Raw genomic sequence first — 72,089 nt, forward strand, 5'->3', positions numbered from 1 at the left:
TGGCATTTAAGACTCCAATGCCCCCATTAAGAAGCCCCAAATTTAGTTGTGTTAACATGTGAGCCAGGGAAGGCAATGCTGTGAGCATGTAATTGTCTCCTTTTGGCTTTTGCTTTGAGTGATGCCTTCAAAGAAGCTTTCCAGATGTCATTGTTGGAGTGACAAGCACTAAGCCAGTTGGAAAACTGCCCTCCAGTAATATTGTTACAACTTAGAATTTGGGCAAATCCTTTAGCAAACACCTTTGCATATAAAGGCACGAATGAAGCTGAAGGATTCATTATTTGCTTCTCACAGTCAACAGGAGAAGAGCTCAGGTTGGCTTGGAAGCAGAAAGAGATTCCTTGTCCACCAGTCCGATCCAGGTTCCAAAATGTTCCAAGCTCTCTTGGTAACTATATGTTTAGCGGTTTTTCCATATCAAGGTAAGATGTTCTCTTTGGTTTCAGATTATTATTATTACTCAGATAATTATTCAGATTCTTACTGATAAAAGTCTATGGCACCCCCCCCCCCAAATTTCTATGGTTTTTCTTTTGATGCTTAACCAAAATTTCTTTCACTTCAGTTTCTACAGACTTGGCAAAAGAGTGCTTGCTCTCAAAGCTCACATTTGTTCTAAAGTTACATATATGGTTTTTTTGGTATTTGCTTAAATTTTGTCAAGCCTAAGAAAGAAAAGTCTTATTATCCCCAGAAGAAAAGCATTTTCATTTGGAGAAAAGGTTTTCCAATAATGTGAATAAAAGAAAGGATTAGAAGACTGAAGAGGACAGAGAGGCAGAGTTTGTGGCAAGAAAATTTCAGGAAGCAAAATGTTAAAGAAAAATAAAGAGCTTTCAGTTTTCATTTTCTTTCAATAGGTCAATTAGACATCCTGTAACTAAGCTAGGATAATATTCAGCCAAACAAAAGAAAATGCTATTGTTATTCCAAACAATCTTCCAACTGTATTCAAGGTAATATGATATTAACTTTTCTCAATGTTAGCTTTTAAATTATCTTAAATTATACCCCCCCCCTTTCCTTTTACTCTGCAGAAAACCAGGGAGGGTCCCTTCTGAAATGCTTCCCATGTTCTCATTCTTTCTGTGGGCTGAGATCCCTTTTACATGCCAGTTGACTGGTCTGTGGCTCTTCCTCCTGTCCCCCAAGTCATTCCCACATTTCATTACAAATCATGATACTCAATTGATTCAGATGGTTGCCCAAACACAAGTAAGGGTCAAAAGCTCACTGAGATAGCCTTGTGGGTTTTTTTTAAAGCAAGGAATGATGGGCATGTCCTTACCAGGAGAGCAGCTTTCAAAATTAGAATAATAATTTATGAAGAACAATATAATAAAGAAGAAAGGGAGATGGAAGGGAAATGGATGCTTTTTCTGTGCTCTGAGCAAGAGAGGAATAGTAACCTTGCTTGCTAGTAGGTGAAGTTGAACCCCTCCCATCTTTCTGGCACAGGTATAAATGGGTAGGTACATAGATGGGCATGAGGAAGATGTATTCTTCTACCTGTGGCTTCCTTTGGAAGATGCCCATCAATCTCAGAAGACACATTTCCAAGGCCAAATGCTAGTTATGCTTAGAATTCAGTCTTTCAGTATCAATTATGTAGGTGTTTGGCTAGCAGGTTTTCTCTCATGCCCTGTGGATATTGATATTTTAGTTTATTGTTTTGTTTCCAACTATAGTTTTGTTGCAACTATAAGCTTTATATACAACCTTACCCCCTCCCTTCCAATGGAATGGAATGGAATGGAATGGAATGGAATGGAATGGAATAGAATAGAATAGAATAGAATAGAATAGAATAGAATAGAATAGAATAGAATAGAATAGAATAGAATAAACTGGAAGGGACCTTGGAGGTCTTCTAGTCAAGCCCCCTGATCAAACAGGAGAACCTATACCTATAAGTGACTGTCTAGACTTTTCTTTAAAATATCCATATGATTTCTGGAACCAAGCTATTCCACAGGTTAATTGTCCTCACTGTTAGGAAGTTTCTCCTTAATTCCAAATTGCTTCTCTCCTTGATTAGCTTCCAACCATTGTTTCTTGTCCTGCCTTCTCTGTGCTTTGGAGAATAATTTAACCCTCTCTTCTTTGTGGCAGCCCCTCAAGTACTGAAATACTGCTATCATGTCACCCAAACCAGTGTCCAAAACTGGTTGCAGTATTCCAGGTGTGGTCTTCCTAGGGTTTTATAAAGTGGTACTAATACTTCACATGATCTTGATTCTATGCCTCTGTTTATATAACCCAGAATTGCATTAGCTTTTTTGACTGCAACTGCACGCTGCTGGCTCATTCTCAAGTGACCATCCACTAAAATTCCAAGGTCCCTCTCACAGTTACTGTTTTTGACCCAGATCTCACCTAATCTGTATTTATGCCTTTGATTTTTCCTGCCTAAATGTCAAACTTTGCTTTTTTTCCACATTGAAATTGATTTTGTTGGATAGGGCCCATTAATCTGTTAACAATTTTTGGTCTCAGTTGTGATCATACATCCTGGAGGACCTGTAGGTACAAAGCATGTTAAGAAACAAATAGCAGCTGACCATTGAATGTGCACATAGTAATCAACCCTAAATTCTTCCACTTTGGTCTAATTCTGAAATCATTCAATTTGATTATGTACATCAGAGGTGTCAAACTCAATTTCATTGAGGGCTGCATCAGGGCTGTTTTTGACTTCGGGGGGCCGAGTGGGCATGGCCAACTGGATGGGCATGGCCAGTTTGACGCAACTCCCCAAACTGCTGACATGTTTCCTGTTCACATTGTGTAGAAGAGGCCGATGCCACGCTGGCCTGATCTTTCCTCTTCGCCACTGGGTAGACCAGGCTGAAGCTATGCTGGCCTAATCTTTCTTTGCACTGGGTAGACCAGGACGGCCCTGCGGGCCAGATCTGACCACATCGCAGGCCGGATCGGGCCTGTGGGCCTTGAGTTTGACACCTCTGATGTACATGATAGGTCACCCAGTGATAACTATGATGCTATGGTCTATTTATGAATGTGAAAGAAAGGAAAGTCAACCAAAGCTTTAGGATGGCAGTGAAATAGCAGTTCAACTGAAAAGAATTCCTAATAAATTATATTTGCATAACAAGCTACGTTTACCCTAGCCTTTTGACTAATGGCTATACTAAACCATAATGTAGTATGGTTTACTGAATTGTGTGAATCAGACTATTGTGATTTACAGTTTCTCATGTTATCCTTATCACTCAGTACACAAACTTGCACATTCATTGAGATTTATTTATTTATTTATTATTTAGCAATGTCTCCAGTTAGTCTCCCATCTCTCAAGCATCATTCAGCAAATTGCATACCCAGAGAAAACCTGGATTTCTGTGCTGCGTTCCCCAGAAAAAGGTTCCATCCTTCATTGAGAACTGAATAACAAATTGAGTTGTGGATGTGAGAATGATAGAATAACACCCCGAAGTAAACCAAACCTTTCTTTTCTTTCTTTTTTTCCTTATGAAGGGAGCTCTATAATCCTGGAATCTGGGAATGTTAATGATTATGAAGTAGTGTATCCACAAAAAGTTCCTGCATTGCCCAAAGGAGTTCAGAATCCTGAGCAAGAGGTAAGAAAAAGACCTCTGTTTCATCAGCAAATTACTTCTTGTCAGCCAACAGAGCTTTTGGTATTCCTTTGCTTCCATCTAATGATTATCTGGATTTTTGCATTGCAATCTACATACCTCATTCATTCATTCATTCATTCATTCATTCATTCATTCATTCAACAAATTTATATGGATGACCAATTCACACAAAATTGAGGAGACTTCTGGCAACTTAGAACAGAATTTCCTAATATTAATAGGTTACTATAACTAATAAAGTGCTGGGAAACACCCAGCTGTATAGAGAAGAGGGAATTAGCCTTGACTCATTTCATAGCTGCAACAGATCCAGGACTGACATCCTCACCCACCCACCCACCCCCAGAAAGTTCCAATAGATTTTATCTATCTGTTCTGAAGAGAAGGGAAGCAGCCTAGGGAGATTCTGTATTATAGGCAGAATACAATAAAGTAGTTAGTTTAAACTTTACATGTGTGAATCTGGTTACTTCTGCCTAACATACATTTTCTATTACTAGGTGATTTTTTTTTCTTCCTTCCTTTTTATGTTCTTGGGTCACAACTGTAACGACTGTGAACCACGAGATATGAAATTATACATTCTAGCTTCCCAGAATGCATCATTTTGAAATATAAAAGTTGTGTTTCTAGTTGAAGATGGTATAGTGGTTACAGCCCAAGGTTAGGACTAAGAAGCAGATTCAAGTCCATCATTGGATGGCTAGTCAGTCTCTCTGTCTCTCTCCCAACTTCATTCACCAAGATGTTCAACTGGAGAATGAGATCTTGAACTGATGCAGGAAAGTTTAATTTAATTTAAGATTTTATAGTGCCCTTCAAGCACCAGATGGAATACTCTAAATCTAATAAGTAATTTGGCTGTAGCTCTCCATGTGACACAGGTGTAGCATTGTTAAGACAGTACACATTTTATTTGCCTATTTTTTAAATAAACCCTGAACTCTTTGCATTTCAGACCAAGTATGAAGACACAATGCAATATGAATTTCAAGTGAATGGAGAGCCAGTGGTCCTTCACCTAGAAAGAAATAAGTATGTTAACTCAGAAGTTCAGTTGGTGAACATGTTAATTGTGTTTACCCCTGAAGTGAGAATTTTTTATTTGTGCTTTCTATGGTACATTGCTGGACTATAACAATTTAGATAAAGTTGAACCATTCAAGGTTCATAACTGTCCATCACTTGAATTACCTTTCCTCCGTGCTTTGAAGACATTCCTATTCCAGCAGGCCGGCCTGGCCTAATTTTTTTCCCTTCTTTTAAATTTTTAAACTCAAATTTTAATTCGTTTTAAATTATTGGGAGTTTCTAATTGTCTCGGGCAAAAATTATTTAATTAGGTTTTAATCATGTTTTAACTTTCGTATTTATGTGTTTTATTTCGTGCCTGTTCACCGCCCTGAGTCCTTCGGGAGGAGAGCGGTATACAAATTTAATAAAATGAAATGAAAAAAATGAAACATCTTCTCCTGGTCAATCATACCACCTCTGAGCCTTGATGAAGAGAATTGCACAGCTTCCTTGGTGCAAATCTCTTTCCTTAGTATGCTCAGCACTCCTCTTAAATAGGCCTCCTCATGAGGTTGAAATACCTGCTCCTTTCCCTTGATACCAAAGAATACGCTAAAATAGAGTAGTTGTAGACTTATTATAACATTATCTCTGTCCTACTTAATTCCTGACATAGATATTCTCTTCTTTGCATTCTTTCCAGAGGACTTTTTTCAGAAGATTACAGTGAAACTCATTATTCCCCTGATGGCAGAGAAATCACAACAAGCCCTCCGGTTCAGGTAATATCCAGAGTGTCTTACTTTTAGGAAATAAATTGAGAGGAATATTTGAGCAGAATATTCCAAATATGTACGTACCAGACCAGCCTACTCAAACAAGAAAGACTGTATATGTATAAAGTATCTTATACCGAAATATTCATATAAGGATGTAAGGATTGTTAAACCCAGTTTGTTTTATTCATTGAATTAGTAGGGCAATGTTTCAATCAAATAGTTCTTTGCTATTGATTAAAAGCAAACATTTTGGGGAGTGAGTTTTACAAACAGATTTATTATGATAACATCAGGTTTATAAGATCTACCTTTTCGTTTTTAAACCAGATTACAGTGATAAATGCAAAATCATTTGTTCGTAATACTAAAAGTGAGAGAAATTCACTTTGCTCCTATACAGAAATTAATTTGATACCTCTCACATTAAAATGGCCCAGAACATGGCCCCACAGCACTAACATGCTTCATGAAGTCCTTGGCCCCTTCCCCCTAAATTGATCTAAAAGTACATCCTCTGTGTCCAAAAATTATCTACTTCTGGCTTAACATCTTCAAAGTTCATACAAATTGCTCCTACTTAGTGTGTGTAACAGAAATCTCCTGACTTTAATGTCTACATGGATTCTGCTTCCAGGTAATGCTAGGAATTATATCTCTGTGTATATTTCTGAAAGCTTTCATTGTGTGGGCTCAAGGAAATAACAAATAATTGGTATCATTAGTAACTGTGGAATTTTTCATACGGTATGGTAAGATGAATGTAGGACAATCATCAAGTCTGACAGTTCATTCAGCAAATCCAGTAGTTCATCACTAGAGTTGATCTCCAAGAAGACAAGGTTGGTGGAGAAAAAGGCTTGTAATTTCAACAGAACATTTTCTATTTGTGTGTTGGTTGTCTGCCCAAAAGTTCTTAGCATTTTACCATCAGGGGGCTCTCCCTGCAGTGTGACTTGTTTTTATGGATATTTGTGTTTATTCTATGTTCATTTTGGAACAATCAATACTAAGCAAATTTTCTGTCCTCCTGAATCAAAATGCCTTAATGTTTAATTGATGTGGTGGAATACATTGGAACTGCACTTCTGCTCATCAAATCACACTGTAAACAAGCTTTAACCAGTGTGGTCCTCTTGTCCCCGTACAGGATCACTGCTATTATCATGGTTACGTTCAGAATGATGCTGACTCAACTGCAGTCATCAGTGCATGTGACGGCTTGAAGTAAGATAGTCTCTTTTTTTTATTTATTTTATTAAGAATAAATAAAATGCTTTATTTGCTGCTTTCAAATGCTATTTGCTATTTTAAAATGCTTTAAAATAAAACATTTTAAATAAAATACTTTATTTGCTGCTCTTGGAGTTGTCATAACTCCAACTTAAAATGAAGGACATCAGTTTTTCATGCAAATTAGTTGGGTGTGACTTCTGCAGAATTTAGAAAGATTTTGGTTGAATACCAAGACGAGCTGCCGCCAGCCAGTAGAGACACTAGGGATCTAAATCAGGTCTGTCTAAAGGAGCTTCCAAACCCATGTCTCCTTTGTATCTAGCAGACTTTTCAATTCTACCCAGAAACAGTTTCTCGAGTCACTCTGCATACCTTCTCCAACCGGCTAGATATCCCAAAGATTCAGAAGGTCCTTATCATTAGTCAGATTCAACGTCCTCCCAACAGCTGCTATTAAAGAAGACACTAAAAGATCCCCTTTATACAGAGACTGTCTCCACGCAGTGGAGGAATAAATTAAATGATGGACATAACAGAATAACAACAGAATAATAAAGGAACAACAGAATGATAGAATAACAGAATTGGAAAGGACATTGGACATCTTCTAGTCCAACCTCCTGCTCAAGCACCTATATCATTCTGGAAAAAATGGCTGTCAATCTCTTGAAAGACAGAATCTTTCAAATAGTCTTGCATTTGAGTAGCTAGAAACTTTTCTTTTTAAAACCCTAGGAAATATACAGTATTGGATTCCATGCCAAACTATCTCCATACAAATACTGTACAGATATATTTCATGGTTGTATTGAGTATATGCAATCTCTTGCATTTTGATCATAGCTGTATCTTTGGGAAGCATGAGAAAGTGATATGGATTCTGTGGATAGAACACAGGGAATGTTGACTTGGATAGTTAAAAATGGCTCTCAGAACTTACTTGTTTCCTGGCAGACATTTCATTACCCAACTAGGTAACATCATCAGTGAACAATATTCTCTTCTATCAGTTATCCATCTCTGACCACCCTTTTCTACATTGTTTCACAGAGGACATTTCAAGCATCAAGGGGAGACATACCTTATTGAACCCTTGAAGCTTTCCGACAGTGAAGCCCATACAGTCTACAAAGCTGAAAATGTAGAAAAGGAGGATGAAATCCCCAAAACCTGTGGGGTAACCCAGTCAACTTGGGAATCGGATGAGCCCATCGAAAAGAGCTCTCAGTTAGTTGTTACTCCTGAAGTAAGTCTTATATTAAGGTTAGATATATTATGGTTAGAGAACAGGGATTCATTTACTTGTTTCTAAAATGTAAAGTAAAAGAGAAATTCTTTGGGGGGGTGATTGGATAGAATTCATAAGAGAGGAGATTCCATTTCTAAATTCTTTATCCTCAGCAAGTTGTGGTTATACATGTTATGTTTAATTGGTCCTTTATCTTCAATGTTCTAGTCTCATTATCTGGTCATGGTCACTTTATTCAAACTGGATCTTGTGCAGCAGAGTTAAGAAAGTATCTGTCAGAGAGAAAGTAGAGAAATTCTAGAATTGGCAATTTGGCTTTGTAGTTCCGTATGCTGAAAAAACATGAATACACTTTCCTAGGGAAAGAAGCAAGTAATACACCCTAACACATGCAGATCTTAATATAGGTGTACTTCCTGCCTAATCTGGGTATTCTAGTGGTGAAATCTAACAGTGGAAGGCAGGAGGGAAGGGCTCTTTCCCAGGGAAATAAGCGGCAGATCAGCAATGAATCATTTTAGGACTTCTCCCTAAAACTTTCACAGGATGTGTCCAATGGTTACACAGAGTATGCTTTAGTCTGGCAAGATTCCTGTCTATAGGAGAGCAGCAATAAAGAAACTACTCAGAGCAATTAACCATGTTGTTATTGTTGTTGTTCCTTGTGCCTGAGCAGTCTGAAACAATATTTCAGTAATCATTTTAAAATTACATTTTAAAAAAAGATATAAATCTTTGACCATTTCGAGTGAGTTCAGGGGGTCAAAATGTCTGATTGCCTCCCCTTACCTTGTCTTTGATGCATAGTGTGATATAATTGCAGGAAAGGTCTAGTTGGTTACACACAGGGGTGAAATGCATCTCTAAACAGCCTTTTGTTTATTGTTCTGTTTAGCAAAACGAATACTTGAAGGCCCCAAAATACATTGAGCTTTTGATAGTTGTGGACAATGTAATGGTAAGTATCCTGGATATCATTCCATTTTCTTTCTGCATTGAGTACAGCATTTTGTTTCTGCCTCTTTTAATATGGGTTTCTTTGAAACATTCCTGCACTATTTGTTTAGCCAAGTTGACAACACATGAAGAGTAAGATGTCTAGTGGAGAATGCTTATTTTACACTTCTCTAAACATGGTAATATGGCATCCAGTTTAGGAAAGCATCTCAGTAGGCTGACCAAAATTTTCTCCAACCAGGAGGAGAGCCCATGTATGCTGCTGAAAAGTTAATGATCTTAATATATGAATGGCACAAATGTAGATTAAAAGATCAGCACAAAAGAATTATTTGGACCGCTTGGATAAAAATATTTTTGTTTGAATCAGCAAATTTAACGATCTTTTCACAGATATGTTCTTTGTCTCTCTCCTTCACTCCCTTCTTCCTATAATTATGATTTCATCCTAACTTTTCTTTTCTTTTTTGTAGTACAGGAAATACACCGGCAATTTAACTGCTATAAGAACAAGAGTATATGAAATAGTCAACGATGTAAATGTGGTAAGAGGACATGGCAAAAATTATTTCACTTGTTGGATTTAAACTTCTCTCAGTCCCAACTCAGGTTTTCATTGTGTTCACACAACACATTTAACCAGGTAAAGAGAGGAGGAGGAGATGGACTTCTGTAACAATGCTAACTTTTGTGGCTTGGAGTGAGGCAAAACTAAGTCATTTGGCCAGCTAGTGATCCCACGTATAAGGTCATCCCAGAAAATGGGTTAGTTCAGTAACTAGGTTAATAAGCCTCTTATGTGAATACAACCACTGTGTTGGGAGGATGCAAATCCAAAAGTGTTGCAAGAATTCAATCAAAACTACACCTGTAGCTAGATTCTTTGAGGGCTGTGATTAATGGTTCTGAACTTGTACATTAGAAAGAGGTGGATAGAATTAGCCTACTCCAAGCTCAATTCTCCCTGAGAAGACACCTGGAGAGAGGAACTCAATTTGAGTTGGATTGTGATACCTAGGAGGAGATACACTCATATTCTAGTGTCCTATTAGCCTGGTTTACATTTTCACTGTTGATAATCAGTTAGAATCAGGGAGACAACAGGAAGATCCATGAGTCAAATCTCCCTTTAGTCCTCCTCCTCTTCTGTTCCTGATTACAGAGAATAATCACCTGGTTCTTTTTATCATTTTATTTATTTCTCCTGCTTAATATATTATTATTATTCCCCAATATATAGAGTCCTTGGTGCTATCTGAGCTTGGTGGTTTCCTTACAGACATTTCATTATCTGACTAAACAACTTATTTGAGTAAGCAAAGCAGCAAACTCAGAGAGCACTAAGGACTCCACAATTGAGTCCAGAGCTCCAGATATTTCTCTTCTATGGATGCCTAGACCTATTTTTTTACCTGCCCATAGAAGCCAATGTCAGTTGCTTTTTAATCTTCAAAAGTTTCTCAAGGTTTACCTGTACTTGAATTTCTGATTGTTGCCATGTCCCCCTGACAGATGTGCAGAGTTTTCAATATTCATGCAGCACTGACTCGCCTAGAAATTTGGTCCAACAAAGATAAGATTAAGGTGCAGTCAGCGCAGAATGTTACTTTGGATTTATTTGGAAGATGGAGAGAAACCGATTTACTCGCAAATCCAAACAGAAGAAATGATAATGCTCAGTTACTCACGTATGTCTCATTGTGGGGAAAGGGAGTGGGGGTGTCTGGGAGTGGAGGATTATGGGGAGGTTAGTGCTTGCACAGCTTCTACTCTATGCTATATACTTAAACCATATGTGAACTATTTTTCTTGGTCAAAGTCAACCACTTTTTTTTTTTTTTTTTGGTGGTGGTTGAGAGCTGGTTTCGAGAAGTCTTTGAATGATTGCAAGTCAAAAACTCAGCTTGATTTCCTTTCGCCTGGATTTAAAATTGAAACTCAAATGATTATCCTGCTATGCTTTGGCTGTACTTACACATGCATTTTTAATTCAATTAAGTAATGTTTTGGTTCCCAGTTTGCATCAATTAAATGAATGCTTTCATTACACAACAGATAAACGAAGAATAAAGTAAAATAATAAAATACCCAGATTATAAAATCTATTTATAGTGCTTAGCAATAGCATAGCTGAAGAGCCAACTTTGTCCAAAGATGCTTCCATAGTCATGTGGCTGGCATGATTAAATGCCAAAAGCACACGGAATGCTATTACTTTCCCACCAAAATGCTGCCTATCTATCTGCTTATGTTTGTCTGCTTTTGAATTGCTAGGTTGGCAGGAGCTGGAGCAACTAACGGGACCTCACTGTGTCAGGCAATATTTAGGTTTCAAACTGTCCACCTTCCAGGAAACAAGCCCAGTGTCTTAACTGCTCAGTTCCGCATCCCATCAGCCTATGTATTGTCATACAATTTCATGAGTGGGAAATTGACACGTTTATTGTCTTATAACTATAAGATATTAGGTAAATAACAATTGTGTTATTTACCCAATATCCTACCCAATAGGATACGTGCATAGCAAGTTGGTCTTATGAAATATGTTAAGGGCTAGATGAAAGGTAGTGTTCTGTCTCCGTCTCACACACGCACACAAACAGATAGCCAAGGGTTAAATAAAACTGGCGGACAACAAATTCTTTCGATAAGAGGATTGGCAGCAACCCAGTAGATGCTTGCCAAGAGCATAGAGGGAGGGGTTGTTCCTCCGACAGATAAACCCAAAAAGATACACACAGTTCAAGAATTGTCAAGTCCAGTCCGTTTTAAATCCAAGGCAGATAACATTGTTTCAAAGATACAATGTGACTCGCTAGTAGTTTGTTTTGTCCGTCACAGAGTCTGAATGGCCACCTCACCCCCTTTTATCCCCTGTGGGGTGTGGTCCAGTGACTCAGCTTAATCTCTGGCACGCCTCCTTTCCTGCTGCGTGCGCCTGTCTCTCCGACGCTGGCGTGGATCCAGCCAAGATTTATCTCCGTCACTGTCCAACTGCGAGGAGATACCTGGCTCCTGGCCAATCTCTTCTCCTTCGGGAGACACCTGAGGCATTGCCAGAGAGGAGGGTCCTGGAGAGGGAGGCCTGGCCAACTCCTCTCCTTCATGTTTGGAGCCTTCTCCCTCCGATAAGTCGGCCTCGGGGGTCAGAGTCACAACAGGCAGATCTAAGTACAAGGGAGAATATAAAAATATACCCAAAAAATCCATTTTATTTTTGCCACAGATGTTGATTTGACTTGTCATCCAATCACCTTTCCCAAACCCATCTAGTCTTTAATAACCCCACAACTAAATTGATAGACAAAACACCAACCAAATCACCATATAGTGAAAATGCATCCTGAATATTTTTCACAGATCTGCTTAGTTAAATGGCTTCTGAGACTGGAGCCTAAAATGAATTCTAACATTCTGAAAACTGGTAGTAACTGAGGGCGGGACGAGGGGTTTGCAAAAATCCATAGAGAGTTATGTATGTCATAATGTGCTTCTATCTTCTACAAATTTTATCCCCCTCCTGTTCTTTCTTATAGGGGCATTAACCTCAATGGACAAACTGTAGGATTTGGTTACGTGGGCAGCCTCTGCGAGCCAAGGAGTTCTGTAGCAATTGTTCAGGTGAGTAGAAAGTATACCTGTTACCTATTTGTACTCAAGTAAAAACTTATATACAGGCATATCTTCTTTACAAATAAAGTGTTTTCTTATTTTTGATCCAGGTCATTTTCATCCATATTTATTTGTGGATTTGACATCTCCAGGTCCTGCCTCAATTGATCCTATTTTGGCACAATGCATTCTAGACATGTTGTAGATGAGCTTTTTGTATATATCAGAAGGTGACAATATATTGTAATGTTTCTGGACCAGGAGGAGTCAAACTGTGCTCTAATTGGCAAATTAGCAGGTCAAATCAGGATATAATACTCCCAAATAATACTTCTGAATGATATTCTTAGCAAACCTAATGACAAACATGAATCACCCTTCTTTTCTTCCAAGAAATTTAGGATCTAATTGCATATGATTGAATTAATGTACATTGAGAAAATGAGAGAATACTAAATCTATTTAAAAAGAAAAAACTCCAGTATTTTAAAATCCTGCAAGAAAACCATATTAGTTACGGTGATGCTATGCATTTATTGAGAAACAGCAAACCTAGTTTTTTATTCATGTAGAAAGAATGGAGAAACATGGTAATAAAAAAAACTTAAATAACAATTCTGCTTTCTTAATAAGCAGAGTTAGGATCTGGGCAGTATGAAGTAATCCTAAACCTGTTTGCTCAAGAAGATCATTTTTATTCCAAAAAACCAACCCATTCTTAAGTCTTTTTAGGACTTCAGCTTTCAATATTCTGAAAATGCTAACTCGTACAAAAACCACTGAATATTTTTGAACTGAAGTTGCCTGTAAGTTTTAAATAAATGCAGACAGCAAATGGATGCAATAAGTTTTGATCTTCTCCTGTGCTGTAGCTTCTGGACTTTAAAGTTTTCTTTTCTGGATGTATTTGTGTATGTTCTGGAGTCTTGGTGGGCATACATGCATCCAGAAGATCTAGAGGAATTCTGAGATGGTATCCTCGACTCAAAATTTGTCACTTAGTCACCAGTTTTAGCCACTTAGTGCTAATAATAATTGGATTCATTTCAGTTTCTTGACGAACTAACAATTATCAAAGTATTCTTTTTTCTTCAGGATCATAGCAAAACAGCAAGTCTTGTTGCATCTACAATGGCCCATGAGTTGGGTCATAATCTGGGCATTAATCATGACACAGCTTCCTGTAATTGCCGTGCTAAATCATGCATTATGTCTCCGACACTAGGGTAAGGATTGAGGGACACTTTTAATGCCTTTCCAATTAAGTTATTGTTAAATACTTGAAATTAATTGTTAAATATTCTAAGGACTTCATCAAGAGGGAAAAAGGAAACAAAACAAATCGAAGGAATCTTCTCAGCAATGGTCTAGTCTAGTGCAAAACTCCCCATAACTCTTGTATAAGAGTTTTGTGTAGCCTCAGTGAGCATGCCACCTATTAATCAATTTCTGGTTTCTTCTGCTAAAGCCCTAGGACCGTGATGGTGAATGTATGGCACACGTGCCACGGGTGGCACGCGGAGCCATATCTGTGGGCACGTGAGCATTGCCTTAGCTCAGCTCCAGCACGCATGTGCATGCAGGCCAGCTGATTTTCGAGCCTCCCGGGCTCACCAGAAGTTGGGAAATGGGCCGTTTCTGGCCTCCGGGGAGGTGGGGAAGGCTTCTTTTCACCCTCCCCAGGCTCCAAGAAAGCCTCTAGAGTCTGGGGAGGGTGAAAAACGGATCGGCTGGGCCCACCATGCCATTGTGTGACAAAAGTGGGGGTCACACAGGGGGTTTGCATGCGGAGGGGGCAGGGGGCATTGAATTATGGGTGTGGGCACATGTGCACATGACCCCCCCCCCGCGCTACCCCCGCTTTTGGCACACGATATCAAAAAGGTTAGCCATCACGGCCCTAGGACTTCATTGTCTCATATTTCATGCAATGGCAATGAAGTCAGGAAGTATGCATAATGATTACTTTTTAATACTTCTAGACACTTCACGGTGTTTTGTACAGAAGACCTTGCTTAGAAAACAATGTTGGTCAATGAATGCCACCAAATGAGTCTGGTGTAACTTTGACCTTGAAAGAAGACCATCTTGTCTATTTAATGGCCACCAGCAGATTGTCTTTGTGTTCTTGTTTTCAGCCCCTAACTTGAGAGCCAATTATTGTATTCCTAATTATTTGTACTAACATTAGGAAGTTGTTTGGGTGGGCTTATGACACCATGTTTGCATGGTTTAAATATGCAGTTTCAGACATCGCTGATATTATGACCTTTTCAACATAAGAAATCAACAAGGAATACTTTAATGCAAATAGAGAGTTAGTATATTAGCCCTCTATTTGCCTCAAAGTATTCATTCATATAAAAACTACTACCCTTCCAAAAGAAGAAAAGAAAAACAGAATTCTACTGTTTTCCCTTCAATTACATTATTGTCCTTCCACAGAGAGGCTGACTGAACATGAAAAGGGAAGGCAGCCCACTCAAACACAAGAAATAGCTCAATCAGCTAATATCACATGGAGTTCTCATTGCAAATTTATTTTGTTAAAAAAAAGAAAAGAAAGTTGGTGGAAATAAAACTGAGGGAGCATAATCTGGGAGTAAGATCAAGGGGTACAAAGAGTTCTCTTAGCTATTTTGTTAGTTTTAGAGAAAAAAAAATCATTGTATTTCTTCATTAGCCATCCCTTTTCCATTGTATATGTTTTTGCAATGAATTCTGTTCCTACTCCAAATATGGATGATGTCATGGTCTTATTTTGGTTCATCTCTACAGATATGAACCTTCATACCAGTTCAGCTCTTGTAGTTATGATCAAAATCTGAGGTATTTTATTGATAAACGCCCACAATGCATTCTCAAGAAACCCTTGATCACAGATATTGTTGCACCTGCAGTTTGTGGAAATTATTTTGTGGAGGCGGGAGAAGAATGTGACTGTGGCTCTCCTCGGGTAAGTTATTTTTTAACCAACAAGAGTGATTTGAAAAATGTTCTCAAAAATGGGAATCCTTGAAAAATCATCTGGCTTTCTGAGTGGTTTGAGCCATCCAAGAGGTTGGTTTGTGAATGGCATAGGTCTGTGCCCTTTATGTACATGTATGTATGGAGTGGTTTCTTATATTTGGATAACCAGTTGTAAAGGAATAAAGAACTGGTATCTCACTACCATTTGGGGAAGACAGCATATTTTTAAAAATGGATATTTTACCTCTCCAATAAATTCCTTCCCTACTGAAAACCCCGATTTTGTTGACATGGCCACATTATCTGTCCCACTATTTTCTTTTTTTTCTTCTTTTTTTTAAAAAAATTGATTTATATGCCGCCCTTCTCCGGAGACTCAGGGCAGCTTACAGTGCGTTAAGCAATAGCCTTCATACTTTTGTATATTTTATACAAAGTCAGCTTATTGGCCCCACAAACTGGGTCCTCATTTTACCTACCTTTGAAAGGATGGAAGGCTGAGTCAACCTTGAACCTGGCAAGATTCGAACTTACTTTAATTGCAGACAGCTGGTGTTAAATTACAGTGCCTTTGTCTGCAGAGCTATCCAGGCTCTTGAGCTGCTTCCTCCCAGAACGTATCATCTTTAATCTATGCTCTGATCACAAATAATATTTTTATAAGAACAGTAATTTAGTGAAGATTACAAATGTAGTGTAGATACAAATGTAATGGTTTATAAGGATGTCCTTGAGACATAAAAGGAAGAGGAAAAGTCTACTCAATGGTCACGTAAGAAGTAGATTAGCCTGCAGAAGCCATGGCGTATGGCAAACATCTCAAGAGGAACAACCTCCAACTCATTCTCTTGGTTGATAAAGATGAGGGCATAGAAATATACTTTCAGTATTGAAAGATTCTGCTACTGTAACCTTACAATAAAGGTAGTGTTAATATTTATGGTGGGTGCTTCTTCTCTGGACTACCTCAAAGGCCGGCACGAAGAGTAGAAAATCCCTCATGAATAAGAAAGAAATGGGGGCTTTAGGTTATGTGGGCTTCATAATTGGGAGATGAGGATATTTTTATTTGCTTTATTCTTTTCACATAGGAAATATGCCATCATCCGTTTGCAACAACAAACCATTTGTGCATTTGCTAACATGAACCCATAAGAGGGAACATATCACAGAAATATCTTTTTCCTTGGCAATTTCCCTCTTCAAAATAGACCAATTAAAAAAAGACCAGGCCGAAAAGTCTATGACATCATTTGATATGTTTTGGATTTCAGAATTGTCAAAATGCCTGCTGTAATGCTACAACTTGCAAACTGCAACCTGGAGCACAGTGTGAATCTGGAGAGTGTTGCGAGCAATGCAGAGTAAGACTTGTTTATTTTTAACACCAAGAGAGATTTTACCCTACTCCATACTAGCCATATAAAAATGTAATATCTCTTGGCTGTTTACAATGATCAAAACATTTTAACCTATTCCTATCCCCTCTTCCGGTTTATTTGACCCTTATGAACAAATCCATAGGGAGGATAATTTAAACAAATTTCATCCTTGCCTCAATCTAAACTTCACTCTTTTGGCATGTTAAGTCCCGTCTGTGAAAATAATATATTTGTTCTTTGACTGAGTTTGCATGATAGCCCAATTTAAATATTTGGGACAATCTCAATGTTTGAGATTGATGCCCTAACTCAGCTTCCTGACTTTCTGGAAGATTCTAAGACAGGGGTGCCAAACTGATGGTCTGCAGGCTGGATGTGTCATGTACAGCCCACATACACCACAGCTCTGCAAATGGGAAAAATGTTGTGAAACGTCACATGATGGCAATGTGATGCAGCGAGTTGATACCCTAAGAGGTCTCTGGTAATGCTGTGACATTTTTCTCTCTGAGACTTTTAGGAGGGAAATCAGTGCTTCTTCCCATGTAAAGAAATAAAAATATATCATAAGAAGTACAGCAACCTCTCCTACGCGAGCTGCACTGGCTCCCGGTGGTCTTCCGGGTGCGCTTCAAGGTTTTGGTTACCACCTTTAAAGCGCTCCATGGCTTAGGGCCTGGTTATTTACGGGACCGCCTACTACCACCAATAGCCTCCCACCGGCCAGTACGCTCTCATAGAGAGGGACTCCTCCGGGTGCCGTCAGCCAAACAGTGTCGACTGGCGGCCCCTAGGGGGAGAGCCTTCTCTGTGGGGGCACCTACCATCTGGAATGAGCTCCCCCCGGAGATACAGGGGATCCCGGATCTGCGCTCCTTCCGCCGTGCTGTGAAGACCTTTTTATTCCATCAAGCGGGCTTGGCCTGATCTCTTCCCTTTTTAAATACGCAAATTTTAATCTGTTTTTAAATTATTGGGGCATTTTAATTTGTCTGGGCCAAATAATTTAATTCGATTTTATCGGGTTTTTAAATTTTGTGTATTTATGTATTTTATTGTTGGCTGTTCACCGCCCTGAGTCCTTCGGGAGTAGGGCGGTATACAAAATAAACCTAAACCTAAACCTAATTAACTTTTGGCTGCTTTTTCATGGAAGCCCAATTGATTTTCACCTTATGGCTAGCCAACAGGTTGAATTCGTGTTTCAGGAATTGAGCTTTTCATGACGATCATTTTCTCATAAAAATAAGACAGAGTGGGACTTCTAGGCACTACACACAATTGCAACAGGGCAGGGATGCCTTGCTTAGTAATCCGCATGGCAGATGAAGAGAAAATGTTGTGTTGTGAATCATGATTTGGCTCCTTGATCCCTAAAGAGTCATATCTGTAAGTATTTTTCATTCTCACCTACAGTTTAAGGGAGCAGGAGCAGTGTGCCGGGGAGCAAGGGATGACTGTGACTTGGCTGAACACTGCACTGGCCAATCTGCTGAGTGTCCCACGGATCTTTTCCAGAGGAATGGACTACCATGCCAAAACAACCAAGGTTACTGCTACAATGGGACATGTCCCATCTTGACAAAGCAATGTATTGCTCTCATGGGGCCAGGTAAGTCAACCTTAGGATTTCAGAATAGTTTTATTGTAAAAGACTAAGACAGTCATTGCATTAATCAAATATTTTCTATGTTGAATCCATAGTAAATCATCATTACATTTCTGTTCTATAACAGTTAGAAGGAGCCGGGGGGGGGGGGTCTTCTACTCCAACTCCCTGCTCAAGTAGCAAACCTTATGCCATTTCCCATCTCTTCTTAAAAAATCTCCAGTGTTGGAGCACCTACAACTTCTGAGGGTTTTGTACAGATGGAAAATGTTTTCAAGATGAAGTTCTTTCTCTGGAGGCTTTAGAGCCAAGTCCTCCAGATCTTTTGGTTTAAAGCTCCAGTCATCCCTAGAGAACATGGCCAATGGTCCAAGATGATGGCAGTTGTAGTCAAGAAATCTGGAAAGACTGACTTTGGGGAAAGGATGCTTTTGTGGGTTGTGGATACATTCCCAAATTGGACAAAGATCTGAGCCAATCTCAATGAGAGATAACGTCAATTGATTGTGGGACTGTGTGCTAAGAATATTCAAACCCCAAGGTTGAAATTTTCTTTACATTTGGCACAATAACTGAAGAAACAGATGTTAGGGATGTGATTCTTGTCACTGATCACTCCTTTCAGACTATTTACAACATTTTCAGCGTGGTTTTATGTTGAAAAAGGAAACTGAAAAAAAGCTCCCTTTTTCACATAAGGTAGATAGTGTTTAGTAAACAGGCAGATTTATCTTGGCCATAGATCAGTGGTGCAGTGAGGCTTTGCATATAGAAAGCCCAAACACAGGTTTAATTAAAAGTGTCAGAATTAACAGAATAACTGAATTGCAAGGAACCTTGGAGGTCTTCTAGCCCAATCCCCTGATCAAGCAGGAAACTGTATACGATTTCCAATCTCTTCTTTAAAAACATCCAGTCTTGGAGCATCCACACTTTCTGAAGATAAGCCATACCTGATTAATTTTTCTGTCAGAAAGTTTCTCCTTATTTGTAGGTTGGTTTGCTCTTTGATTAGTTTCCATTCATTGGTCTTGTTCTCTCTTCAGGTGTTTGGAAAATAGCTTGATCCCCTCGTCTTTGTGGCAGTCCCTCAAATATTGGAACGTTACTATCATGTCACTTCTAGTCCTTCTTTTCGTTAAAATAGACATATTCTAGTTTGTGCCACTGTTCTTCATATGTTTTAGCCTCCAATCTCCTAATCATATTTGATGCTTTCCTCTGTATTCTTTCTAGAATCTCAACATCTTTTTTTTCTTTTTTTATTTTAAAAAACAAACCTTATTGAATTTAAAAATTTTAAAATACAAAATTATACACTTTTTCTCAATCGTAAAATTGCATATACAATACACAACTCCACCGACAAACTAAATATATGTACCTATGTGTACATACTGTATATACATACGTACATAAACAGTAATTTATTCCTTGTTCTATCTACCTTACGGTGCTTATTTGCTACCTTAGATTTTTCCTAAATTTAGTCTTTACCCTTTTTTCCTTTGATTTACCCACTTATACCATCTATTCCATACTTCAAAATATTTTGAGTCTTCCTTGTCTTTTAATTTTAAGGTTAATTTATCCATTTCTGCACATGCATAAATTTTTTGAATTATCTCCTGGTCTGTTGGCAATCGATCTGTTTTCCATAGTTGTGCTAGTACCAATCTTGCCGCCGTAATTATGTGTAATGTTAAGTATTTTATGTCCTGTCTGATGTTCCTTTTGATCATGCCTAATAAGAAAATTTCTGGTTCTAATTCAATTTCTTGATCTGTTATTTCTACTATCCATGTTTTTATTCTCCTCCAATATTTCTTGACTTCCGGGCAAAGCCACCATGAGTGGAAGAAAGTACCCTGAGCTTGTTTACATTTCCAACAAGCCGAATTTATGTTCGGGTACATTTTTGCTAATCTCGAAGGAGCCAGATACCACCTATACTACATTTTATAGTGATTCTCCTTATATCCTACTGATTTTGTCATACTGTAATTGTTTTCCCAAGCCCTTTCCCATTCTTCTACCTGTATACTGTGCCCAATGTTCCTTGCCCAAGCTATCATCTGTCCTTTAACCAATTCTTCTGCCAAATCGAATTCTAGTAGGTATTTGTAGATTTTTGAAATTATTTTTTCTTCTTTTGATTCTAATAATTTGTCTAATCGGATTTGTTTCAACATCTTTTTTATATGGTGGCAAACAAAATTGGATGCAATATTCTAAGTGTGGTCTTGCCAAAGCATTATAAACTTTTACTAACACTTCACATAATCTTGATTTTATCCCTCTGTTCTTGTAGCCTAGGACTGTATTGGATTTTTGGCAGTTGCAGCACACTGCTGGTGCATATATAAGTGGTTGTCCACTAGGACTCCAAGATCCCTCTTACAGTATTGAGCCAGTATTGAGCCAGATATCACCTATTCTGTATTTGTAATTTGGTTTTTCTTGCCTACTTATGGAACTTTTTTTTACCTTTTTTCACAATTTTTTTTTTATTGAAAAGGTTTTCAAATACAAATTTTTCCCCCTTTTTCCCCCCCCTCCCCCCTCCCTAACCCCCCCTCCCCACCCTCCCCCCCTGTGACTTCTTCGTAACAAAAAAAAACCCTAATTCATAACAGATTACTTACTCCCTCCTCAAAATACTGACCTTTACTTACTAAAAGTATTATAAATCCCCCTTTATCCATACATTTCAGAAAAGAAGAAGAGAAAAAAAACAAAAAAAAAACAAACACATTATACTATAACTATTATAAAATAACTTCTAATTTAGCATAATAGTGTTTTATATCTATACATTATTGCAACAATTCAAAACCACCTTCCACTTTAAAACTATACGATAAGTCCTACTTTAATAACATTTCAAAGCGGGCTCCCCATAAAATCTAATTTAACATTTATTCCACTCTATCCATTTCCTCCACTCCCCTAAATGTATCACTTAAAAATCCCTTTTCTTAAACTAATCAGTCTGTAGCTAGCTTATTCACCCACTGTCTTACAAACTTACCATACACAACAATTCTTGATATCTTTAATTCACTGCCCACACTACTTAAAAATATATATATATATATATTCCATTATATCTAAATAAAAAAAGAAAAGACAATAACTTTAAATTTATAGTCCATATAATATCTTCTTGAAGTCTTTCCACTGGATTGTTAAAACCAACATCCATAATAGGGTAACATAGCTTGCTGATGCAACAGTTTATTCAAGATCTCCAATCATATCTGCCCCCATCAGTAGTAAACATCTTCTTATATATATAAAAGTAAAAACAACCACCCGAGTGACATTATAATTATATTCCATATAATAATAATTGTGGGTTTCATCAGGATTATTAATTTCCATCATCGTATTGGGTAACAACCCGATCTTCTGCATGTCCCAATGTGATTCTCTTGCCTTATAATTCAAGATAATTATAATATATTTATCAACACAAAAAGAAGTTTCAAAGTAGATAATTCAAAACCATCAATTTGAGGCTCTTTCCATGTCCCAAAATTACGGCAATGCAGAGATCTGCCACTATCCTCAGGATGATATTGACCAATATGTCGCCTCCTCTATGTTTTCACATAATCATTCATATTTTAAAATCACTGGCTTCACTGTTGCTTGGGTTAGAAATTTCTATTTTTGTACAACCTATTTCTTTTTTTGTTTTCTTTTTGTGGGTTTGACTTCCATCCTAATTTTTTGTGTCTCGCATTTCTTTTTTATCCCTTGTATATCCTCTAATTGGTTTCCATGCTTGTCCTTGCCTTGATAAGTCATCACATTAAAATCAAATGGCACTTCTCTCAAATTTGTAGATAATCCAGCTGGGGTATCCGATAAATCCAAAGGCAATTTATCTGGTACAGTCTCTGTCTTTAGTTCCAGCTCCTTCTGCTTATCCTGTATTATATCTGAAGACATTAAATTCATTTTCAACCTATTTTGATAAAATTCTTCCGCTCTTTCAACAGTATTTAACTGGTATCTTTCTCCTTGATATCTCAATATAATACCAACTGGGACGTCCCACCGGAATTGAATATTTCTCCTTTTTAACTCAGACACCAGAAAGCCAAATTTCTTCCTTTCCATTAATATCTTAGGTGGGAGTTCCTTGTAAATCCAAATCTTTCTTCCATACAATTGCAAATTAGAATTGAAGGAATTTTGCACAATTTTATTCCTAATTTCTTTATCTGAAAAATAGATTACCACATCTCTAGGCAATTGCCTTTGCTTGGCAGTCCAGGAGTTTATTCGATAAGCTCTGTCAATCCTACAAAACACTTCCTCAGGTTGAATCTTTAAAATCCCAGCTAGAAATTCAGAAGATATTTTCCTTAAGTCATCTCTGTTATTTTCCTGCAAACCTCTAAGTCTTATTGCATATTCTGTGAAATTATATTGTATCTTTAGAACCTCTTTTTCAATCCTCTGTTGCAGATTTTCTACATTACCAGACTTTTGGTCAGCATCCATTTTAAATTTTTCTTCTGAACTATAATCCTGAATATTTAACAAATCATTTTCAATTTTTTGAATTCTATTGTCCAATTTATCTTGAATTTCATCCATTTTTGACTCTAGTAAATTAGTATTTGTATCCAACCGAATCATGAATTCTGACACTTTTAAAAATTTTTGCTGCAAAAAGTCAAACTTGGATTTCACCAATTCCTTAGTTTCCTGCTTAAATTTTTCAAGTTGCTGATTCACAATCTCATCCCTTCTTTCAATCTCCTCTAAGAGAAATTCTATTATATTAAAATCAGGTTTCTGGGACTGAAGAGTTAAAACTTGTTCCTTTAAATTCTTAGTGGGGGAATCCCCCCCACCTATTTGTTTGTCTGACTTCACAAGCCTCAGTGCCATGTTTCCGCCTAAGCAGGCTTTGTTAGAAGAAAAAAAAAAAAAAGAAAAACAAGACAAAAGACTTCCAGCCAGCAACAATCAGGCCTCCAGGGGAAAAAGAGAAAAACAAAAACAGGAGCGGAGTTTTGTCTACAAATGTAGCCAGTGGTATTTATTCCGCTACATTGTAATAATAAAAAACGGAAGAACTTTCCCTCTCAAACTCTTCTCCAGCCGCGGCAGACGCCATTTTAAAAAAAAACTTTTTTCCTCTTTCTCTTCCTCTATTCTCTTAAGTAATTTTTAAAAGATAAGTAAAATACTTGCGCTTCAGTATTACAGGTCCAGCTCACATTTTCTTTGAGTAATCTGTCAAATTCGCAGGCTTGCTTTTGACGCCTGGCTCTGCATTAGCAGAGGTCTCCCAAAGCCCGGAGCAGCGGCTGGGGATATGGGGCATCTCATCCGCTCCATCCCAAAAGTAAAAGAAAAACTTTTGGGACTCTGCAGAGAGTTCTACCCACCCCTGCCGGCTCTATCTCCGTTTCCTCATGGGAACGGAGTTTTTTCGAGCCGCCGTTCCGTTGTGAAGGCGGCTCTGACAGGCAATGGAAGCTGACGATCCCAAAGGAACGTCTGGCGGCGGCCAGCAGCAAACAGGAAGTCACCTTTTTTTCACAATTGAATTTATTTTGTTAAACAGAGTCGAGTGTTGGACTCTCTCGACATCCTTCTAGATCTTAAGCCCATCTTCTGGAGTCATGGCCATTCCTGGCCAGCATGATATTATCTGTAAATTTTATGAGTTCCCCTTCTACCCCCTTGTCCAAATTATTTATGAAGGGTCAGATGGCATTTAATGGTGAATCGCAAATCAGAACATTATTCCACTTGCATAATCAATCCATCCATTGGATTTATGGAGGATTTGATTTAGAAAATAAATGGACACTTGCTGGATTATTTCCATTGCTTTGAAAATGGAAATCTCAGTTCAAACAAAGAAATCTTTATTTTGGTCAGTTAAATAGCATAATATCTCAATCTTTTGCAAGTGGTCCAGCTACTTGTGGTCAAAAAGGCTTATGCCCAGGAATTGACAGGCCTAAAACCAAGCATGACACATGATGATTCTGAGTTCTTTCTTCTTTCTCTCCTGTAGACAAAATCTTGCCGGACTAAGGACTCTACTGTCTGCATCTACAATACACTCTGTAAACTATTAGGGAGGAGCTCTCTTCACCCTCTTTTTCTCACACATAATATCTGGGGGGGATTGCCTCTTATTTCTCTGGACTGCACCCCTTCCCACCCAGGGATCCCCCTCCTCACTACATTCCAGCACAGGAATTTTGTACAATTGTGTTAAAGGTGGAAAATGAAGAATGAGCACACAGAGGAATGAAGCTGGATTCAGATTCCCCTCCAGCCATTAATTTTCTGCATGGTCTTCTGCAAGTGGCATAAAAGTGGCTTCAGCTTTCGTGTCCATAAAATGGAATAAGCAAGTTTATTGTAACACTGTATGAGATAGAGAATGCTTCAAGCATAATGAGGATGAGTAATGGGGTATAAAATAAAATGGGTTACAAGTAACTAAATATTAAGTAAATTGTTTGGAATTCCTCTGAGATTTCTTGAAACGTTCTTTATCCTGCTGGCATGTTACACCCTCAGATATTTGTCTTGATTCCTCACTCTCTTTTACAGATAAAAAGGTGGCTCCAGATATATGTTTTGATAATAACCTGGGCAGGAATAATTATGGCTACTGCAGACAGGAACAAGGTGTAAACATTCCATGTGATCCACAGTAAGCAATCTAAATTGTTTCCTTCTATGATGATGATATAATATAAGCATAATAAGAAATATTTTAGGGTCTACCTCTGCGGGAATATGATTCTGTCATCTGGCTAAAACAATAGAAATGTGAGTCAGTTCCTGAACAGCCAATTTTCCTTTGTTTTCCATCATGGGTTACAAGGTGGAACAAAAGTAGGGTATAAAAGGATAGAACTTTTTGCCATGAGGATAGAACTGCCTTTTAAAAGATGGTGTCAGAAAGGACAGATAGTTCTTGACCTACAACCATTCGTTTAATGACTTCCAAGAAGTCACTTACAACTGGCCCTTGCATTTGCGACCTTCTAGCCAGCTTCCAATAAATCAAAGTCAATGGGGGAAGTCAGATTTCCTTAACAAACATGTGATTCATTTAACAATTGTAGTGATTCATTCAGCAACCATGGCAAAAAGATCATAAAATTGGGTGCAGCTCACTTACCAGATGCCTTGATTAAAAATGGAAATTCTTCACACATTTGTGGACGTAAGCCAAGGACTACGCTATAATCAGCCTTTCTCTTTGGGCTGACATCACCCAGCTTGTTTACCCTGCATATTACTGAATAAACCTTGGTTGGTGAGTTTATGAATTGCATTTAGTCATAAATTGCAATTTGGAAATCACAATGGCTAAATTTGCACCACATGTTGAACCCAACTAAACTTTTAGTGATGTGTATAAATCCAGACTCTGCTTTTAGCTCTTACACAAACACACAGATCCCTGTGCCATTGTTTCTTGTTAAAACAAGGGAACCTCTTATTTTAGACATCCCTATTTCTATCTTTATTGCTCTTTACTCTCATATTTTTTATTAGATTGAAATGGAATAATAGCTATTTTTCAGGGCAATTTCCCTCTCTAATGTTTAGTGCATGTGCCTCAATCTTTGGATTTCAACTCCCATCATCCCCTGTCATCCACTGATCAGAGCTTATGAGAATTTTAGGCTAGAAATCTGAGCAAACTTCTGGTACTCCATTTCTCATTAAACAAAAACACATAAAGGTTAACCCAAGGTCAAGATTGTTAACACAGTCACTCATACCCTGGTCCCAGATGGACTACTGCATAGGGCTACCCTTGGAAGCTACAACTGGTATAAAAGGCAATGATGCTGACAGTCCTGGAGGCCCCTGGCAGATGGCAGATGTGACACCACTGTTACACAAGCTGCACAGGTTGCCAGTTTGCTTCTGGGCCCAATTCAAGCAGTTGGTCATTACCTTTAAAGCCCTTTATGACATGGGCCCAAGATATCAGTGGAACTGCCTTACCTTGTTGGGACTGACCTGCCCCAGTCCTTCAGTGGAAAGGGCCTGCTTCAGATTCTGTCAGCCAAAGACTTTTGGCTGGCGAGGTGCAGGAGAAAACCCTTTTCTGCCTGGCAATATTTTCTTGTCAGAGGTGAGATCTGCCCCCAGAATTCTGGCCTCCAAGAACAGCCTATAAACCTGGTTCTGCCCCTTGCCCTGGGTCCCCAACATGGGCCTGCTATGGTGTTGGTGGCTGACCGGGAAGAGGCGATTCTCACCCCCAGGCTGCCCATCATCTTGGTTTTTAATTTTTTAACTTTTGTTCTAATTATACTTGGTTTTAGCAATTTCTAACTTTTTATTATATTGTAAGTCACCCAAGATATAAGCAAAGGAACAACCTCTCATTACACTGTTCTTTTTAATTAGAATGAATTTACTGTTTCCTTTTCAGGGATGTAAAGTGTGGCAAGTTATTCTGCATATCAGGTTCAGGTGGAAAAAAGATTACATGCACATACATCAATTCACCCGAGGGAATGGTTGATCCTGGAACAAAATGTGGAGATGGAAAGGTTAGTAAAAGATTACCTCTAATCTATGTGCTCTGATTCCAAAGGTTGATCACTAAAAATGTCCCAATGGATCTTGCTGAAAGCTGGTTTAGATTTTCCACACTACAGTGAATCTACATATTCTTATTTTGTTCTTTCTTCAAACAACAACCACAACAAATGAGGTGAATGCCAGGGCTGTTTCTTTCTTCTAAGAACAAAATGCCTGGCCTTCTCAGAGCCTTGTGCTTCTCCCTTGCAGCACTTTCTCAACAGACTGTCAAGAGACAGTCCTTTCTCGTCACTTGTAGGTTTCTCCATAGGGAAGGTGGCATAGAGAAATGAGAAAATCAGGACAGACCGGTTGTGGCCCAAAGGTCTACAGTTCAATGAAGCCACTTAGAAGTGCTGAAGCGGTTCCAAAAGCTTATCTTAAAGGATCAGGAATCACTTCCCCCTGTCTTTTTATACAATGTAGAACCTGAAAGAAATTTGGATTAGTTCTAAGGAGCGACAGAGTTTAGTTGTGTAGGAAAATGCTGTCTTACTCTATTGATAATCTCTAACTTTGACTTTCAGGTCTGCATCAACAGGCGCTGTGTTAATGTGCAAACAGCCTACTGATCAACCACTGGCTTCTCTCAAATTTGATTTTGGAGAGCCTTCTTCAAAGACTATTTGTTTGGAAATGCAATTTATTTTATTTGAGACGACATCGAAACCTGACAGAAGGCTTCCTTCAAGTCCAAAGAGACCCATCTGTCTTTATCCTACTAGTAAATCACGCTTAGCTCCCAGGTGGCATTTAAAATTTGCAATGTTTCTTTTCCATATTTAATCTGATTATCTTTTGCTATAATCAAACCTTTTACCTGCCACAAAGTTCCATGGCCATGTACAACACCAAAGGTTTATTTGCTGACAAGAAAAAAAAAAAAAGGCCATTTTACCATTTGCCAATTGAAATGCACATTTAATGCAACAAGTTCTACCTTTTAAGCTAATCAAAGGTAATGGTTCCTCTCCTAAAATTTTATGCTGGCTTTCAAAGATGTAGCTGCTTCCATCAATAAACTATTTTCATTCTGCATTTTGTAAAGGCTCATCTTTCAAATCTGGTTTGCTGAAGTAAACCGCATCAAGAACTTGCATGCAATCATGTGATAAACCATCCAGGTGAATTATCTACTGCAAGGGTGTCAAAATTGTGTTGTCATGTTGTCGTCACATGATGTATCGTGATTTTTTCCCCCTTCACTAAAACTGGGGTGGGTGTGGACAGCGCGTTACACATCCAGCCCATGGGCCGCGAGTTTGACACCCCTGATCTACTGGTATTAAAGAAGTTGGATTTAGTTTATTCACAGTCACCTGTCTCTTTCTGAGACATTCTGTCTCATTATGTCTCAGAAAGTTCCACTAAATATAAATCTGTCACATATTGCAACACATGTGCTTTTCAAAAGGCAACTGGATTTTCTTGGCTTTACCTTGAAAATGTTTCACTTCTCATCCAAGATGGTTCTTCAGTTCTTCAAGTCCAGTTGCAACCATGACTTGGATGATTGAGAATCTCCATAGACACTGCAACACAGTGCTATTTGTTCCTGATTTGAGGGGGGGGGTCTATCTGGGTAGGCCAGAGCCAAGGGCTTCACCAAAAACGGTTGAGCTATTTTCAGACCCTTAGGGTAAGACAGTCCAATACAGCTGAGCTCCTGTATGTGTTCATTGTCAGACCATAAAAAGCAGACAACCTCTGGCATCCTTTAAGTCCAATACAGTTAACCATGTAAAACAAAGGTGAAATCAAAGTACAAGCATTTGGTACTGTAGGGTGAATTGTCACTGTGAGTAAATCGATAATTCTCAAGTCCAGAACCTGGTGAAAAGACCCATCACCTTTCTTAACTGGCAGAGCTGGAAATTGAAATAAGTTTTCCCTTTCTTGAGAAGATCATACTGTAGGAAATGATTAATGATTGGCTTCAGTCCTGCTCTAGCTTTCTCAGAAAGAGCATTCTGTTTAATTTGCATTCTGTTTAATTTGCACAGGTTCATTTCCTGGTTTCAGGGCAATTTCCAGAGGAGGAATATATTTAGCTCATCCTGGATTGCTTGTAGCCCAGACCCATGATATAACTGCATTTAAGGTAGACTGCCTTGGATGAGGAAGCTGTTGCCTGAGTGGGGATTTCAAGACAGGCAAAACGAGTCTCCAGTCGGCAAAAACATCATGATTTTTCCAGGATCAAAAGAAAGAGTGGCTCGCCATTTAGAAAATAGGTCATATCCCAAAAGGGGAACCGGGCAGTCATGCATATTCAAAAAGCTAAGCGTCAACTTTTCCCTCCAACATCCATTTCCAAAGGCTGTAAAAAAGGGTTGATGTTGGATTGTCGTGAAGCTCTAACAATAGGTATAACATGATTAGATTTAAGAATTCCAGAATGCGGCCGTGCGGGTAGTTATGGGAGCAGCATGGCGCTCCCATGTGGCTCCCCTCCTGCGCGAGCTGCACTGGCTCCCTGTGGTCTTCCAGGTGCGCTTCAAGGTCTTAGTTACCACCTTTAGAGCGCTCCATGGCTTAGGACCGGGGTACTTATGAGACCGCCTCTGCCACCAATAGCCTCTCACCGTCCAGTACGCTCCCATAGAGAGGGGCTTCTCAGGGTGCCGTCAGCCAAACAGTGTCAACTGGCGGCCCCCAGGGGGAGAGCCTTTTCTGTGAGGGCACCCACCATCTGGAACGAGCTCCCCCCAGAGGTACAGAAGATTCCGGATCTGCGCACTTTCCGCCGTGCCCTCAAAACATTCCTGTTTCAGCAGGCCGGCCTGGCCTAACTTTCCCTTTATATTGCTTTTTGATTTTATTTTAAACTGGGATGTCTTGAATTATCTAGGACCAGAGTGTTTAGTATATTTTAATTGGGGTTTTTTTATTTATTTATTTATTAACGTTTGTATTAAATGTATTTTTATCATTCGCTGTTCACCGCCCTGAGTCCCTTAGGAATAGGGCGGTATATCAATTTAATAAATAAATAAATAAGAGCCAGTGATTTAGCGATTACAGAATGTGTAGTCCCATATCCCAAAGAAATAAATATTTTCACCTCCTACCATAGCAAGTACCAAGAGCTCGGGAGACACAAGGATTGTTTGAAGACTCTGTCCCTGGCTGCTTCGTTCTTTCTCTTTCAACACAAGAAAATATGGTAGGCAAGTCCCCTTTTTAAAATTCAATGGGCTTGCATCTTGCCAATATCCTATTTGGTCACAAAGAGCACATGGACGCTTCTGAAGAATTTCTAGCAAGTGCAGAGTGCTTTAGTGAGGCAACTGGCACCGTCCCTGTACCCCAGTGGACAAATTGCTTCGCCTCTGTGTTACTTATCTGTTTTATAAAGACAAAATGAATATCTTGAATATCTTGTTCTCTGCTCTTTTTTTTTGTACCATCACAGTTTGGCCAGGAGGGGGAGCAAGAAGACAATCAGAATTTAGCCCACAAGGAGCGAAAAAGAAGCATTACTAAAAACCTTACACTACTATAATAGATTGCCTCCTTCATGTCAAACTTCACTTACCCTTAACTAATTATGAATCTCTGTCCATGTCTCCTTGCAGACATATACATTAATTCTGATGGCTTTAACCTAGCAGTACAAAAGCCTCAGACAGTCTGGCACCAAAACCAATCAATAAGTAAAGTTAATTTTTTCTAAGATACCATTGCCTGTGGGAATCATATTTTCATGAAAGCTAAGCCTTAGAAAGTTTTTTTTTTAATATAATCTCACATTATTCATAGGCTTAAACCAGCTGCTGGATGGCAAAGTTTGTAGGATGAAACCCAGATATTAATGCTGTAGGTCATTCAATGTGGGCGAATGACCTACAGCAGAAAAAAATCTAAACAACAGTTTTCTAGACTGGGCGAGAAAGTTAGCTAAATAAATATAATTTCAAACTGCATTCAAAACCTGCCATCTGAACTAGCTACGTCATCTCCAGCAGCAACCGTTTCTTGGATTTTCAGTAGTTCTATCAGAGTGTGAATTCCTTTAAGTGTGTAACAAGCTTCCATCATAATTACAGAGTAATACAGGTTTTATTCTTTATACTATGAATCAAATATAGATTGAATAGTGACAGTTGCAAATTAGCAAAGAGGAACTAAAGAGCCTCTTGATGCGGGTGAAGGAGGAGAGTGCAAAAGTTGGCTTGAAACTCAACATTAAGAAAACTAAGATCATGGCACCTGGCCCTCTCAATTCCTGGCAAATAGATGGGGAAGAAATGGAGGTAGTGACAGATTCTATTTTCCTGGGCTCCAAGATCAGTGCAGATGGGGACTGCAGCCAAGAAATTAAAAGATGTTTGCTCCTGGGGAAGAAAGCTATAGCAAATCTAGACAGCATACTAAAAAGCAGAGACATCACCCTGCCAACAAAAGTGCATATAGTCAAGGCGATGGTTTTCCCAGTGGCAATGTCTGGCTGTGAAAGTTGGACCATAAGAAAGGCTGAGCGCCAAAGAATGGAGGCCTTTGAACTCTGGTGCTGGAGAAGACTCCTGCGAGTCCCTTGGACTGCAAGGCGATCCAACCTGTCAGTCCTAGAGGAGATCAACCCTGACTGCTCTTTAGAAGGCCAGATCCTGAAGAGCAAACTCAAATACTTTGGCCACCTAATGAGAAGGAAGGACTCATTGGAGAAGAGCCTAATGCTGGGAACGATGGAGGGCAAAAGAAGAAGGGGACGGCAGAGAACGAGGTGGCTGGATGGAGTCACGGAAGCAGTCGGTGTGATCTTAAATGGACTCTGGGGGATGGTAGAGGACAGGAAGGCCTAGAGCATGGATCCTCAAACTACGATTTTAGCCTGCAGAGTGCTTGTGGAAGTGAGGGGGGGTGAAAAGAGGCCAAAAAACAGGCAAAAATGGCCCATTTTTGCCCAAAAAGCGATCCGTTTTTGCCTGGTTTCAGTCTGTGGAATGCTTGCGGAGGTGAGGGGGGAGTGAAAGGAGGCAAAAAAAAAAATGGCCTGTTTTTCACCTTCCCTGCCTCCAGAAGATAGATAGACAGACAGACAGACAGACAGACAGACAGACAGACAGACAGACAGATAGATAGAAATAGATAGAGAGAGAGAGAGAAACAGAGAGAGAGAGAGATACAGAGGGAGGGAGGGAGGGAGAGAAGGAAAGGGAGAGAGGGAAAGAGAAAGAGAGGGAGAGAGAAAGAAAGAGAGAAAGAAAAAGAGAAAGAGAGAGAAGGAGAGAGAAAGAAAGAGAGAGGGAGAGAGAAGGAGAGCGAGAGAGAGAAATGGAGAGAGACAAAGAAAGAGAGAGACAGAGAGAGAGGAAAAAAGAGAAAGAGAGGGAGAGAGAGAAGGAAAGAGAGAGAGAGAGAAAGAGAGACAAAGAAATAGAGAGAGACAGAGAGAGATTTCCCAGCTGATACGGAGGAAATGGGATTTTGCAGTAACCTTCCCCTGGAGTGGGGTGGGAATGGAGATTTTGCATTGCCACGCCCACCAAGCCACACCCACCAAGCCACACCATGCCCACCAAGCCACACCCATGGGACCGGTCGTAAAAAATTTTGAAATCCACCACTGCCTATGGGGCGCATGGAAATGGAGTGATTTGCCTGCTGCCGGTGCCACCATGCAAGCCTCCCGCGAGCCTCCCTTGAGTCTGGATCACCTATCTTCTCCCCATCCCCCATCTCTGCCTCCACGCTTGGACTTATCAGCATTTGTGCTGTGCCAAGGGGTTGTATGGGGTAGTAGCTGCTGCCAGACATTATCAGATCCGTGCACTTGCTGCCTCTTGGGCTTATTTTTGGGGTAGGACTTATATTAGGCCCACCCCAAAAATTAGGCAAGGGCTTTGTTTTTGGGGTGGGTCTTATTTTTGCAGAAATACTATATGTGTGTGTGTGCGTGCATGCATGCATGTATGTGTGTGTGTGCTGAGATATTTATTTATTTATTTATTTATTTATTTATTTATTTATTTATTTATTTATTCATTCATTCATTCATTCATTCATTCATTCATTCATTCATTCATTATATTTATATACCGCCCTTCTCCCGAAGGACTCAGGGCGGTGAACAGCCATGATCAAATACATAAATATAAAAATTAAAAAACAATTTAAAACCAGATTAAATACTTTGGCCCACAATTAAAAACATCCCCTTAAAATCCAATTTAAAATTTAAAACCGTTAAAATTAGGCTAGCCCGGCTTGCTGGAATAACAAAGTCTTCAGGGCACGGCAGAAGGTGCGCAAATCTGGGATCCTCCGTGCCTCCGGGGGCAGTTCGTTCCAGAGGGCAGGAGCCCCCACTGAGAAGGCTCTCCAGTCGACATTGTCTGACCGACGGCACCCCAAGGAGCCCCACCCTGTGGGAGCATACTGGCTGGTGGGAGGCTGTCAGTAGCAGAAGGCAGTCCCGTGGATTTATTATTTATTTATTTATTTATTTATTTATTTATTTATTTATTTATTTATTTATTTATTTATTTATTTTTAAATTTGTATCCCTGAGGACTCAGGGCGGTGAACAGCCAAGTAAAAACATAAACTACAAACATTAAAATACAATTAAAAAGATATATATAAATTTGGCCCGATGATTAAAAACAATAACAGACAATTAAAAACATTTTAAAAAGTGTTAGGCCAGCCCGGCTTGCTGGAAAAAGAAGGTTTTAAGGGCACGGCGGAAGGCACCGAGGTCTTGGATTCTCCTTATCTCTGCGGGCAGCTGATTCCAGAGGGTAGGTGCCCCCCCAGAGAAGGCCCTCCCCCTGGGGGTCACCAGCCTACATTGTTTGGCTGATGGCACCCCGAGGAGGCCCTCTCTGTGGGAGCGCACGGGTCGATGGGAGGTCGTCGGTAGCAGCAGGCGGTCTCGAAGATAACTAAGTCCTATGCCATGGAGCGCTTTAAAGGTGATAACCAACACCTTGAAGCGCACCCGGAAGACCACTGGGAGCCAGTGCAGCTCGCGCAGGAGAGGTGTTGTATGGGAGCGCCATGCAGCTCCCGTGACTACCCGCGCGGCCGCATTCTGGATCAGTTGGAGCCTCCAGGTGTTCTTCAAGGGTAGCCCCATGTAGAGAGTGTTGCATATATATCTACGTTAGGCCACAGCTGTGCATTTATTAGTATGCATAGGAGATGCATGGGTTGCTGATTGACAGGTTCCCCCAGGTTGGTTCACACAATGTTTCTCTTGCATTCTAGGGACTGCTTTTGCAATCAAAGACAGGAATGTGAAGAACAGTGATGGAACCACTCAGATGCTTAGATCAATCTTCAGAGCAAGACTGGCATATTGACACTTTCTAGTTGAGATTAGAGCCATAAAAGAATTCCCCAGATATGCATGACCTCAGTGATCTAAGAGCCTAGAGGGAGGAAACTGTAGGTTGGGACAAAGATTGATGTATTTATAATAGCTATTGGAGGGGGGGAAAAACATCTATGTTTTGATAGGATTTCTGCCTCTTTGTCTCTCTCTCTGTTCTGCTCTGAGAAACAGGCTTCTTTGATCTTCCACTGATCCATCAGGAAATGTGACAGGTACAACAGTAACATATTGTAACCCTGAAATTATGGATTAATCCATAATTAATCCATAATCCATAGGAGCCTGAGTGGCGTAGGAGGCTAATGCCTCCTACTAAGGCAGCATTTAACATCCAGCTGCCTGCAATTACTGCGAGTTCAATTCTCACCAGGCTCAAGGTCGACTCAGCCTTCCATCCTTTCTAAGGTGGGTAAAATGAGGACCCGGTTTGTGGGGGCAATAAGCTGACTTTGTATAAAAAAATATACAAAAGTATGAAGGCTATTGCTTAACGCACTGTAAGCCCCCCTGAGTCTCCGGAGAAGGGCGGCATATAAAAATAAATAAATAAATAAATAAATAAATAAATAAATAAATAAATAAATAAATAAATAAATAAATAAATAAATAATCCAGAGAAAACCCGTCAATATGCTACAGAGTCAAAACAGATCAATCTGAACTCTACCCTTCGACTGTTCTTCAGTCTGTATTGTGTGACATTTCTTTGGTTCCCTGGATTTCTTTGAAACAAAAGTTGTTGTTTTTTTCCCTTAGGGGTCAGAGGGCTATTGCAAACTTGGCATGACTTCTTGGCTAGGAAAAGGAGTGGACATTTTGTATGCCGGGACAATATACGGCCCCTGGACCTCCCTTTTATGCAGTCTCTAGAATGCCTCTTATTGTGCTGCTGAAAATATCAGCAGTATATTTTACTACCAACTTAATGGGGAAATGCACGACCCCTAGTGTATAATTCTTAAAACAGCTTATTAACTCTCTCTTCTGTATCATATATCTAAATCTATATTTAATGTGAAAAAGCCATTATCTCTATGTTTATACCTATTTGTCCTATTGTTCCACCTTCTCATGTTCAGTGCAGCTAAACGTGGTCCATCATGGCAAGAAGAAAGAGCCTTAAAAAAGGAATGGAAGCTTAAGACAGAATAAGAAATCCTTCATGATATTTTTTCCCTCTGAAACATGTGACTTTAACGACTCTATCACAGAGAATATTAGTGAAAAGCAACCTTCCTTGATTAACTCTGGGCTTTAAAAGTTCATAGAAAATAATGAAAATTGGGGGAAAAAATCAAGATCTGTTTTAGAAAATGATTTTAATACATTAGAGGTAAAATGCATTTAATAAAGCCCCTGTTGGAGAAAAATTGGAAAGGAATAAAGTCAATTAGGAAAACTAGATAGACATTAAATGTAGTGTCTAATGCGTTAGAAGAATCATGAAAATTGTATAGAAAATACACAATTTGGGGAAAAAACAAATCTATATGATAGCAACTGTAGATTTGTAGGGGAGGATTTTTTTAAAAATCTTAATGGCTGAGAAATTAGCCATTACAAAATAGCTAATAAGAGGTGTGTAAGGCAAATTTCCAGTGATCCAATTTGCTCCTTTAATTTACTTTTATGGATAAAATCTTACCACCTATATTCTCTGAGGTTGAGCCTTCCTCAGCTCTTCATTTAATGCTGGGATTATTTTAAATAGAGGACATAATAAAAACAAAGAAATCATAAATTTTGCAAGTTTCTTAGCATTTCAGTATGCTTCTTTATGTAGCCAGCTCTCAGGGATGCTTTAGTATGGATTTATGCATTGACCTCCAATTCCTTATATTTGCTTTCATGAAGATTTTTACTGATGACTTTTGTTTGTGGGACTGCCTTTTTCCAACTGTTTTTGTCAAGGTGGACATGATTCTGGTACTATATCTTAAACCGTACCATCTATTCATACTAAAGCTACTCTATTAGTTGTCAGTAGGCTACGAAGTCCAGTTCTTTAATAGCAATAGCACTTAGACTTATATACCAGTTCACAGTGCTTTTACAACCCTCTCTAAGCAGTTTACAGAGTCAGCATATTGCCCCCAACAATCTGGGCCCTCATTTTACCCACCTCGGAAGGATGGAAGGCTGAGTCAACCTGGAGCCTGGTGAGATTCGAACTGCCAAATTGCTGGCAGCTGGCAGTCAGCAGAAGTAGCCTGCAATACTGCATTCTAACCACTGCGCCACCACGGCTCTTAAATGTTAAAATTCAAACAGTGCTGCTCTGAGATAAACCAGATAATACCTTTCAAGGTTGAATCTGCTTTTCCAGTCTAAACATTGGCTGAAGATTTGCTAAACATTAGCTCCACACAGTACATGAGTCAGGCAGCAGAACTTCTCTATAAGGGCCCCCACCTTATGGGATACTTGTCAACCTCCCAGATAGACCAGACAGGAAAAATAATCAGATGAGCTAATTCTACTTTATTGCAAGGCTACATTAACAGCATCTTGAAAGTCTGAAAATACAAATCTTCCACTGTTGCTTTTTACTGCCTGATTAACTGATAAGGCTTCTAAGTTTCTTTCTCTGCTGTTATTCAGTTGTGGGCTCCTACTCATTTTGTCTGATCATTTCCTGTGTAGAGTCTCTCCCCCACCAACCCCCCACTCCCAAGGTCATTCTCATATTCCATTATAGATACTGCAGTCCATTCAACACATACACCCACACAAACACACCCACACAAACACATCTCTTTTCTGCTATTCCTGAAACAGGCTGAACTGACTAAGGAAGCCTAACATACCTCTAAATGGGAATTTATTTTTGCTTTTTACAATCAGCAGAAATACTAGGCATTTTCTTATTTTCTTATTTCTTATTGAAGAAATAAGAATTATTCAGGAAGGAAAATGAAGGAATGTTGACAGCCACAAGGGAATGAAAGCATTAATGCTACAGTTACTAATTGTGGGTTTGATTTCAGGTGGGGAAATGAGAAGTGGTCATAAGATACACAATAATAAAATGGAGTAACCCAAATTAATTGTGAACAGATTTTCCAAGCGTAGAATTTTCATGGGTTTGGCAAACTCTTCATTTCCTTTTCCTACCCTGCAGTTCCAATATAAAAACTTGTTTTTAAGCCTGCTTTTGGAAGAAATGCTCAGATGCACCCATGCAATGGAATGTTCTTGATTACTAATTGAAAGGGTAGAAGCCAATTGTGATTTTGTTTTAGTTTGCTTAGCTGGCTGACTGGCTTCTGAGCTACATTTTAGCCCTTGAGCTATAAAATTCCCTTGGGAAAGAATTGAAAATAGTGTTTTATTCCTATTCCATATCATCTGAAACGGATCCCATCCTCTCTTCTTAGATTTGTGGGAAACTCTTCCCTATATTCATTGTTGCAGACAATTTGAATGAATGTGCATGGGAAGGAAAGACCCCCACCTCAAAAGCCTAATTTGCAATTTTTTTATGATTGAGGTTGTTGTTCACTAGGAATTAAGAAAGTTCTATATAGGTATATGTGCAATGCAGCAAATTTAAAAACAAAACACCCAAACTTTCCATTTATATTGCACTGATGAGAGGTTTTGAAGTGCCTTCTCTCTTCATTCAGAAAGCAAGCACCAGTGCAAAGCTTAATCACATCTGAAAAGGTAAGCTGTACAGCACAATGAAACCATCTGTCTTAGATTGATGAGGCTAATTGTCTGAAAAATAAAATTTCCATGCTTGTTCAAGCCAGCTGGGAGTAATGGAATAAAATAAAGTATACTACAATAAATGAGCTGCCTAGCTGTCTGTTAGGCTAAAGACTTCCATATTGCATGGGGCTGTATTTTATAGCAATAAAGAGTCAAAGAGAAAGCTTGGAGAAATAAGTTGCTTTTTCAGCCTATGATCAATATGGGGACAGCCTCTTTGCATTAATGCACCCACCTCCTCCACCAATGAGCACCTCTGTCAAGATTTATGAGAAATGATAATGTATGAGTAATTAGAAGTAATAACTACTAATCATAACTTTTATGAAAAATCTGTTCTTGTTAAGCTAAAGAAGGTAAGTCAATCAATTGATCAATCAATCAATCAATTAACAGAAATCAGCTATGGTAGGGTCTAGGAATCAATCCACATTTATATCAGTTTGCATTATTTCACTTGATTTTGCGTGATAATGGATTTCTTGCATTAATTTCTCAGCCTTGTCTATGGAAGATGCCTTTACAATTTTTAAGAAGCTCTTTGCTTTCATCCTGCTACCTTCAATGGATTATAAAAACCTTGAGAGGAATATTTTCAATTGCTTGCAATTATTATTTTGCATATCTTCACATCATGAAGACTAGTAAGAATATAATTACTGAAACTTGCTTCTATCCAATATTTCTTCTACGATAGTTATTGAGTCATTATTTATGACAGGGCTGAAGGACTTGTGTGGTTCTCAGGATACTGCTGAACTGAAATTTCAACAACTTTCAGGAACAGTGGCAGGAATTCATAAGTAGACATCAAATTTCCCATTCCTGATTCCCCAGATTCTCTTGAGACTCCTAGCCAGACAATGTTTGATCACAATCTTTTGTACTCTTAGATTGCAGTTGAGAAAAAGCTGTGCAATATTGACATATATGCTCACTTTGAAACCTGAAAGGTAGTTTTCTCCTGCTCAGCTAACACCCGTATTAGGCTGAAAACTTCAGGCCTCATTCACACCGAGTGCAGCAAGAGTTATTATAAAATAATTGAAATAATCATGTGCTTTCTACATATTGCATCTATAGAACACTGTTCAACTTTCAGAAGGATCTATTCTACTGAGGTTGTCCCATCCAACAGATTGGGAGAGGAGAAGGGAGGAGAGGAGAGGAAGAGAAAAGATGAATAATACAGAATACATAAAATTTCCTGCAAATAAAGGCTCACCAAAGTGAGGGATAGAACTCAAAAGACAAGTGGACTGTTTTTTCCTTGAGGAAAAAGAAGAAGATGTTGAACTGATGAAGCTTCTTGGATGAGAAGCAAAACAATTTCTTCTTCTTCCTTAAGGAAAAAAACAACAACAGTCCACTTGTCTTTTAAAAAAGTACCTTTGAGACAACTATGACCTGGATGACTGAGACATTGGTGAACAGAACATTTTTACAGCAAATGTCAGTGGGGATATGTATTATTTTTCAGTTGCTAGGGCTGTTCTTACTACGTACAGGAGGAAATAACTGCCTCAGGCCTGAGGGCTCGAAGACTTCCAAAGTCCCTTCCAACTCTGTTATTCCATAATATCAAGGCTGCAGATGGGGTAAAGATGCTGACAATAATAGCCACAGACACTGGAGACTGAAGCTATGTGTATGGTCAGCCTTCCACTCCTTAGCTACTACAATAGAGGATGTAGGTGCACCACCTGTGTTAAAGAAGAATCAAGAACAAGTCTGAACTGTTTGCATTAATGAAACAATGTCATTTTGCCCCTTCTCTCTAGCAGTGATAAGCCACCCTAGATAAAATTCAGAACAAATGAGGCAAGTCAATAGGATTGATACAACTCATCTTCTCTGAGTTATACTCAGCGTTAATGGGACCAATTCATGGATGCTAATTTTTTTGGAGACTTACTTTTAAATTAAACAATTAATGTATCTGGTTGTTGGAATTTAATTATCCTTCCCAGCTACCATCAAATCTATTTGCATTCTGTGCCAGCCTTTGAACCGAATGTTAAATAATATGATTCTACTTTCTTTGCAGTTTCCTTTTGTGCTGAGCAAACTTAAAAGAAGGCATCTTAAATGCCTTCTCAATCCACTGGATAAGTCTTAAGTTGGGGAAAAAACAATATGAATAGATTTTTCTTATGGAAATCAATATATATATATTGAAAGGGAAAAAGCAGCAGAAAATTAACATTTTATTACGAAGTAACAACCTCCTTAAAGCTTGCTTGTGCAAAATCCTGTTTGTGCTTATGGATGGGAGGAGCCAATCCAAATACTGTTGTCAGAAATAATGTTGCAGAGAGAATCCCAAATGTATCGTGTTGAAAAAAAAGGGAGAATGCTAAGTATCCAAGCTAACATTATGCAAAAAGTAAGAACTTTCTGAAGGTAGGTTTCTAGTTTCCAGAAAAGCTAGCAATGAAAATCTAAGATAGTCAAGTGCTTTTTAACAGTGGTGATTTTTTTATAAGTTCGCATGTAAAAATGAAACACAAAATTCATATTTATTGGGAAAAGTAACAATCCAATCTTGCATATATCCATGGGTACACACCCACAAGCATATTAATTAAGGGACTTAAAGTATTTAAAATTAACCAGTGAAAATATTTGGGAATATAGTATTTTTTTTTCTTTTAAGGTCCCTGTAATCCTTGTATTGGGATGAGGTCAGAGCGACTAAATGGAGGTGAGCATTTACTGGCCAGATGCCCTTCCTGGTGCCTACCAGTATATCACAGCAGATATTTTCTTTTTGCACCCAGATAGAGAAACATCTGTCATTGCCTAGGATTGAACTCTCAACCTCCTGTGTGTGAGGTGAGAGTCAACACCTCTAGGCCACCACACCACTCATTGTGTGGTGTGGAAATATAGTAAATCATTCACTGAAAATATCATTTATCTAGCCACTGTGCTTTCAATGGGATTTTTGCAAAGAGCTACTTATTATTTATTATTATTTTTATTTTTTAAATTTTTATACCGCCCCCTCTCCTGAAGGACTCGGGGCGGTGAACAGACAAAATTAAAAAACATACAATATAAACATTAAAATACTATAAAACAAAATTAAATTTATCTTTGGCTTCCCCCAATTTAAAACCCCTTACCCATAAAATTCACCAATTAAATTTTTTTAACCCAGCCCGGTTTGCTGAAATAAAAAAGTCTTCAGGGCCCGGCGGAAGGTCCGGAGGTCCGGGATCAGTCGTATCCGTGGGGGTAGCTCATTCCAGAGGGCGGGTGCCCCCACAGAGAAGGCTCTTCCCCGGGGGGGTCGCCAGCCGACATTGCCTGACCGACGGCACCCTGAGGAGGCCCTCTCTGTGGGAGCGTGTCGGTCGGTGGGAGGAAAACGGTGGCAGAATGCGGTCCTGTAGGTAACCAGATCCTAAACCATGGAGTGCTTTAAATGTGGTTAGAAGAAATGATACAACAAAATATTATAAATTTTAAGTCAGCCCAGCTTGCTGAAATAGGAAGGTCTTCAAAGCTTGATGGAAGGTCCGGAGGTGCGGGATCAGTTGTATTCCTGGGGGTAGCTCGTTCCAGAGGGCGGGTGCCCCCACAGAGAAGGCTCTCCCCCTGGGAGAAGCAATGCTTCGACATTGCTTGACCGACGGCACCCTGAGGAGGCCCTCTCTGTGGGAGCGTATTGGCCGGTGGGAGGTTATCGGTGGCAGAAGATGGTCTCATAAATAAAGCAAAGAGCTACTTAAATATATCAGGACAGATACTGTATGTAGAACCAAAGCTTCTATAGGTACACACACATTCACAAAACCACACTCGATGCCATCTTGGGGATGGCCCAGAGAGGCCTCTAGAAGTCATCAAATTACTATATTTAAGGTGACAAAGGGGGGGAATATTGAAGATAAATCATACTAATTATATTTAATTTTAGACAAACTAAAGTATATGCAACCCAGAATTCAATTTAGGTTTTTTTTTCTGACCCCACCTATTACTGTTTGAAGTATGGCCTCAGCACCTCATTCAAAAGCCAATAGTAGTTTTAATCTAGAAAGTTGTACAGGTAGTCCTTGAATAACAACCATTCATTTATCAACTGTTCAACGTTGCAACAGTACTGGAAAAAAAAAGACTTATGACTGATTCATACACTTACAATCATTGAAGCATCTTCATAGTCACATGATCAAAATTTGGGCACTTGGCAACCAACATGTAGTTATGACAGTTGCAGTATCCTAGGTTCATATGAGCACTATTTGCAATCTTCTCAGCTGGCTTCTCATAAGCAAAACCAATGGGGGAAATCAAAGAAATAATGTAGTTTCTCATAATAGTAACTCTATTCGGCTTCTTTACTTTCTTAGGATAGATCCCTGGTGGTGCAGTGGTTGGAATGAAGCATTGCAAGCTAACACTGTACACAGCCTGGAGTTCGATCTTGATAGGGCTCATGGTTGACTCGGTCTTCCATCCTTCTGAGGTTGGTAAAAGAGGACCCAGATTGTCACAGGCAATATGCTGACACTGTAAACTGTCCAGACTCTATGGGCAGAGGTGGTATTCAGCAGGTTTTGACCAGTTCTGGAGAACTGGTAGCAGAAATTTTGAGTAGTTCGGAGAACCGGTAAATACCATCTCTGATTGGCCACCCCCCCATTTATTCTCTGCCTCCCGAGTCCCAGCTGATTGGGAGGAAATGGGGATTTTGCAGTAACCTTCCCCTGGAGTGGGGTGGGAATGGAGATTTTACAGTATCCTTCCCCTTCCATGCCCACCAAGTCACACCCACCAAGCCATGCCCACAGAACCGGTAGTAAAAAACTTTGAATCCCACCACTGTCTATTGGGCAGTATTCAACTTTAAGTGCTAATGCTATTGCTATTTCCTTTTTCATTTTCAGGCATACAAGGCTTCAGCTCTGCCTAGTGAAACTTCTTTCTTTCTTTCTTTCTTTCTTTCTTTCTTTCTTTCTTTCTTTCTTTCTTTCCTTCCTTCCTTCCTTCCTTCCTTCCTTCCTTCCTTCCTTCCTTCTTTTACACAGTTGTAGACCATGCATTAGAGATGCATTGTAAAAACAGAAGTTCCTGTGCTATCAATCCTAACAATAGAGGAAAAAATTGCATGGGTAAGACATACCATGACATTGTTGTCCTGGAAACAAAAGGAGCTTTGGACTAAACTATTCTGCAATCCTCATATATTTTCCAGACACCTGGAGCCAAGATTAAGAATGATGGTGAGTAAGCAATTCCACATTTAAGCTCCAGGCAGGACATCAAAGCCCAGAAGCTTTCATCTTCATTAGCCACGATCAAATGTGACATGTCTTTTATCAACCTACATCCTCTAATATTCACTTTATTAAAAAAAGAAAGTCCATCATGCCAAACCTCATAATGGGATTGGCAAGGAAAGAAAGTTAATTTATTTGACCAAAGAGGCAAGGGGGAGGTGAGAGGTATGAAATGTTGCTTTCTTCCTGCCTCCTGTAGTTAGCATCTTTTCAAGAAAGATGTATTGTATGACATACAAGCTCTGAGGTGACAGTGAACATGAAACAGTGCTAGGAAAATGAAACCAACAAGACAGATCTTTGGAGTCCTTGGTGCTCACTGAATTTGGTTGCTTGCTTGCAGATGTTTCATTCCCCGACTGGGAAACATTGCTGCAAACAAATAATCAAGATCAGAGAACAACAAGAACTCCACAGTTCTATACTGAGCTACAGATATTCTGTCCTATTGGAAACATAGATTTATTGGCAGCTTCTCAATCTCTCAAACCAATAAAATGAAATTGCACCCAGAAGCAGAGAATAAGACTTGGCTCATAAGTGGCATGCAAACATAATCCCCTGCACATAATTTGGGTTTCGATATCTCCACTAGAAAGGGAGTTATCAAATCCCACGTAAAGATGGGACATCCTTTCCTATGGATTGGGAAGTCATGACTGTGTCATATCGGGCTAAGATGGAACAATAGCAATAGCACTTAGACTTATATATTGCTTCACAGTGCTTTACAGCCCTCTCTACATGATTTACAAAGTCAACATATTGCCCCCAACAATCTGGGTCCTCATTTTACTGACTTCGGAAGGATGGAAGGCTGAGTCAACCTTGAGTCAGTGAGATATGAACTGCCAAACTGCTGGCAATTGGCAGTCACTAGACTGCCAATACTGCATTCTAACCACTGTGCCACCATGCCTCATATAAACTGAGTTTTTTTTTTTAATTTGATTTATATGCCACCCTTCTCCGGAGACTCAAGGCGGCTTACAATGCGTTAAGCAATAGCCTTCATACTTTTGTATATTTATACAAAGTCAGCTTATTGCCCCCACAAACTGGGTCCTCAATTTACCTACCTTAGAAAGGATGGAAGGCTGAGTCAACCTTGAGCCTGGGGAGATTCGAACTAGCAGTAATTGCAGGCAGCTGGATGATAATAACAGGCTATTAGTCTGCTGCGCCACCAGGCTCTCTCTTCTGGCAATAGGACAGCTGTGCACCTTTCCTTAAAAAATTAATTTATTTGAAACAAACTCCTACATCAAGACTCACATTTTCATAAAATTCATGATGCCATTTTCTAGTGAGAAAATATGCCTTTGTATATTAAACTAAGATACAAAAATTGTAAGTTACACTAAGATTTTTTTTTAAAGACAGCCTTTATTAGGCTACCCCCAAAACAGGCTGAAACAGAAATAATCTGATTTCTCCAGAGTGTTTTGAAGCTTAAACCTGATCAATCTCTCCACCACTTTCCTAAAGAGAAATATGTAAAAAAAAGAGTCAGACAAGACGAGATGCCTCCAAACTAATAAAAGAGGCCAGGATTTAAATTTAGATTTGTTATTCACCAACAGCGAACAAATCAAACTCCCCCTCTCAAGGTCACTCAGCTTATAATCATCCATGTCAAAATTGCTTTGCACGGATTCATAGATTGCTCTATTCCTTAATTTTAAACATCCATCCATGACTTCCCATATGGGCAGACAAGGGTATCAGACAAAGGTGCACGTTGGCATCTTCATGATTTAATTTGCTCATTAATTCTCTTGTAGCCAAACTGAAATCTCCAGCTATTCATCCCCCATAATTGTAGTAGGTATATTTCAATCTTCTCCATGTAATTGTGAGAAGATGTAATATTTCCCTCGCAGGCAGAGATCAGTTTGAGGGAAACACTTACTACAATACTCTTATTAAGTAATGCCATGAAGAAAGATTTGAAAACTTTTTTAAAAAATTAAGATTTACCAAACATCCTAACACCCAGCAACCATTGGATAGTACAAATTTGGTCCTTGAAATATTTAGTTATTGCTCTACATACCCCTGGCAAATACAATGCTATGTTTTGCATAACAGAATTGTGTTATACTCAAGACTCAAAATACTGCTTCAGCTCTTCAGACCTTCTATTCCACAAAAGGACTTAATATATATGTCAGGTTTTCAGGCTGTCTTCAAATAAATTGCATCGCAAACAAAGTCTTTTATAAAACAAACTTCCATTTTATTAAGCACAGCACTTTTTACACCGACTTGTTGCAGCTGGCACTGACGTGCTGACCCAAAACCTCTCCTCTTCCTTCCCCAACTCCTCTGCATTCATTGGCCATCTTCCCAATCATTCACCCCTAATCTACTGCTCCAATTCAAAGAATTTCCCCCCTCCCATCCATCTCCTAGGGGACATTATCTCCAGAGGAAATAAGTAGGAGAAAGGCAACCGTCCTGTTACAGACGCTTGCGTTCTCCTTCTTATGTCAGCACTAGGATAAATGCATCTTGATGTGCTGACAATATACTCATTACATTACATTTTATGTGGGAGGGCTTGGCCCTCCCACACAAAACTTCTTTTTTGGAGCCCAGTTGTACCCATATAGGTCATTTTCTGCAAGGAAGGCTTCAGTTCCAATTTCTGAAGACTAATTTCCAGGTTCCCCACTGCATATCCAGCAGAGTCCTGCACCATGAAGCTGGTCCTTCCAAAGTAGAAACTTCTGCCTAGTTTTGTATTCTTTCTTATTGGTGCAAACTGTTATTCTTTCCAGCTGGGCTGACTTTTTAGCTCTTCTTGGACTAGGTCACTGTACAAGAAACTAACATCTTTAGGTCTCTCTCTTTGGTAGCTACTGAATGGCCTATGAACTTGTGCTTACCACCCTACATAGAACACTTTGGATTTGGACCTTGTTTGCTCCTACCTAAAATGTCTTTCTCAACAATTTCTCATCCAATCCTACCAGCAAGATATCTTAGTCAAATACCAGTCTCTAAATTTTGGAAGGTTTTCTCTTTGGTTGTCTCTGATGGAAGATGCCAGGGCTTTCATAATTAGTGGTTAACATGAATGGAATTAACTTTCTTGGGGAACTCAATATATGAAAATAGAATCAGCAAAATATCAGAACTTTTTTTTTCATCACTGTGTCATAGATAAGTTAAGTTAGGTGCAGTGATGGGATTCAGCCAGTTTGCACCAGTTTGGGAGAACCGGTTGTTCACTTTCTGAACAGTTTGGTGAACTGGTTGTTGAAAGGAATCATTAGGGCAGAGAACCGGTTGTTAAATTATTTGAATCCCACCACTGGTTAGGTGCCAATCTTATTCAGTGAATACTGACTGGACGGCAAAACACATTGAAAGCTCTGGAACGATGTCTAAATATGATTAGATTTTATTTGCACACCACCCTGAGATATGTATGTGCCTCTCCATAACTTTTCACTCAAAACAGGAAAGTGGGGGACTGATAGGAGATTTTATACTCATATCCCTTCTTCATTTTTATGTCTGATATGACCTGGCTAAAGAAGAGTTTGAAGAGCCACCTGAACTTGCATGAATTTAGGGCTACGTATCTATTGTAAAAAGAATAAAGTTTTTTTAAAAACCTGGGTGAATGAAGGCAACTTTATGTGTCCCAGGATAATGTTGCAGGATCCAATCTGAGTCCATCACCAGGACCAAAGGTTTATTCTTCCAAGCTTTTGGGTTCATACTGGAGTCCATCATCAGGGAACGTCTCTCTCTCCAAAATATGTGCACCGGACTGTTCTACGCATTGTATTTATATGGTTCCTAGTTGGGTGTAGCTTTTAGTTGTTAATTAGGGTGGAACCTTATAGGTGTGGCTGAATTACAGTTCCAGAGATGTTAGCCAAAATGATAATGATACAAAAAGGTTGGAAATTGTAATTTGGCAATATTTGGAGTGACGCACATCCCTGAAGTAGACTTAATTCTGTAGTAGATGCAGTGGTGGGGTTCAGCCAGTTCGCACCACTTCGGGAGAACCGGTTGTTAAGTTTCTGAGCTGTCTGGTGAACCGGTTGTTGGAAGAAATCACTAGGGCAGAGAACCGGTTGTTAAATTACTTGAATCCCACCACTGAGTAGATGATCAGACTGAGCCTGAGGAAGGGGTCAAACATGTCATAAGTCACTAGTCTCTGTGCACCTATAAGAGATTTAAGTCCAGCCCACCTTGAATGCCTGCTTTATCTCCCAAGCATTTCCCTTGATCGTTAGTTAGTCAGTAGAGAGTTTAAGCTTGCATTAAATCTTTACACTCATTTCAACTGCCTGAATCTCCTGATTTCCCTGGCACGTGACAAATTCCCTGAGATTGCTAGAGATCCCTGATAATTCACTGAGAGTAGAGTTGTTTGAAAATATCTGGAGTTTTATCATGCATAGAAAAGTTGTAGCCTCAAAACACAATGGCCTGACTTTTACAGAAATTAAAATCTGAAGTAACTGGAGTCCGATGGAAGACTATTTAAATTTTGGCAGCAGAAGGATTTCCATCAGGTGAAACTGTAAGAAGGTGGGATAATTTATGTGCTTGTTTGTTCCTGTAGGGAAGTTATTCATACATAGTGTGAAATTGGGCTGTTCTTCCTTGAGACATGGATGCTGCCAAGGCCAGATCTGGTGCCAAAGTCTGGACAGGCTGTCTGTACAGTGTTTGCAACATCAAACTAATGCTAATTTTTTGGAATTACCAGCCATCACTTTTAACAAGCTACTCTCTGAGGTACCAGATTCTATCAATTGTTTCAGTTATCTTCTTGAGGATTGGAAGGGGCTCTCTCCTATCGAAAGTCAGTTTAGTTTAATTTATTAGAAACACAAACCAGATCAATATCAGTTCAAAATTAAAACATATAATTCCCATTAGGGAGTCGTGAGAATAAACAGTAATATACTAAACTATGAAAGGTACAGTATGTATGGCTGACTAATTAAAAATGAAAGGATAAAACTAAACGAAGTAATCAGATTCTTTGGCCAAAGTCTAAAAGCTATTTGTGTTATGATAAATGCGGCAAAGAGCAAAACAGTATTTAATTACATTCATTGAGACAGAGTCAGATTGTTCAGACAGCAATTTTTTTCCTCCGTTCAATAGTGTCCAATTTTTAGAGTGCCTAGACAATTCCCTAAAGTTTTCTTGACAAGGTTTTTTTTTCAGGAATTGGGCTCGCCATTGCCTCTTTCCTAGGGCTGAGAGACAGTGACTGGACCAAGTGTCAATGGCGATTTTCAATCATCCAGGTCATGATTGTCCCAAAGATGCTTTTCCAGATGGCAATTGGATGTTCTTGTTTGTTTTTCTTCTTTAAAAATGTCTCTCTTCTCATCCAAGAATCTGGACCAAGGTCACACAGCTGGCTTTGTGCTTAAGAAAGGACTAGAATTCACAATCACCTTGTTTCTAGCCTGATGTTTTAACTACCACACCAAAATGACTGTCCAAACATCAATAAGTAGAGTAGATAAACTGAACCTGACCAAGCAGGATATTTGTTTCCAGCATAAAACAGCATAATGGGAACAATACAATTCAATAAGCGTCAACATCTCAATTGCTCCTGGGCCAGAAAGGCAATGAATGCAAAGATGCCGTGTAACATACCATCCTTGTATCTCTCAATAATGAAGAAAATAAACAAACCCTTTGGGAATTATTTCTCTATTTCTTACTCCTCAGATATTTATTTGTCCCTTATTCTTCCTTGCTAAAATTTGAGTAATGTTTTTGCCTACTCTTTTATTAAAATTCAATGCAGCTGTCAGCAGGAACACTAGCACTGTCAAGGAACACTTGTCTACAGTGTCCTTCAGGACAATTCTTGGCCAACCTATAAAAGAGATACATTACAAATGCTCACAATACCATTAGACAGTCCAGGTTTGTTTTCAACCGTAGGATGAAAAATGTCAATAAAGTAGGATGTTGTCATGGGAAATGAGGGATATTGAAAAGTTTGATCTGGGTCATTTACTCACTAGAGCAGAACAAAAATACTTCCTTGAGACCCTTCTAGGATTGTCTGAAGCTGATTTGACAAAATTCTTTTTCCTAATGGCCCAAGGGGAGGACTGGATTTCACTAAGAAGATTCACTGCCAAAGTTATTCGTTTGAGGAACACAAGAAACGGAAATAGAACACTTGAACCCATTGATGTGTTTATTTCATTTCTAGACAGCTGCCCTTCCAAGGAAGTCAGGTTGGAAAATATAGCTTCTCCTTTCTTCCTGCTTTATGCTTTTGCCCCAAAGTGTCCTCAGGTTATTTTGAGAATTAGTGACTGACCTATGGCAAAATTGGCTGGAAGGCATGGATGATTTTGGGATCATTGCCTTTCTTCTAGAAGTAATTTTTGTAAAAAGAAGAAGAAAAATCTCATTTGTCACAGTTATGCAAATTTTCTTAAATTCTTGTTGAAAGTAAACCAAACAGTTCTCATTATAGGATGAAAAATAAATAATATTCATGTTCAGTTCAATTTATTTTTAGATTTTTTTTATTGGCCAAGTGTGATTGGACACACAAGGAATTTGTCTTGGTGCACATGCTCTCAGTGTACATAAAAGAAATGTTCATCAAGAATCCTAAGGTACAACACTTAATGATAGTCATAGGGTACAAATAAGCAATCAAGAAACAATATCAATATAAATTGTAAGGACCCAAGCAACAAAATTATAGTCATACAGTCATAAGTGGAAGGAGATGGGTGATGGGAACAATGAGAAGATTAATAGTAGTTCAGACTTAGTAAATAGTTTGACAATGTTGAGGGAATTATTTGTTTAGCAGAGTGATAGCATTCAGGAAAAAAACTGTTCTTGTGTCTAGTTGTTCTGGTGTGCAGTGCTCTATACTGTCGTTTTGAGGGTAGGAGTTGAAACAATTTATGTCCAGGATGCGAGGGGTCTGTAAATATTTTTACAGCCTTCTTTTTGACTCGTGCAGTTCAATGTAACTTACCTCCAAATAAGCATATACATAAGGGTAAACACTTCACCATGAACAACACTTTAAAAAATTAAGTTTTGCTGAACTGAACTATGGTTTTAGATGTACCAAACCAAGAGAAAGCAAAAGAGGCAGAAAAAAAAAAAAGAAGAAAATTAATATCTTGCTCCTGTGGGATATCTATTGCTTCTCTAAGACTTCCCCCACCCCCTATCCTTAGAACAATTATATACTAATCCTTTAACATGTTTGCTTATTTGATTAAATAATATGGGAGTTGCTGCTGGGTAAATATGCAGAACTAGTGCACTAAAATTCACTAAAAAAAACCTCACAGCATTAAAAATTAAGGGATTCAGCTGCTGGATATCTTGCAGTCATGCAGAACAATCTTAGCAGTGTATTTTCTGCTTGTGGTACAAGAAATGTTATTACAACTGTCAACATTTTTTGTTAGAAATTGTAGTTGCTTTGTTAACTCTAAGTACTATGACAAGTGACTGATAGACATGTCAGAATGGCACTATCTCCTGGAATAGAAACTTCAGGAAGAAGAGAAGAAATGGCTACTTCTCTTCTAACTTCTTCATCATTCCTGACCGCTTGCCAGATAGATAGATAATCGGTTGGGGCTTGTTCCTGGACAGTCCTGCCTTTTTACAATACTTCATTCTTGCAACAAGGTTCAGAAAAGACAGTATATATAATAGCAGTATTGCTTCTGCACAAATGCATCCAAATAGTTGCACAACCTCTAATCTCTTCCCAGAGGAGACTCCAGTCAACCTTAAAATAGATTATGCAGAAAACTAGTAAATAGCATAGATTTGTGGATAAAACCAAGCAATCAATCCATGTAAACTAACAATCTGCTTACAAATAGGACAGTATCCAAAAATACCATAAAAAACAGCTGAAAAACAAGTGTTGCAGTGAACTAAACCAGATACTCTAAAATAAAATTGCAATCACACAAGCATTTACCAAAGACAAACTATTGCTTGATGCACTTTTGATCAGAAGATCAGATACCCTCACAATGAATAATTTCACAAAGTCAGTGTAAATAGATGCTCCCTAGATCCACTGGACCAAGTCTCAGTTCTCTTCAATTCATGGTAAAGTACTTCTCCCAGCAACCTTTGGTACTATGCAAATACAACACAAATGCAACCATTTGACTCTGTTCCCAGGTGACTAGCTTGATCCACTGGACAAATTTTCATTCCTCTTCCATTCACAGTGAGCTACTTCTCTCAGAAACCTCTGGTGCTATGCAAATGCAATATAAATTAACAACCATGGCAAAAATGATTTTAAAAAATCAGGAATAATTACCTTAACCATCTTGGAAATTCTGGTCCCAATTGTGATTGTAAGTGGAGGACTATCTGTATACATTTACACAGATCCTTAGGTCATCTGAGTCTTCATTAGGCTAGTTCCATCATGAAGCTTTCATTAATTTTGGAATATATGTACCTTAAGGAATACAAATTTTGTACTTTTTTAAATATAAAAATATAGTCAAAATAATAGATGCCTGACATTTTGAAGGCTTATTATTCCTTTTAGCAGTAGTGACTCAAGATACACTGGTATCTTCTAGAGCTCCAACCAGCAGGGTGAGAATCTATAGCAGTTGGAAATTCTTATCCAACACATTAGATGGGAGAAGATTAATCTACTAATCCTCACTGTACAATCCTATGTAAATTTACTCAGAAATCTACCTTACTGATTTCAAGAGGGTTCACTCCAAGTTATACAGGTACTGGCTGAAAAGTCCAGAGTTCTTCTGAACAGCACTTTTGTATTTTTTCTTTCTGACACTATCCAAATCTTATGTAAGAATTTTACATTTTGCATTATTGCCAGATCATTTTCAACCCTACCCCCAGTATGCAAAAAGGTTTTGCTTTGTAGCACTACTAGGTCCAAATCGCAATGTCACTCACTCTATCATTGATTTAGAATATTGACTAGGGATGCATGAAAAATTGGCCATGTTCCTGTCACTGGCCATGAAATTGCAGAAGTAAGCTAGGTTGTACATTGGCAGCTTTTAAAAAATCCTCTTCTTCTAAACTCACTTTATGTAAGGGGGACTCTGCTCTTCATTTTAAACTGTCAATGAGCACTTAGGCAAAGGAAATTACTTGTTTTTTCCATACACTTAATATACTTGTTGTTGTTGATAGTCGTGAAGTAGTGTCCGATCCATCGCGACCCCATGAACAATGTTCCTCCAGGCCTTCCTTTGCTCTACCATACCCCGTAGTCTATTTAAGCTCACACAGACTGCTTCAGTGACTCCATCCAGCCACCTCGTTCTCTGCTGTCCCCTTCTTCTTTTGCTCAAAATTTCCACTACCGGTTCTCCAGAACCTGTCAGAACCTGCTGAACCTGTCACCCCTGGGCTGGAGGAAAAAAAAAATATCTGTAAATTACCAATGCCTAAAGTAATTCCTAAGTCAAGCAAAATCTTGCTCAGATTCTACAAAGAAACATAGAGGCGTACATTGGCAGAGGAATGCCAAATTAAATCGCAGTTTGCAGAAAAGGCAACAGAAGAGGAAATCCGATGCATAATGAATAGAAAAAGAGAATAAAAGAAGAATTTGGCTACAGCAACATGTTTGGTTGCATCACGACAACTTGTCAAAAAAACAAGGCAAATATTTTGCTGAGGATCTTTTATGGAGGAACAAGGAAGAATTGAGTTTAGGGAAAAAGGGTGATTAAGAATAAGACCTGGAGCAAGAGAAGGAAGCTTATTGTCCTCAGATTTGTTTAACCAGTATATTTTTCCCCCACCCCCATCTGTTTAATCTAGAATAGCAATTTGAATAAAATGACAACTGAACAAAAAATAACGCTGCAGGTTATACCACTTTGCAAGATGAAAGTAAAGAAGAAGGCCTCATCAGGAAAGTACAAAAATAAAGTGAAATAGAAATGTGTTAATGTTAATTTTTAAGCAGCTTGCTTAGTGAATTCTCATTAAGGTAATGGGAAGGAACAGAAGGTGGCAAATAGCTTTGTTTTCTTGGGTTCAAGAATAAAGTAATGAACAGCATGCTAGAAAATAAAGATAACATTAATCCTTCAGAGAAAGCTGATGGCAGACTTACATTAGTCTATACAGGACATTTCTGCGACAACAAATTACAGCAGTGATTTTTGTGTATGGCTATGAAAGCTCGACGTAAGAGTGAGAGAACATTGCTTCAAGATATGAAATTGGAGATGGTTGATAAGAGTTATTGCAAGAAGCACTAAGTGAATCTTGGAAAAATTTATGACTGCTTTTTCACTTGAGGGGATGAAGCAAGAAGTTCACGCATTCGGGGCAAGCAACATGGGCAGAAAACATGAGAAAAATTGTTGATCCTGGGAAAGGTTAGCATAAGTTGAAAAAGAAAAAAACATTAAAAAATAACAGAATAAAACAGAGTTGGAAGGTTTCCTAGTCCAAACCTCTGCTCAAGCAGGAAACCATTTCAGGCAGATCGTTGTCCAATATCTTCTTTAAAACCTCTAGTGTTGGAACATTCACAACTTCTGGAGGTAGGTTGTTCCACTGATTAATTGTTTTCACTGTCAGGAAATTTCCCCTTAGTTCTAGGTTGCTTCTCTCTTTGATTAGTTTCCATCCATTGCTTCTTGTCCTGCCTTCAGGTGCTATGGAGAATAGGTTGAGCCCCTCTTCTTTGTGGCAGCCCCTTAGATGCTGGACAAGATCAAGGGTACCACTGAGTTTTTCTCCTTAAAAAATTCAGTTTGTCTTTGCTTCTCAATATCAATTCATTTCTCCTATATTCTTTTTGTCCTGATCCAAGAGATAATTTTGCTATGGAAGAATCAGAAAGATTAAATATTGTCTCATTAAGCAACATCAGTGTTTTCTAAACCATGTACAAGCAGAATTAACTGTGAACATGCTGATAACAGCATCTCCAAAGATGGCTCATATTAATTGAATCTGATTTATAATTATCTCATAAACTTCAACAAGATGACATGATTATAAGAGCTCGTTGATTCACTTACCATCTTCGTGTTTTGAAGAGTATTAAATATTTTATAGCATGCTTTATCTTTGCATTAATTTGGAGTGCAGTTCATTATCAACAACTGAGCTGATAGGAAATGGATGGAAAAATACGGAAATATTATGAGGTAAGCTATTACCCTGTTCTATACTGTCTACTACTTTAGCCCCAATCTCCAAATTCTGATCTGACTGAGAATGAAGTTACTTAACCTTAATGTAAAATGGTTTTGAGAACCCAAGGGAACAAATGTAATCTTAGCATATTTAATATAATTAAGGGCAGATATTGCTTATCTATAGGAGACTCATTTAATGGAACAGGATAAATCTCTATTAATAAAAAATTGGGTAGGACAGGTCTATCTCACAGATACTTCAACAAAAGCTAAAGTTGTGGCTGTTTTGGTTTCAAAAGGATTCCCAATTGTTACAGACAATTTAAAATGGATTCCCATTATTACAGACATGATTTAAACTTTGTAATATGCTTCCTATTATCAATAAGCAAAAAATAAAATAAGCAAAAAAATGGTAAGAGAACACCTGGCTGAACTTGATGAATACAAATCACTGAGGGCCTGATGGATTACATCCCAGAGTTCTAAAGGAGCAGGCAGATGTCATCTCAGAACCACTGCACACATCATTCAAAAATCCTGGAGCACCAGGGACCTACCAGAGGATTGGAAAAGAGCTGATGTGGTTCCTATCTTTAAAAAAGAAGAAAAAAAGCAGACCCAGGAAACTACAGACCAATCAGCCTAACATCAATACCTGGGAAGATACTAGAAAAGATAATAAAAACAGATTTTTGTTAAAAACAGATCGTGCCAAACCAATCTTATTTCATTTTTCAACATATTGACTAAATTAGTAGACCAGTGAAATACTGTGGACATAATATACTTAGACTTCAACAAGGCATTCGACAAAGTAGACCACAACCTACTTCTTGGTAAGCTAGAAAAAAGTGGGATAGATAGCATCACCATCAGATGGATTTGTAACTGGTTGACAAACTGTACTCAACAAGTAGTCCTTAATGGTACTACATCTACATGGAGGGAAGTAAGCAGTGAGGTACCACAAGGTTCTGTCTTAGGCCCAGTATTCTTCAATATCTTTATAAATGACTTAGCTGAGGGAATAGAAGGGGAATTTACCAAATTTGCAGATGATACTAAGCTGGCAGGGTTAGCTAACACCCTAGAAGATAGGCTCAAGATCCAGATGGATTTTGACAGACTTGAACACTGGACCCTATCTAACAAAATGAAATTCAATGTAGAGAAAAGTCTTACACTTAGGCAAGAAAAACCAACATATAGACTGAACAAAATCAGGCTTAATATCAATAACTGTGAGAAGGATCTTGGAGTCTTAGTGGACAACCAATTAAATATGAGCCAACAGTGTGTGGCGGCAGCCAAAAAAGCCAATACAGTCCTAAATTGCATTACCAGAGGGATCCATTCAAGATCAAGTGAGGTACTAATACCACTCTAGAAAGCCTTAATAGGACCACACCTAGAATACTGCATCCAGTTTTGATCACCACACTATAAAAAAGATGTTAAGACTCTAGAAAGAGTGCAGAGAAGAGCAACCAAGATGATTACTGATAGGGGACTGGAGGCTAAAACATACGATGAACGGTTGCAGGAACTGGGCATGGCTAGTCTAGTGAAGAGAACTAGGAGAGACATGATAGCAGTCTTCCAATATTTGAGGGGCTGCCACAGAGAGGAGGAAGGGGGTCAAGCTATTTTCCAAAGCACCTGAAGGCTACACAAGGAATAATGGAGGGAAACTGAACAAGGAGAGATTCAACCTGGAAATAAGGAGAAATTTTATGACAGTGAGAGCAATCAACCAATGGAACAGAAGTTGCCTTTGGAAGTTGTGGAAGCTTCATCAATGGAGGCTTTCGAGAAGAGATTGGACTGCCATTTGTCAGAAATGGTGTAGGGTCTCCTGCTTAGGCAGGGGGGTGGACTAGATGACCTACAAGGTCCCTTCCCACTCTGTTAATCTATAATCACCCTAGCTATGCTGGCTGGGGAATTCTGGGAGTGGAAGTCCAGACATCTTAAAGGGGCTAAGGCTGAGAAACACTGTTTTAAAGTTACTGTACTTTATAGAGATCTCTCCAGCACAAACAAAAATGGACATTATTGAAGAATTGAGTCTTTTTGATGGGTGAAAACTATATTTCACTCAATGGTAGTTGTGAAACAATATATTTACTCATTGTTTGGACTATGACCTATGTCACCTTCTCCTGCCTAGTGACTTACAGATATATTCAAACAGCAACATTATATATTGTTTAATAAGTGATTATTTCACAACAATTAATAAGAATGGCCTAGATATGCTTGTGATACTAATTCAGATTAAATGCTAATGCAAAAAATGCTGTTTTAGTTTTAAAAGAATATTGCCTTAGCTTTATTCCAGCAATTTTTTCAAGTGGCATCAAGATCTTTAAATAACACCATTGTAAAAACCTTTGAAAGTGTTTATTTTAAATCAGACTTCTGCTTTATATTTTGCAGTCTACAATATTGTTAAATTCTAAAATACTCTCCTGGTTTTAAATTATCTGGTTTTCTTCCAGAATACAATTTATATATTGCATATTCTCTGTTTATCCCTCTCATATTTTTTAACCTTGCACAGAGCAGCACAGAGGCATTACTTGTCGCTGATATTTCCCCCCTCAATGCATTCACATATTCATCCTCTCCATGCCAATAGAGATTTTAATGGATTATTAAATAGTACCCAAAGTACCATGATTCATTTTATGCCTATACAAGTCATAGTCATTTTGAGGTTCTTTCTGCAAAAGATTTACCAATTTGCAAGTATTTTGTTAGACCACCTCAATAACACTCCAAAAAATAATAGCTTTCATGATTATACAGTATATTTCAAAAAAGTAATCTTTTTCAATACTTTTTAATACACTTGACTGGTGCAATTGAAAAGAGAGTAATTGCATTGCACAATGTACTTAGAAAATTGTAAAATCAGTTAGGGAAATGTGTGTGTGTGTGTGTGTGTTGGCTTTGCAAATAATATGAACTCAGTCTTTTTGGCTAGTTTATTTATTTTATTTATTTTATTATTTTTATTTATTTTTATATGCCGCCCTTCTCCAGAGACTCAGGGCAGCTTACAATGCATTAAGCAATAGCCTTCATACTTTTGTATATTTTATACAAAGTCAGCTTATTGCCCTCACAAACCGGGTCCTCATTTTACCCACCTTAGAAAGGATGGAAGGCTGAGTCGACCTTGAGCCTGGTGAGAATTGAACTCGCAGTAATTGCAGGCAGCTGGATGTTAAATGCTGCCTTAGTAGGAGGCATTAGCCTCCTACCCCACTCAGGCTCCTTCACTGTATTATGTAACCCCAGAAAATATATTCACATAATTACTACATTAAGCCTGTTGGGTAAACACTCTCTTTGATTGCTAACTATTGGTCATGGAATGCTGCTGCGTGACATTAACTCACTGGAAAGTCTTGTCCACAAATAGAATTCCACTTAGTGTGTTTCTGTTTCTTATTATTCCCCACAAGAGCAGTCCTGCAAGGTACTGTATGTAGGACTGGGAGAAAGTGACTGTTCTGAAACCTAAAAATGGAATAGAACCTGGATCTCCCCACAGCCAGTCCATAGCATCAGCAATTACACTGTCCCTGGCTTTGTAGGCTGGTAGTATCTTAATAACTGATTATTAATTGGCCTTTTGGAAAAGACGAAGGGTGCAATCATCTTTCTTTCAAATCATAAATAGAATATTTTTGTAACCAGACAAGAAGAGAATCAAAGTAGACTTTTTTTTAAGCCTGGTTTCAATGAAGAGAAAGGTCCATGACTAGAATCTACAATCTATAAAAATTGCCGCTTTCCGTTTCAAAAGAAGGCAACGCTTCAGTAGTTTTTATTGTGAAGTGTACTTGTTTGACCTCACAACAAGCTCTGTGGTTTTGCATAATTCTAATGCAACCAGCAGGGACTTGGAAAAACACAGAAGTTGCATAACTACTGTCATTACTAGAATATTGAAGTGGGGATAGTGGTCCAGTTTGTAAGTGAGGTGAAGACTTCAGGACCATGGAGAGCACTAAATTAATCGCTGCATGGGCAGTTTACTCCTAGCATTAGATATCAATAACAATCTTTTTTTAGGCTAAGTAAATGGCATGTAAAAACAGAGACCTTTATTAAAACTAAAGCAATTACAATTATTTCCTTAGTATTATTATTATTTTTTTTGTCTGTTTGCTTCCTATCGGACTACTTTGAGGTTAGCTTTGGAAGTTCTACCAAGGCTTGGAGGCAAAGGATTTGTCTAGAAACTCTATCATCTTAATTTCTATTACCAATGTAGAATACCTGGCATCCTTTTCTTGTAGATCCTGGCTTCTCTAAGCATACTGGAGAATGCTCCATGAGGTCTTTTTTTTCCAGCCAAGGAATCTGAGGTCCATTTCTTAAAGTCAGAAGGTGTGATATCTTTGGGGTATGGATATCTGGCCTGAATGTGAGATGCTTCAATTTCTCCAGCCTGGACCAAGACATGGACATCTGCTAAAGTGAATCTCTCAAATTTTATGATGACTTATTCAAACTACATACATGTTTAGAAAGCATTCCGTTTAATGCAATATAAAATTAATACCTGTGGTTTGACATTTAAGTCAACTTCCTATGGCCAAAAGAAAAGCCAGAATTTACCATTCATTTTAGAGGTTACATTTATATTTAGAATGATAGATATCACTCGTTCCTCCTAAGTCAGACATGAGCATCATTTTAAAAACGTTTTAAAATATATCCTAAATTTGCAGATTATACTAATAGCACATTCCAGATATAGATGAATATCTCATGAAACTGCAAGTACTTTTGAAGTGACCCTGAAATACTCTTTTTTCACACATTGCAAAATAAGTAAATAACTGTTCCAACTTCATTACTTTGGGGAGAGAAAATTGTGGAGTGAATGCATGATTACTCTTTCTTTAATGAGTCTGTTCTTGATTATAAGGAATGGAAAGTGCCTTGGCTATACAGATTCTCTCTCTCTCTCTCTCTCTCTCTCTCTCTCTCTCTCTCTCTCTCTCTCTCTCTCTCTCTCTCTCTGTGTGTGTGTGTGTGTGTGTGTGTGTGTGTGTGCGCGCGCCTCATTGTCAGTCAAAAGCACTTTTAGGAAGAGAGAAAGTGCCAAGAGGCTTTAAGATATCAAGAGCATCAGTCTCCAATCTAATGCTTCTAGATATGTAAATGAAGATTTGGGAAAATTTACTATCAAGTTAGAGAAGAGAACTCAAGCTGAGTTACGGATGAGATGGGCAACCTCCATCCATCCTCACCTTCCATCTTTTATCAAACAATAGTGAGGGATGCTGGAAGTCATGGTCCAACAACATCTGGAATATCATAAATTGTCCGCTGCCAAGCTCAAAGCTAATAAATACATTGAAATTCAGCTGGATTAGGGTCAGCGCAGGCATTATGATAAGAAATTGCAAAATGGATCTGCTTCAATGCACCTGCTGTAGAAATGGAATTGTCTTTTTAAAAAAACCCAATAGTCCAGTTTCTCCATTCTTATTTTTTAAAAAATAAACTTTATTGCAGTCATTGACCAGCACAAGAGAACTGACATTCAGATATTCAAAATATCCTAAACTAAATTGACAATGCCAGGACAATTAAGAAAATACTGTGTTCAAAACAATATTAAATAAACTATGCTTGAAGGCTTGTTCAGCATACGCATATTGTACATGAAAAGAAATTAAAAATAACAAACTATATAATATAAACGTAGAACCACAAATAATATAATATAATATAAATGTAGAACTTCAAATACTATACAATTGCCTATACATAGAACAAATTTATATGCATATAAATATATACATATTTATATATCTATATGTTTCTATGTAATTACATGCAATCTCCCTAAATTGGTTCAGTTATGAATATAAAAATGATCTGCAACCGTGTTGCATTGTCAGACTGATTCACCTTTGTAGCACTTTCGGGAATGAGCATGTAATATTTTGTAACTACAAAATCATTCCAGAAGTGTCAGAAAGGACAGTACTTTCTGTAACCTTCACTGTGAAAATAAAATAAAAACCAAGTATAAAAGACAGAATACATTCACAGAAATATGGAACAATCTCTTATGTCCCAAAATGGACCGGAATATTATCTCTAGATATGTTGTTGTAAAGATATTCCATGATAAAGTTGATCATTAATTTGTTGCGGAAGAAATGTGTCCTGCAAGGTTAATATAAAACAGACTGGTTTAATAAGAGCCTTGGTAGTACAGTGGTCTAAGGCACCCTGTTATTAAGCTGGTTATTAAGACCAGCTGCCTGCAATTACTGCAGGTTCGAATCTCGCCAAGGCTCAAGGTTGACTCAGCCTTCCATCCTTTCTAAGGTAGGTAAATTGAGGACCCAGTTGTGGGGGCAATAAGCTGACTTTGTATAAATATACAAAAAGGATGAAGGCTATTGCTGAGCACATTGTAAACCGCCCTGAGTCTCCGGAGAAGGGCGGCATATAAATCAAATTAAAAAAAAATAGCCATCTACACATTCTTTTTTGGACTGTAGTCTGATGACCCTTCATTTTTCACCTGTCTCCTCTCCTGGCAATCAGGAATACATTGGGCAGAATGAATACAAAAGCAAATGAAAACTGTTGCCGATTGTAGGTCATTGTAGTTCAGTTGTGGTGGTCATTACAGAAGTCGAAAGGAGTTTGCCTTAGAGAGCTATCCCAGGACATTTTTAGAACATTTGCATTGGCTCTTCCAAAGGATGAGGTAAGAGTCTGAAAGAATAATTATTTGCAAGCACCTGTCATCTCCATTTTCCATTATTAATTGCTCTTCTGAATACCAGCCAGGTGTACATGCCAAGACTGCTTGTCTGCAGCTTTGTGTAAAGTATCCTGCAGTGGAGCCCGTTTCATCAGCATTTTTTGAGGGAAGGATATGATTAGAGGCTTTTAGAATTCAAGCAAACCGTTTGCTAAGCTGTTCAAATTGTGGTCGCAGCATCTGGGGCTTTAAGGAAAGGGACCCATTCCCTAGATTAAAACAGATGTGCACAAAGAGTCCCACTTTGGCCCTCAAAGTTAGAGAATCATTAGGGGACTGGATTAGGGGACTGGTGACTAAAATATATGATGAAAGGTTGCTGCACTGGCTCCCGGTGGTCTTCCGGGTGCGCTTCAAGGTATTGGTTACCACCTTTAGAGCGCTCCATGGCTTAGGACCCGGATACTTACAAGACCGTCTTCTGCCACCAGTAGCCTCCCACCGACCAGTACGCTCCCACAGAGAGGGCCTCCTCAGGGTGCCGTCGGCCAGACAATGCCGGCTGGCGGCCCCCAGGGGGAGAGCATTCTCTGTGGGGGCACCTACCCTCTGGAACAAGTTGCCCCCAGAGATATGGCGGATCCCTGACCTTCGCGCTTTCTGAACTGCCCTAAAGACGTTTTTGTTTCATCAAGCCGGGCTGGCCTGACCTACTCTTTTTAAAAAGAATTGTTTTAAAAATTAGGGGTTTTAATATAGGGTTTTTAACTATGGGCCAAATTGATTTAATTGGATTTTAATATTGTTTTAATTTTTTTTTTTAATTTGATTTATATGCCACCCTTCTCCGGAGACTCAGAGTGGCTTACAGTGCATTAAGCAATAGCCTTCATATTTTTGTATATTTATACAAAGTCAGCTTATTGCCCCCACAAACTGGTCCTCATTTCACCTACCTTAGAAAAGATGGAAGGCTGAGTTAACCTGAGCCTTGGAGAGATTCGAACCAGCAGTAAATTGCAGGCAGCTGTGTTAATAACAGGGTACTATCTGTAGACCACTGTACTATCAAGGTTTTAAATTTTGTATCTATGTATTCTATTTGCTGGCTGTTCACTGCCCCGAGTCCCTCGGGAGAGGGGGCGGTACATATATGTATATATATGTATATATATACATATATGTACAATATTGATATCAATATTGATTGATATATATATATATATATCAATTTTCTTACTTCTTCGTAGGGTTTATGTGTGTTTTTCTTCTAGCTACGTAGGGAAAACCTGGCTAGAAGAAAAACATATATATATTATTCAGCATGGCTAGTCTAGTGAAGAGAAGGACCAGGGGAGATTTCAAATTCCAATATTTGAGGGGCTGCCACAGAGAGGAGGGGGTCAAGATATTTCCCAAGGCACCTGAATGCCAGACAAGGAATAATGGGTGGAAACTAACCAAGGAGAGATTCAACCTGGAAATAAGGAGAAATTTTCTGACAGTGAGAACAATCAACCCATGGAACAGAAGTTGCCTTCAGAAGTTTTGAGAGCTTCATCACTGGAGGCTTTCACAAAAAGACTGGACTGCCATTTGTCAGAAATGGTGTAGGGTCTCCTGCTAGGGTGGGGGGTTGGACTAGATGACCTACAAGGTCCCTTCCCACTCTGTTAATCTGTGTGTGAATCAAACATTTAATTTTTAAAAATGAAACATTTCTCAAAAGATACTCAACCTGGGTAACTGGCTAAGACACTGTGTTGTGATGGAAAATAAGAGCAAATAAAAGAAAGAACACTTGAATCCAGAAAATGTGTCTTCCAACAGATACAGTTCTACCACACATTGACAGTGGCTGCTAAATTAACTCACAATGAGAATGCATTGAAGCATTGCCTAAATAAGAAGAGCCTTGGTGGTGCAATGGACTAAACTATTGTTAAAGTAGCAGTTAGCTGCCAGCTGCCTGCAATTACTGCGAGTTCAAATCTCACCAGGCTCAAGGTTGACTCAGCCTTCCATCCTTCCAAGGGAGGTAAAACGAGGACCCGGTTTGTGGGGGCAATAAACTGATTTTGTATAAAAAAGAACACCGCTTTGGGGGGGGGCCGAAAGCCCTACTAAGCAGGTATATACAAAAGTATGAAGGCTATTGCTTAAAAGCATTGTAAGCCGCCCTGATTCTCCGGAGAAGGGCGGCATATAAATCAAACTAATAAATAAATAAATAAATAAATAAATAAATAAATAAATAAATAAATAAATAAATAAGAGTTTTTCAAAAATGGCCACTTTAAGATAGGGGAACTTCAGCTCCTAATCAGCATGTTGAGACGGGCAGCCATATCAGCTTAATTAATTAATTTATACTATTATCAGGCCCCCTAAGATAGCTAAATTAGCATCTTTGATTAGAGAAAAAACAGTATGTATATTTATGGCTGACTGCAAACCCTTATGGACTTTTTGCATGAAACAGAAACACATGCACTCAGGATTTGATGATTAGAATATATATGTCAACTTGCAAAGCTTTCAAGTTGCCATGAGCAGGAGGGAGGGAGAACCGATAGAGCTGATTGATTTCCCTAACTGAAGTGCATTCCATACATTCTTCCTGACCGCAATCAGAAGGAGGGTGTTGGATTTCACAGCCAGCCAAAGTGGTTAATTGGAGAATGTGATTTATGACATGGCCAGAGAGGAGGGGAGAGACAGGGTCATAGGGGAACGTAAATCTACGTGGGATTAGTTCTAACTGCATCCGAATATTGCCGAAATGGTGCTCCTAATAAATGACTGTATTTCTTTTGAAGTTCGGCTCATGGCTCATGAATTAATTAGGACATCTTTCGGAAACTTCAATATATATATGTATGTATGTATAAAGTGAGATTATTTTGTAATCATAGTGTAAGAATTAATACCATAATTGTACTTGTATATTTGCTGCTGAAGAAATCAGAGAATTCTTTGGGCTCTCTCTGTTTGCAGTGCTCTCTTTTTGCACTTTCACTTTCCTCTTCCTGTTTGCTTCCCTTCTTTCATTGCTTGTTTTACTCTTTAGTTTTTTATGTTCTTTATAAAACTTTTAATAAAATTTATACATCACCCTCCACCCCCCAAAAAAAGTATTTGGCCACTTTTACAGGCACCAGAGATTTTTTTTCACTTGTTCTCCAGTTCCAGCTTCCTTCAGCTGCAATGCAGGCAGACATGTGCTTGCAAATTTGAGGCCACTCCTCTGTTGAGCAGCAAGGAAGTACAGTATACAGATGTTTAAAGAAAGAAAAGGAAGGCCTCTGGAGCTTACTGTGAAAAATGTAAAGGAAGCAGAAGATTAAGAGTTCGGGATTCTTTGCATGGCCCATCCCTTGTTATATTTCCTGATAGATGCAAGTGTAAATCTACAGAAATCTAGACTTCATTTACAAAGCATATTTGTTTCTGCCAAAGGAATTCTGGCAGTCAATCCTCAAACATCATAAACAAGTAGGCTTACAATGACAATTGCAATAACAGTTCACGCATCAGTCTAAAGCAGGGTTTGCTTCGCCGGTATTGTGGAATTACATATAAAGGATTGTATTTGCATAACCCTAAACCATAAGCATGGCCTATAGGCCACTCCATCAGAGGTCATGGAAAAAAGTCAGACTAAAACCACATAAACATTAGGATTTTAGTACCAAGAGCAAACATAGTGTTGTCTATAAAAATGTTTTACAGATGACACATGCCACCTGAAAAACTGGCAAAAATGTTTAAAGATAAATCAGCTAAATGTTGGAAATGCCATCAGATACCGGATCGTATTATCATATGTGGTGGATGTGTCCAGAAGCAAGAAATTATTGGATTAAAATTAAAACATGGTTAGTTTTAGTTTTAGTTTCTATTATATTTTATACCGCCCTTCTCCCGAAGGACTCAGGGCAGTGAACAGCCATGATAAAACAACATACAAGACAAAATTAAAAAAAACATATTAAAACAATTCAATCTTTGGCCAAAATTAAAACCTCCAATTAAAACCATTTTAAACCACTTTTAAAACCCAGTTTAAAATCATTTATCCCATCAGACCGGCTTGCTGAAATAATAGGGTCTTCAGAGCTCGACGGAAGGCGCGGAGGTTGGGGATCCTTCGTATGTCCAGGGCAATTCATTCCATAGGGCAGGAGCCCCCACAGAGAAGGCCCTCCCCCTGGGGGTCACCAGTCGACATTGTTTGGCCGACGGCACCCTGAGGAGTCCCTCTCTGTGGGAGCGTGTCGGTCGGTGGGAGGAAAACAGTGGCAGGATGCGGTCCTGTAGGTAACCAGGTCCTAAACCATGGAGCGCTTTAAAGGTGGTTAGAAGAAATGATACAACAAAATATAGATTTAAAACCTGAACTGTTCCTATTGGGTATCTTACCAGAGAAATTTAATAAAGAAAAAATATTTTTTATTATACATGTTATAACTGCAGCGAGGATAGTATTTGCGCAAAGATGGAAAGCAGAGATAATCCCTACAGAGGGAGAAGTAATTAAGAAAATATTGGATTGTGCAGAAATGAGTAGTTTTGGTTAGCTTATTGTTCAACATACTGTTAACACTTGGAAAAGTATTACTGCAGTAAATATAGTCACTGAGAATTACAGATGATCCATGTAAAAAAGTCAGGTTTTGCCTGGTGATAGCTAAGGTTGCCATAGCCTTGCCAGAGAGACTTATCACTACAAGTGATTTAGGTTTTCATTTCAGGTCACGATAGTGTGAGGCCTGGAAGCCTCTTTTTCATTGGATCTTCAGGCCTGCCACATTTACTACTGTGGGAAACTGGAACGGGGGGTGATTGTATGGAGCCAGGGTGATATGTAGTCATAATAACATTCCTTTCTCAGAGAGTCAAGGACATCTTGCCCTGCACCTGGACAGCTGGAACTGGGAGGCATCTCCAGTTGGGATGGTGCTTTGTTTGGATCATGTTATGGACATGTGGGTGCTGGGCAGGGACTTGGACTTTCCTTTGAGTGAGGAAAACCTGGAAGCTTTCAGATTCAGGTTTTCCCAGATGTGCCCATATGACATCTCTAATAAAATGGAACTTTGAGGAAACTCAAGCCTCGGAGTTTTCTTTCGTTGGGGGTGTTACTTGGAACCCTGTCAGATAGATTCTGGAATCTTGTGAGCTGCATGAAAGGAACCGTTCAATGCACAACACAATTGATGTGGCATTTTATCAATTAATATGATCCCACCATTGGAAGAACATACAAAGATGGGAAATATTATCCCTGTATTTTCAAACAGCTCCATCTATAAGCAATTATTTCATTCATTCATTCATTCATTCATTCATTCATTCATTCATTCATTCATTCATTCATTCATTCTCCCATCTCAATTATCAGGTGACAATGGGCAGCCATAGTGGGAACAGAACAAAAGTGGCTATAAAAAGAGGAAGTTAAACTCATAGAATCATAGAAATTTAGGGCTGGAAGGGATCTTGGAGTTCTTCTAATCCAAACTCAATCGATACTTCCCAATGTCTCTCTACAAAGTGTTTTTCATACTTGACAACTTTATGATTTGTGAACTTAAATTCCCAGAATTCCCCAGTCAGGGATTTCCCAGCCAAGAATTCTGGAAGTTGAAATCCACACCATTTAAAGTTGCCAAGTTGGAAAAATGCTGCTCTATACAGTGGGGGGTTCCAATCTTGAAAGGCTGCAGGAAGGGCATACATAGAAGGTTGAAGCGCAAATTTTCATTTCTGCATATATATTTTATATAAAATACATCAAGGCTACTGAAAATGTAGCCCATTAGTTCAGATCTTTCTTTAATAAAAGCAGCACTTGGTCTTTTAGTATAAAAGTGCAATATGGAAGGAAGGGGGCCTTTGACCATCATTTTTCAAAGAGCTACTGGGCTGCATAGAAACCATTACTGTTTGTTGATCCCTTTTCTAGTGAGATTGCCCTCCCTTCCATTGCAAACTGCACATCTACAAACACATTCTGGATACAGTGACAAATTCTTAAATCTTCCTGCCTTACTCTCTGCCCCAATCCATGTCTTCAAAACAGACCAGATAGATACCCACACCTGCAATGCAATGTTCTTCATTGCTAGGTTTAGGGAAATGCTTTTAGCTCCACAGTCAACAAGGGGGAAGAAGATAAGGATGTAAGGAAATCTTCTGAAGGCTGTACAGCACTCAAACCTTGGATTTGGGAGGTTCTGTCATATTTGCTTTATTTTTTCACAATTCTCACAACAAAAGTTGTATCCCTCTCTATCGTGACCATCTAGAGCTACATATACCCTTCTGTGGTGGCATGTCTAAAAAAGGTCTCTAGATTAAAAGTCTGTAGAGATTCTCAGTCATCCAGGTCATCGTTGTCCCAAAGGTGCTTTTTCAAGAGGCAACTGGACTTTCTTGTTTTTTTTTCTTTTGAAGATGTTTTGCTTCTCATCCAAGAAGCTTCTTCAGCTCTGACAGGATAGTGAGGAATGGAAGGATTTATATTCCTTGCAGACAACTGGTAATCTGCATCCTTTTTAGTGGGTCCTTGAAGTACTTGGAGGTTTATCTGTGTCCTCAGGGTCACCTCAGTTCTGTTCCTGGTTTCTGTAGTCTGCATTTTTTCCTCTGGAAATCCATTTCTACTCCCACACCATTCCAAGGGTGTTCATGTCAAATTGTATAGCTAAAAGTCTTTAGAGATTCTCAATCATCCATCAACGACACAGTAAAAGGATGCAAATTACCAGCTGTCTGCAAGGAAATCCTTCCATTCCCCACTATCCTGTCACAGCTGAAGAAGCTTCTATGATGAGAAGCAAAACGTCTTCAAAAGAAAAAACAAGAAAGTCCAGTTGCCTCCTGAAAAACACTTTGGGGCCTTTGCAAGGTTCAATTTGCATCGGTCATCAGAGGTTTAGTCTTCCAAGCTTTCAGACTTGTGCTGGAGCTGAGCCTCAGGAAACTTCTATCAGAATGTGCTTGTGCTGGAGCCCATCTTCAGAGAACATCTCTGGTACAATATGGTAGAGAGACATTCCCTGAGGATGGGCTCCAGAATGAGTCCAAATTCTCAGAAGACAAAACCTCTGGTCCTGGTGACTGACTCAGATTGGATCCTGCAACATTTTCCTGGGACATGTATATTTGCCTTCATTCGTAAACTTTTTTGGGTCCTTTTGTTTTTTACTTATTCATTTATGCAGAGATGGGACACTCCTGTCAAGTTTCTGAAAGATGCCCTAATTAATTCATGAGTCATGATCCAAACTTCAAAGGAAATATAGTGATTTATTTGGAGCACCATTCCGGCAATACTGGGATGCAGTCAGGACTGATCCCACGCAGATTTACGTTCCCCTATGACCCTGTCTCTCCCCTCCTCTCTGGCCATGTCACTAATCACATTCTCCAATTAACCACTTTGGCTGGCTGTGAAACCTAACACCTTCCTTCTGATTGCGGTCAGGAAGAATGTATGGAATTCACTTCAGTTCTCCCTCCCTCCTGCTCATGGCAACTTGAAAGCTTTGCAAGTTGACAACTCCATTATATGAATTTCTGTCCCTGGAATTGGAAATGGTCCAACTCAGGGAGCAGCTTAAGTCCCTAGGTATTTGGAGCATGGAACATCCTTCCAGAAAGCTGCATTCGGCAGTTCTAATTGCATTGACAAAAGGAAAATGGGATTTTCTTCTCTACAGGAACTGGCTCAGCAAGATATCTGCAGCATGTTTTTTATGTGGGCATGTGCTGCAGACTGATGTCAGATCTGCTCATTCCTGACTAAGAATCCCAGAAGTCTTTTTAAAACAATACAGCAGACACTGCAGAAAACAGGGTGGGGCTTTGGATATTTTGAAAAAAAAAATCAGGCTGAATGACTGAGGTATTTAAAGAGGCAAGCATTCTTTTTTTGATCTCCTCTTCCCCATCATCAGTGAGAGGCCTCAATATTTACAAAGATATTGTTTAAACAACTGCCCATTATACAAAAGAAACAAAATCATTTCATTAGAGCAAGAGCATTTAACCTTCTTTCCCTATTTGCTTGGTAGACCCAAACTTTAATGAATCCTGTTTAAAAAGAAAGAGTTCCAAGAGATTATGTTGACAGCAGTGTAAATATCTTATTCACATGATCAATGCAATGATAAAATTAACCAGAAAGGCTCATGAATCTCTCCTAAATTATAATCGTGTTTTCAAATCCTCAGGGCTTCTTTTCCTAATTAGGTTTAATATCCAAGCTAGAGTAAAGCTTATGATTTCTTGGACTATGTCCACACTATGGAAACTCGCATTCCCGTCTCCCTCTTTTAGTGTAAGTGTATCTATAATATTTTGCATCTTCTGAAGGCATAAAAGGAAGTTGAAAATGGGTGTTGCAGTGGAAGTATAGTGGAGTAACGTCAGGGGTGAAAGACCAGGTCCACATGTGAAGGTCCAATTAAACTGATTTATTGCTAAACAGCCTATGCACTTATTTTCTCACCTAATGGTTAGCAGCTGTTTGGAATTAGTTGGGTCCATAGAATTTGGAGGGGGCGGAGTGCTGAGCTTAGTCCACTTTTGGCTATGTAAGTATTCTAGACTGATCCCTCTTTTAACCCCGCCTGCAGATTCTGCCATTCCTTCTCCTATGCATGATCTGGAATTGCTCTTAGAGCTGCAAGAAGGCAGCAGGCTATGGATTCCCCATCCTGTTTGTTTGTTTTTAACTCTAGCAACTGAGAAGAGAAAAAGGAAGCGCTTATCAGCTGAAAGACTATGTTGGAGGGCAGCAAGTCAACGATAGGCAAAGTTATGTTCTCAGCGCTTGTGTATTTATTTATTTATTTATTATATTTCTATACCGCCTTTCTCCCGAAGGACTCAAAGCGGTGTACAGTCAAGAAAAAATATAGATACATAAACATCATAAAATTGTTAATTAAAATTATTATTATAACATAGTTTGGCCCAATTAAATAGAACCCAAAATTAGATAACAGTTTTAAATCATTCACATGTTCATATGTTTAGCCCCGCCTGTTGGAACATCAGGGTTTTGAGGGCACAGCGGAAAGCACGGAGATCAGGGATATTTCGTATCTCAGGGGGCAGTTCATTCCAAAAGGTTGGAGCCCCCACAGAGAAGGCCCTCCCCCTGGGAGTTGCCAGTCAGCATAATTTGACTGACGGTACCCTGAGTAGTCCCTCCCTGTGAGAACGAACTGGTCGGTGGGAGGCTATTGGTGGCAAAAGACGGTCTCGAAGGTACCCAGGTCCTAAGCCTTGGAGCGCTTAAAGGTGATGACTAACACCTTGAATTGCACCCGGAAGACCACCGGGAGCCAGTGTAGCTCGCATAGGAGAGGTGTTACATGGGCGCAACAAGCTGTGCCCATAATCACCCACACGGCTACATTCTGGACCAGTTGGAGCCTCTCGGTGCTTTTCAAGGGGAGCCCCATGTGGAGAGCATTACAGTAGTCCATATGGGAGGTGACTAGGGCATGAGTGACCATGCTCAAGGCGTCCCGATCCAGAAAGGGACACAACTGGTGGATCAGGCAAACCTGATAAAAGCCCCCCCTGGCCACGGCCGTCAAATGCTCTTCTAAAGTTAGCCGTGAATCCAGGAGGACACCCAAGTTGCGGGCCCTCTCTGTGGGGAGCAAGGTCTCATCCCCAATTGTCAGTGATGGTACCAGCTGACTATACCGGGACGCCGGAAGCCACAGCCACTCGGTCTTGGAGGGGTTGAGTCTGAGCTTGTTTCTCCCCATCCAGATCCGCATGGTGTATGATGCAACCTCTTCAATTTCATTCCAAATGGTCATTTCAGCCATTTTTGCCAACTCTTTTTGGAAAACATCCAGGAAGTTAAACCCCATCGGCTAAGCCTAGCTTGTACCAAAATGATTCATCTGATATATTGGAACAGCTTAAATTGCCTACATTCAGAAGAAAAGGTATTTGTGATGATACATTGTTGGCCTGGCAGACATTAAAAATAATTAGCCTTGATTTGAATACTATTTAAAAGGTCAGCATGGTTTGGAATCACTTCTGGAAGCAAAACTATGGAGAGAGAAAAGGAAGATCTTTAGAAGGAAGGGAAGAAAGAGTTAAAAATCCTGAAGGAGGAGAGATGTTCAGATGCTCTATCACTGTAACATTGATTTTCAAAGGCTCAGTGACTCAGCACCATAAAATGTGCCATTTCATTTAATCTCCCCTAGTTTCTGATACAGATTCAGAATATGTATTCCTTCCTTTTGAGTTCAAGGCCCAAAGGACTTCCACTGCAGGCATTACATCATATCTGGATTTCAGAGCAAATTATTTACTGGCTGCATAAGCCACAGCAAGGAGCTGCTAATAGACAGAAAGTGCCACCTAGAATGATGTCCACAATCCTGCTCTCATTTTGCTTTTGCCAGCAACTATTGTGTCTTGGGATATTCTTGCATGACATCTTCAAAAAAGAAAGCCCATTTTGCAGGTCAAATGTCAATAGCCAAGCATAATCCATAGTGGGGGGGGGGAAGGGGTGTGTGCAAATGAAGATTCTGCAAGAAAAAGAGCTGACTTTTGCAATCTATTAATTTTATGTAAAACAAACAAGAATCCACATCTGAATCCAAAAATGAAAATCTCTAATAGGAAAACTGCACCCAAGTTAGTAAAAATAAATTATGAATAGAAAAAGGCAAAGGCATTGAAAGAAGCAATAAAATATAGAGGCATGGGAGTATATCAGTCAAACTTGCCAAA

The 72,089-nt window shown here is 39.0% G+C and overlaps 1 protein-coding gene and 1 long non-coding RNA gene across 3 annotated transcripts; one reads left to right on the forward strand and one right to left on the reverse strand.

The window, feature by feature from the left end:
- Positions 1–373: 373 nt before the first annotated feature.
- LOC117676979 (zinc metalloproteinase-disintegrin-like MTP9) lies at positions 374–27,628 on the forward strand. Its single transcript, XM_087875830.1, is given in 17 exon segments — positions 374–425; positions 3,502–3,605; positions 4,585–4,661; positions 5,344–5,422; positions 6,567–6,643; positions 7,703–7,898; positions 8,797–8,859; positions 9,332–9,403; positions 10,371–10,546; positions 12,395–12,479; positions 13,566–13,696; positions 15,249–15,426; positions 16,715–16,804; positions 18,239–18,434; positions 25,029–25,131; positions 26,878–26,998; positions 27,557–27,628. Coding segments are annotated over 17 exon segments (1,872 nt in total).
- On the reverse strand, positions 11,635–54,925 carry LOC132712359 (uncharacterized). 2 transcript variants are annotated; one of them, XR_009623027.2, is made up of 4 exons: positions 53,512–54,925; positions 52,551–52,797; positions 51,715–51,858; positions 11,635–12,025 (listed from the first exon to the last, which is right to left on the reverse strand). It is a non-coding gene; the product is annotated as an uncharacterized LOC132712359 (long non-coding RNA). The 2 variants fall into 2 exon arrangements; XR_009623026.2 differs by lacking the exon at positions 11,635–12,025 and having other exon boundaries at positions 50,079–51,858.
- Positions 54,926–72,089: the final 17,164 nt, after the last annotated feature.

Source organism: Pantherophis guttatus, chromosome 9, assembly GCF_059756535.1.
Source record: "Pantherophis guttatus breed Tessera chromosome 9, ASM5975653v1, whole genome shotgun sequence".
Taxonomy (NCBI): Eukaryota; Metazoa; Chordata; class Lepidosauria; order Squamata; family Colubridae; genus Pantherophis; species Pantherophis guttatus.